Source organism: Rhinoderma darwinii, chromosome 5 (genome assembly GCF_050947455.1).
Source record: "Rhinoderma darwinii isolate aRhiDar2 chromosome 5, aRhiDar2.hap1, whole genome shotgun sequence".
Lineage (NCBI taxonomy): Eukaryota > Metazoa > Chordata > Amphibia > Anura > Rhinodermatidae > Rhinoderma > Rhinoderma darwinii.
Window position 1 is genome coordinate 218969171 of NC_134691.1, and position 72089 is coordinate 219041259.

The following is a 72089-nucleotide window of genomic DNA, read 5'->3' on the forward strand; positions in this document are numbered from 1 at the left end:
CGGCAGTAACTCTTTCAGCACCCTCGACAGTGAATTCCGATCACAATATACAGCAACCTGTGAATAAAAAAAAGACATTCATACTTACCAAGAACTTCCTGCTTCCTCCAGTCTGGTCTCCCGGCCGTTGCTTTGGTGACACGTTCCTCTCTTGACATCCGGCCCCACCGCCCTGGATGACGCGGCAGTCCATGTGACTGCTGCAGCCTGTGATTGGCTGCAGCCTGTGCTTGGCCTGTGATTGGCTGCAGCTGTCACTTGGACTGAATTGTCATCCCGGGAGGTCAGACTGGAGGAAGAAGCCGGGAGTTATCGGTAAGTCAGAACTTCTTTTTTTTTTACACACGTTCATGTATATTGTGATCGGAAGTCACTGTCCAGGGTGCTGAACCAGTTTAACTCTTTCAGCACCCTGGACAGTGACTGTCTCCTGACGTCGCGTACCGCAAAAAATTTTTGCCGGGTTCGGTCAAAACGAGTTCGGCCGAACCCGGTGAAGTTCGGTTCGCTCATCTCTAAGACACTCCGTTTGGATGTTTGTAAACAGAAAAGCATGTGGTGCTTTTCTGTTTACATTCAGAGTTTGACAGCTCTTGCGCGAATCACGCAGTTCGCACGGAAGTGCTTCCGTGCGACCTTCGTGGTTTTCACGCACCCATTGACTTCAATGCGTGCGTGATGCGCGAAAAACGCAGAAATTTAGAACATGTCGTGAGTTTTTTTCAGCGCACTCACGCTGAGCAAAACTCACGGACTGTCTGCATGCCCCCATAGACTTGTATAGGTCCGTGTGACCCGCGTGAAAAGCACGCGCGTCGCACGGACGTATATCACGTTCGTGTAAATGAGGCCTTATACATAGGAAAACCAAAGCATTATTGCCTTTCAGTGTCAGGACCTTGTATGAGTTGCAGCATGCTGAGTGAGCCTGAGTGGAGCCGGAGGGGAGAGGACGAGCAGTGAGTATACTTTTTTATTTTATGTCCGCTGAGAAGGGGTGAATGGATGGCGCATGGCCGGCCAAAAGATGCAACACAACATTAAGTGGTGTTCGTCTCTTCATTTTACTCCAACTTTCTTTATATTTAAAGACTGGTGTATAAAATGACCGTTTTAATAAATTCCCCACGTAGTCCAGGAGTTCACAACTTTGAAAGATATCAAGAGATTCCTCCGTGATGGCGTAATTAGAATATGCGGCCAAGTCTTCCTGATCAGTAGCACCTGTTAAAGTAAATATGCCTGTTTATTTTTCTCTGACAGTTATGCATCTGGATGTCAAACACTTGAAGACTAACAGGAATGCTATTATTTAACTATATAATAAAGTAACTAATTGAAGCATTATAATAATGAATTGAGCCTCCTAAATAACAATAAAAAGATATAAAATTTCACAATAGGAAGGTGAATGGGTGGGGTGTGATTCAGAGGTGTATACCATGAAACTATAGGGGCTGTATATGTCTACTTTCGTCCGTTACTTCAATGGGGCTGAGCTGCAATACCACACACAGCCCATGGATAAGGGCTTATTCAGACGAACGTTGCGTTTTTGCGCACGCAAAAAACGCGGTGTTTTGCGCGCGCAAAAACCACTTGACAGCTCCGTGTGTCATCCGTGTATGATGCGCGGCTGCGTGATTTTCGCGCAGCCGCCATCATAGAGATGAGTCTAGTCGACGTCAGTCACTGTCCAGGGTGCTGAAAGAGTTAACTGATCGGCAGTTAACTCTTTCAGCACCCTCGACAGTGAATGCCGATCACAATATCGAGAAACCTGTTAAAAAAAAAGAAAAAGTTCGTACTTACCGAGAACTTCCCTCCCGGCCGTTGCCTTGGTGACGCGTCCTTGGTGACGCGCCTCTCTTGACATCGGGCCCCACCTCCCTGGATGATGCCGCAGTCCATGTGACCGCTGCAGCCTGTGCTTGGCCTGTGATTGGCTGGAGCTGTCACTTGGACTGAATTGTCATCCCGGGAGGTCAGACTGGAGGAAGAAGCCGGGAGTTATCGGTAAGTCAGAACTTCATTTTTTTTTTACACGTTCATGTATATTGGGATCGGAAGTCACTGTCCAGGGTGCTGAAACAGTTTAACTCTTTCAGCACCCTGGACAGTGACTATCTCCTGACGTCGCGTACCGGAAATTTTCTTGCCGGGTTCGGTCAAAACGAGTTCGGCCGAACCCGGTGAAGTTCGGTTCGGTTGTCCGGGTTCGCTCATCTCAAAGTTTGGATGTTTGTAAACAGAAAAGCACGTGGTGCTTTTCTGTTTACATTCATCCTTTTGACAGCTGGTGCGCGAAACAGGCAGTTCGCACGGAAGTGCTTCCGTGCGACCTGCGTGGTTTTCATGCACCCATTGACTTCAATGAAAACCACGCGGCCCGCACGGACCCAATACACGTTCGTGTGAATCCACCCTAAGAGTGTCATTGTTTCTGGAAGAAAGCTGTCATGCTTTTCTAATCTCATTAAAACCATTTTAAAATTGAAAAAGAAACAAATTGCACTTCTGACGATATCCTGGAGGCCAAATATGACAAACCCTAAATAAGGAGATAGAAAAGCCATACATAGATGTCTCATAATCCTTTAGTCTCATCTAATACATTACCTGTCACAGGCTTTGGTTTTGTCCTTCACTTACTAAAGGACAGCGTTCTTATCGGCTTAAACAGGTAGATATAACAATATAAACTGGAGAACAGGAAATATCTTTAATGGAGATGTACAAGGATTTTTAAAACAAGGTTTGACCTTTGGTGAACATTTGCTTATATATTTTATTGAATTGCATTTACCACAATTCCCTGAGGTGTTCTTAATATATCTATTAGTCAAACTGCTCACTGTACGCAAGAACAAATTATGTTTCCACCAAATGACCTTTTCAGATGGATGCCAGACACAGTATACAATTTCTAAACCTCTACATAGGGAGAGGCCTTAGGGTAAGGCCACACGGGGCAGCCATGACCCGGCTCCGGCACCATGTGTTACTTCAGTTATACGGCTCTTTACCTGCAAAATCGCCATTAATCAATACACCCTTTGTGGCCCCCGCGATTTTGCAGGTGAAGAGCCATTTTACCCGCAATATCGCACGACATTAACAGGCTATTTGACAGCCACGCCGAACATGGTGCCGGCGTGGTTGTTTGCCGCAATGTCACGGCCGCTCTGTGTGACCTTACCCTGAAAGTGGATTCATACATAACTCAATGTCAAATTCACAACTCAAGAAAAAATCTTTTTTTAATACAGTGTCAATTGCTAAAAAAAAATCAATCTAGTGTGTTTACTCTGCCTAACTATGTATTTAATCGTGGGATAATCCCTTTAAGCTTTATTTAATAAGTACAATAATTACCACAAGCAAACTCAGCATCATCCTCAAGTCATCAGCATGGGTTCTATGACATATACATTTTCAATCTAATGCACCATTTTTTGCATATTTATTTATTGTTATTATGTATTTTATAACTTAATTATCTCTTATCTCTTATAAATGTGTTATTATTTTAATTATTAATCTAATATACAATTTTTTGCATATTCATTAACAGATTAACAGGAGATAATTTAGCCATGGCTGTAAAATATAAAATATAAAGAAAGCACAGTTCATCTTGGAAGTTTCTCACTAGTGTTGTAAATACATATATATATATATATATATATATATATATATATATATATATATATATATATACATATATATATATATATGTATATATATGTATATATATATATATATATATATATATATATATATATATATATATATGCAGACCCCTGTTAAGATATATAATTTCAGAACTTTTTCCACCTTTAATGTCACCTATATTCTGTACAATTGTATTGGAAAAACAAACTGAAATAATTTAGGGTGGAAAAATAAAAATAAAGAACAAAAATAATGCGGTTGCATACATCTGCACACCCTTAAACTAATACTTTGTTGAATTACCCTTTAACTTTATGACAGCATTCAGTCTTTTTGGGTAGAAGTCTATCAGCATGGCACATCTTGACTTGGCAAATGTTGCACACTCTTTCTTGCAAAAGCGCTCCAAATCTGTCAGATTGCGAGGGCATCTCATGTGTACAGGCCTCTTCAGGTCACCCCACAGATTTTCAATGGGATTCAGGTCTGGGCTTTGGCTGGGCCAATCCAAAACATTGATCTTCTTCTGGTGAAGCCATTCTTTTGTTTACTTGGAGGTATGCTTTAGGTCATTGTCATGCTGAAAGGTGAAATTCCACTTCATCTTCAGCTTTTTAGCAGAGGCCTGCAGGTTTTGTGCCAATATTGCCTGATATTTGGAACTGTTCATAATTCCCTCCGCCTTGACTAAAGCCCCAGTTCCAGCTGCATAAAACAACCCCAAGGTATAATGCTGCCTCCACCATGCTTCACTGTGGGTATGGTGTTCTTTGGTGATGTGCAGTGTTGGTTTTGCGCCAAACATACCTTTTGGAATTATGGCCAAAAAGTTTAACCTTGCTCTCATCAGACCATAACACGTTTTCCCACATGCTTTTGGCAGACATGATGTAGGTATTTGCAAAACATAGCCGAGCTTAGATGTTTTTCTTTGTTAGAAAAGGTTTCGACATACAAAGAATACAGAACATCATTGTCACATGCACTACACAACCAGTACCTGCCAGAAAGTCCTGCAGCTCCTTTAATGTTGCTGTAGGCCTCTTTGTTAGCATCCTGGACCAATTTTCGTCTTGTCTTTCCATCAAGTTTTGAGGAACGTCCAGTTCTCGGTAATGTCACTGTTGGGCCAAATGTAATCCACTTCTCGATAACCGTCTTCACTGTGTTCCATGGTATATCTAATGCCTTGGAAATTCTTTGCTACCCTTCTCCTGACTGATGCCTTTCAACAATCAGCTCCCTTTGATGTGTTGTAAGCTCTTTACGGACCATGGCTTTTGCTGTCACATGCAACAAAGAAAATGTCAGGAAAATCCCAATACAACAGCTGAACTTTATATTGGGGTTAATCAGTATCACTTTAAATAATGGCATCTGTGTACCGACTACTATTTAACATGAGTTTAAATATGATTGGCTAATTCTGAAAACAACCACATCCCCAATTATAAGAGGGCGTTCACACTTATGCAACGACATTATTATAGTTTTCTTATTTTTATTTTTCCCCACTAAATGATTTCAGTTTGTTTTTCAATGGAATTATGGGTCACATTAAAGGTGGAAAATGTTCTGAAATGATTCATCTTGTACTGATTTTGTAACATGACAAAAACCTGGCATTTTAACAGGGGTATGTAGACTTTTTATATCCACTGTATATATTATTATTTTTTTCTCCCATCAAATTTCCTTTGTTTTGCCAAGTTGTTTTGATCATGTATATGTGTGATATCATAATGCAAGTTTATGTAAGCTGCTTCACCTTTAACACTATCAATTATCTACTTCCATGTTGATTTAAAGAAGCAACTTGTCTGCTTCCGAGATATCATATTTCTTCTGATGGAAAAACTGATTTATGAGACTTAATGATCCTACAACTGGGAATTTCCTAATTTCTGACTATATGATTGAGGATGTTTGTTTAGTTATTTTTAACAGCTATTTGGTATGTCAACAGAGTGTGGCTCATTACTGTAGATATGAAAACTCCTTAATTTTTAAAACAACATCATTTTTAACATTATCTCTTCTTTTTTTATACCAATGAAGCAAAACCCACACCATCAACATCCATTCTAAAGTATGACTATTCAATGTAATCAGCCTGCAATGTATAACACAGAGCTGTATAAACAGGTTCAATTATAATTAAATGAAGAAAAAAGCAAAAAAAAAGCCAAAGTGTACTCACCAGATACGTTTTTGTGGTACCTGTAGTTCCTCACTGGAGTGCAACGGAGGGGGGCTTTCAGGCTAGAAAGGAGGATCCATGAAGAGGAAAACAAAAACGAATTTCTCCAGCACATCCATAAAAAAATATAACGTTTTATTCGTACATCTGGTTAAAAACGCGTCCACACGCCTAACCTATGCTCTCTCTGAATTTTAACCTGATGTACGAATACAACTTTAAATCTTTTTATGGATGTTCTGAAGAAATTAGTTTTTGTTTTCCTCTTCATTAATTATATTTGAAAGGCTGAGACTTTACTTCCTTTAAAAAGCAGAGAGGGTCTACTACAAAATGTAGAAGCAGATTCAAGTATTCAATGTTAGTGATTACAGAATATGGGTACAATAAATCTCTACAGCTCTGTAAGTTAAATGGGTCATACCTTCTATATAACAACTTCTTAGAATGTAGCTGCCTTGGCAATCAGTTGATCATCGAGAAACCAGCTTTTCTAACCCCTAAGCAGGGGTGTAGCTGGGGGGCAGGCAGGGCATGTGCTCAGGGCACAACTAGGAGGGAAGGAAGGGGGACAGTGCTACTGACCAGGTGCCACTGGTACAGCTTCCGCCAGTGGTGTAACTACCACTATAGCAGCCATAGCGGCTGCTAAATGGCCCACGGCATGAGGGGGCCCATCCCACCTGGCCCATAATGTGCTGGGTCAGCGGCATTGGCCCCCTCATTCCCGGTGGTGTCGCCTGGACTGGGCATCCAGAGCCCCGGGCGAATGCCATATTTAATTGTACCTGCTTCAGGTCAGCACGATGATGTCAATGGATCACACCAGCCTACGCAAGGGTCCCATCTTATAGGCTGCTGAGGAGGCTGGGGAGCTGCTCTGTTCGTCGTGGGAACAGAGCTAGGTAAGTACAAGTGTTTGTTTGGGGGCTTTGTAGCACTATCTACGGGGGTCTGTGTGGCACTATCTACAAGGGGCTGTGTGGCACTATCTACAAGAGGGGCAAGGGTAGCACTATCTACTAGGGGGAGTGTAGCAATATCTACACGGGGGCTATGTGGCACTATCTACAAGGGGGCTGTGTGGCTTTATCTACAGGGGGTGTGGCACTAGCTATAGGGGGGTGTTTTGCACTATCTACAAGAGGTTGTGGCACTAGCTACAAGGGGTGTGTAGCACTATCTACAAGGGGGGCTGTGTGTCTTTATCTAAAAGGGGGGTGGCACTATCTACAGGGAGTTGTTTGGCACTATTTACTGAGGGGAGTGTGGCAATAACTACAGGGGATCTGTGTGGTACTATCTACAAGGGGGTGTTTGGCACTATCTACGAGGGGACGGCACTATCTACTGGGGGGAGTGTGGCAATAATTACAGGGGGCTGTGTGGCACTATATGCAAGGGGGGCTGTGTGGCAGTATCTAAAAGGGGTTGTGGCACTATCTACAAGGGGAGCTGTGTGGCAGAATCTACAAGGGGGTTGTGGCACTATCTGCAGGGGGCTGTGTGGCACAATCTACAAGAGGAGGCTGTTCATTATGTTATCATATAGCCTCAGTTAGACTATCTGTTTTAGTCAGACAAACTGGATTATTTTAAAAAAAAATGATTTTAATTTATTGTTATGTTAACTACCTTATATAACTATATTGCTTGTAAAATGTACAAATAGTTTTATGCTGAAGTTACATAAGAAAAATGTGAAAAAAATATATATACCTCATTGATTGGTAGGGAAAGCAAACATGGCGAGGGGGAAGGAGATGTCCGGAAAGGAGTTGGGGGGCGCCAAACTGAATCTTTGCCCTGGGTGCAGGAGAACCTAGCTACAACTCTGCCCTGAGCTACTATGGTGCTCAGTCAAATGATTAGGTGACCATATAATACACAGTCACACTGTGTCTTCCATTGCGGGAGACAAACTTTGCACACTCAGTCTGGCTTACCATTATGTCTTGGAAATTGCGCAGGCACTGCAACTGTGCTCGTGCAATCACTGGCAGGAGTACAGCTGCACTGCCTCCACAATTGCTTAGATCTGAGAAAACTCTGATACCAACAATTAAGAACATTATTGTTTCAATCAAACCTGATCGCAGCATTGTACAAGTGAAGTACGGATAATCGCCAGCCCCTGTAATCGTGTCTCTGGCACCACTATGGAGGCAGCCTGGGACTCGAAAAAGGGTCACCAAGGCTGACTCTTGTAATTGCCTTTTAGGCAATACCAGTGGTATAAATTGTCTGTGCATATTTCTATACACAGGCACAATGTACTTGCACATAGAGGTATGCGAGCGTATTATAAGTGAAAGTGTTCTGCTAAAGGCCCTTTATGGAACAAAAAACAGGAAAAAAGTAGGAACAAATGCCGAGATAAAAAATGCTTTATGATTTTGAAGGCCAAAAATTTCTTGATAGGGTTAGATTGGGCAATATTACCTTTTTTGATTATTTATTTTGAGCACCTTCTATTGTATATTAAAAATATTTAATAAATTATATATAAGAAAATATTTCAGTATTTATAATACATATTTTTTATTATTTTTAACTCACATTTTTTACTATTTTCACGGTACTGTACTTAGACATGGTCCTTTACCAAGTTTACTTCAAAATGACTAATAAGGGCAAAAGATTAAACACACCAGAAAAGCTTTTTTGAATAAGTCCTTGTGACAAAAAGCATTTGTAAAATTTTTGTGTGTGCTATTTTTATTATGTCTCTGCCAGAAAAAAAATCCCAAGAACCATCCTTAACCACTCAATCAGGAAAAGTAAACATAGGCTGTTTTCACAAGACTTACCAGACTGTCACTGCTGTCACTAAATGAACCCTCCAATATAAGCAGCGTTACACCACATAAGTCTCGTTTCTTATCCTGATTATTAATGTATAATAAAAGCAGAGCCAATATAAACAAATGCAGGATTTCTAACTCAGGAGCCTAAGCCCTGCCTTACATACACAACATCTGCATTATAAAAAACACGTGTATGTTTCAAGTATGACTGCTAATGTTGCAGCATGGCTTCCACCTCTGGAAAATACTACAGCAGCTATGGAGCCATTGTATTACAACTAATAAACCTATGAAATCTTACTTGGTTACTATGGTTGGAAAAAGACATACAGTACACTACATAAACGAGTAAGATCTTAGTCATAATTTAGTCTGAAGCCTAATAAATTCTGCAATTTCTCTCTACAAATAAAACATGTTTGATGTAATGTTCCATTTACTCTAGTATATTATACACCAGGAAAAGATGTAAAGGCTCTTATCAAAATGGTAAAAGATCATGTTGCACAAATGAGTGCACCTTTCTGAAAGTTTCAAAATATAATTTAATAAAATATATTTCTTTTCGTGCTAGTTAAGAACAATTAATCAGCAGTTGAATCTGTTGAGCCATCAAACTCAAACAGTCGCCATAGAAGTGGTACTTAACCTACTGAATCACTGAAATACTTCGGTTTTCCCATATTACATATTTATCACCTATCCACAGGATAGGTGATAATATCTGATCGCTGGGGGTACGACCGCTGGAACCCCCACCGATCACAAGAACAAGCTTACCTTGCCGTTCGTGGGAGCCCCATAGGAATGGAGTGGTAGTGCGCATTGTCAGCCACCGCTTGATTCATTTCATTGGGGCAGCCGAAGATAGCACTCGGCAGTCTTATAGAAATAGATAGAACGGTGGACAAGCATGCGCCTGACCACTCCATTCCTATTTGGCTCCCAGGAACGGCAAGAAAAGCCCACATTTGAGAGAATTGTCTGGAGACTTCAGAAAGAAATTTAATTCATTGCATAAAAGAGGACAAATGTACATAAAGATTCACAAATCACTCTTATTAAGTCAAAACAAAATAATATTGAAATTCAAAAAAGATGGTCTTATGACATGCTTCCCATGAAACGTTCAGGCAATCACCAAGTTTTGCAGAGATAAGAGCAGAAAAATCGCTGAGCAATTGTCTCAGAGGTGGTAAAGTCAAACTGTAGTGACTGTTTCATCGCACACAGTAAGTTCTAGTATGTTATTTATTTGCTGCCGGGAGTGAGCGTGAATGAATTTGCAACCTCAAATCCGTCACAACTTTCATCAACTAAGGCTATGGTTTTTGCCAGTGCCGACCGCAAGGCAGGATGGTTTTTGCTGCATAGAACCCAGGTACTTCAATGTTGGATAAGAGGTGCATTGCAGGCAAACCTGAACAGGATAACCAGACAGCCAGGGGGTAAACAGAAAATCCAAATCAGAAAGCAAGAGGATATCAGGTATAGCAGAGATCAAAACCAGCTGGGAGCAGATATTCCAAATCAGTAAACAAGGCGTTATCCACAGACAAGTCGAGGTCAGTTTCTAAGAAGTCCAGAAGTCAGAGGTATAGGGTGCAGTCAGAAGCTTGATCAAAATACCTGAAGACAAGAAAATTGCAAGCAAAGAACATGTGGAGGAAGCCAGGAATAAATACTCCACCCTTACCTCTAATAGGAAGAAAGACAGAGAAGAGAGATAGGCTCAAAGTAAAACCAGAGCCGCCCAGAAGCTAGACCTGTAGTCAAGGCGATCTTAAAGGAAAAGACGTTTCGTAACAGTACCCCCCTCCCTTTCTACGAGGTTCCACCGGACCCTTAAACCTTGGCCTAGGTTTCAAAGAAAACTTTAAATGAAAGTTCTTAGCTAAACGACTAGCATGTACTGAATGGGCAGGAACCCAAGTTCGTTCATCTGGCCCATATCCGTTCCAGTGCACCAAGTACGTGAGAGTACCCCTGACCCTTCTAGAATCCACAATCCTCTGAACCTCAAACTCCATATCTCCTTCTATCTGAACTTTTTGAAACTGAGGTTTCTTGAGTGATTAAGATGGTGGAAAATACATTTTAAGGAGAGATTTGTGAAAAACAACCTGAATTTTAAAAGACGGAGGAAGCGCCAGACGAAAAGATACAGGGTTAATAACTTCAACAATTTCATATGGACCAATAAACCTAGGGGAAAACTTATGAGAAGGCACTTTCAGTCGCAGATTTTTAATAGAAAGCCACACCTTTTTAACCCACACTAAACACGGGACCCATCGTACGTTTTTTGTTAGCATTTTTCTTTTGAATAACTTGGGAGTTCTTCAAGTTCAATTGAACCTGAGCCCAAACTGTGCACAGTTTATTTGATTCAACTTCTACCTCAAGGTTATCACTAGAAAAGGTGGAAAATGAACCAAAATGAGGATGAAAATCATGATTACAGAAAAACAGCGAGGTATCAAGAGAAACATGGTGGCGATTATTTATAGGAAATTTCGCTAATACAAGATACAAGACCCATTCAACCTGGTTATCAGCAATACAACACATACAACACAACACCTAAGATACTGTTCCAAGTTTGATTAAAGCATTCAGTTTGACCATTAGTCTCAGGGTGAAATGCAGAAGAGAAAGATAACTGTACACCAAGTTTGTTACAGAAAGTTCTCCAGAAGTTAGCCGCAAATTATACATCTCTATCAGAGACAATATTTTCCGGAATAACATGCAGAAGAACCACTTGATCAATAAATAATTTAGACAAATTTTGGAATCAGGGAGTTGAGGCAATTGAGTAAAATTACACATTTTACTGAAACAGTCCACAATCACCCAAATGACAGTTTACCCTTCAGAGGGAGGCAAATCAGTGATAAAATCCATCGACAGATGAGACCAAGGTTTCTGTGGAACAGACAATGGTAGTAATTCACCCATATGACGAGTTCGAGGAGTCTTAGCGCGAGTGCAGACATCACAAGCACAGACATAGGAACTTACATCACGAGACAAAGACGGCCACCAATAGAGCCGTGAGACAAATTTTTTAGTACCAGTTATCCCTGGATGACCACACAAAACAGAATCATGTAACTCATTGAGCAAACCAAATCTAAAGTGAGGAGGTACAAACAATTTTCCAGCAGGAATTGGTTGCGGAGCAAGTTGCTGACATTCTTTAATCTCAGTTGTAAGATCAGGTGATATTGCAGAAACCAATATCCTCTTAGATAAAATAGTTTCAGGATGAATGTTGGGGACCTGTGAGGAACAGAAACTTTGAGATAATGTGTCAGCACTGAAATTTTTAGATCCAGGTCTGTAGGTTACAATAAAGTTAAACCTGGTAAAGAACAAGGCCTGTCTGGGATTGAGTCTTTTGGCTGAGTCTAAAAAAAGTCAGCTTTTTATGGTCAGTCAGTATAGTAATTTGTTATCTAGTCAATTCTAGAAAGTGGCGCCACTCTTCAAATGCCCACTTAATAGCAAGAAACTCACGATTACCTATATCCTAATTATTTTCAGTGGTAGAAAATTTGCGAGAAAACTAGAAAAAAAAGCACAGGGACGCAAGTTAGTAATACAGAAGATCCTTGAGATAAAACAGTCCCCACACCTATTTCTGAGGCATCAACCTCAACAATAAAGGGGCTAGAGAGATCAGGTTGAACAAGTACAGGCGCTTCCATAAAACACTGTTATAAGGTTTCAAAGGCGGAGACCGCACAAGGTTTCCAATTTACAAGATCAGAACCCACATTCATCCATCAAAGGTTTGGCCATGGAGGAAAAATTAGGAATACATTTTCGGTAATAATTAGCAAAACCCAAGAACCTCTGCAGAGCTTTTAGTGAAGTGGGTTAGACCCAATCAAGAATTGCCTAAACCTTAGCGTAGTCCATACGAAAATCATCAGGAGACAGAACATATCCCAAGAAATTAACTGTAATGGCTGCCGCACCGTTCCCCGCCGTTCCCACGGCCTCTGCTCCGGTCCCTCCCTCATCAGCTGCTCGTCCCGAGCTCCACTTACCCGGTCCGGACGCTCTGCTGGCCTTGGATGGCGTCTGGTGAGTGCAGCCATTACCTCCTTCCACGGACGGCATCCTCCATGCGCGGCTGCAGTCACTAGAGGGCGCGCGCGCTGACTCGTCCTGCCTTAAAGGGCCAGCGTGAGCCTTAATCTCCAGAACTTCCTATTTAAGGTTCCTTCTCCCTTCCATCCCTGCTTGTTCAACCAAGTTCCCCATGAGTTCCCTGTGCCCTAGTTCCCTGTTTCCGTTCCTTCTGCCTTTCGTCTGGATTTCCCGTTACTGACCTCTGCTTGAACTTGACTATCCTTGTCTGCTGCCTGCCTTGACCTATTGCTGCCATACCCATTACGACGTCCGCCGTCTGCCTTGACCTATTGCTGCCATACTCGTTACAACGTCAGCCGCCTGCCTTGACCTATTGCTGCTATACCCGTTACGACGTCTGCTGACTGTCCTGACTTCTGCCTATCCATCCGACCGCCTCTACCCAATGCGCCAAGCATTGCCTGGGTTCCAAGCACCAGCTCCCAGACGACACCGACGATCTACGAACAAACTGGTGAGAACCGTTATATTAACTTCCTGAACTCCGAAAATAAATTTTTCACATTTCACGTAAAGATAATTTTCCCTCAGTACTTGAAAGACAGACCTTAAATGTTGAATATGAGAGGACAAATCGGAAGAAAACACAAGAATATCGTCTAGATACACAACCACAAAGCGTCCAATAAAATTTTTGAAAATATCATTAACGGGTTTTAAAAAACCACTGGAGCATTACTTAAACCAAAAGACATGACCAAATATTCTACATGACCATCTGGAGTATTAAATGCTGTCTTCCACTCATCCCCTTTGCGGATACAAACAAAATTGTAGGCCCCGCATATATCTAGTTTAGAGAACCACCTGGCTCCTGAGACCTGATTAAACAGGTCCGGGATGAGTGGAAGAGGATATTGATTCTTATCGGTAATCGTATTTAATTCACGATAGTCGATACAGGGCCTTCAACTGTCATTTTTCTTTTTAACAAAGAAAAAACCTGCACCCACCGGAGAAGTAGATGGATGAATATGACCCTTACGGATACTGTCTTTAATATAATCTTTCATGGCCTGTCTTTCTGGAGTAGAAAGATTATAAATCTGCCCTTTAGGCAGTTTAGCATTAGGGAGAATTATAATGGGACGGTCGTACGGTCTATGAGGAGGGAGAGATTCACAATCGATTTCAGAAAATACATCCTCAAAATCTTGAAGACACTCAGGCAACGATGGTGCATTGCAAGATACATTTGTAGTAGACAAAAACACGCTAGAAACATAACATTTAGAATTCCACTTTATCAAATCTGCTTTTACCCAATCAATAACAGGATTATGTGTCTGCAACCATGGAATACCCAATATTATCTCAGTATGCTAATTTTCTAGAATAAAGAAAGTGATTCGTTCAGTTTGCAAAGTACCCACTTCCAAAGTAACAGACGGAGTAGAGAACTCTACGAACCCCTGAGAGAGAGGGGTATTATCTATAGCAGGGACTTTGACTGGGGTACTCAACTGAACATAGCGGATAACCAATCTTTTTGCAACCTGAAAATCCAAGAAATTAGCTGCAGAACCACAATCTACAAAAGCTTGACCAGAAATATAAACATTATTAAACCATACATTAACAGGCAAAAGGATTTTTTTTTAGAAAATGTGGTAAACACCGGGGAACATCTAGGCTTTGAAGTTTTCCAGTAGCTGGACGATCTGGACGTTTGGAACAGTTCTTGAGTGTGTGACCAGCGTCCCTGCAAAAGAGACACAACCCCTTGCGTTTCAGAAAAAGTCTCCGTTCTTGAGAAGACATAGTGAAGCACAACTGCATGGGTTCTTGTGCATCAGATGAAGGGAACTCAGCGCAGGGAAGGGGTAGGGCTTGCAGATCTTTATTTTTTTCGCTCTCATAGTCGTCGGTCCAGATGCACAACAAGGGTCATCGTATCCTCTAGAGTCAAGGGCGGAGGGGAATTTATTAAGAGATCTTTAGAGGTTTTTGAAAGGCCTCGGCGGAACTGACATCGGAGTGCAGCATCATTCCATTGTGAAGACCATCGTCTAAATTCCGAACAATAATCTTTGACAGGACGAAGTCCTTGCTGGAGTGATAACAGACTGGCCAAGCCACTGCAGTGATATCTGGTTCTCCATAAATTAAACCTAAAGCCTCAAAGAAGATCTCCACAGAAAAAAGTTCAGGGGCAACAGGTCTCAGCGAAAAGGCTCAGGTTTAAAGATCACCCTGCAAAAGTGAAATGACGATACCCACTCGCAGTTGCTCAGTTCCAGAGTGGATAAGTCTTAGTCGAAAATATAATTTACAACTCTTACGAAAATTAACAAAAGACTTATGGTCACCAGAGAAGCGATCATGTAAGTTCACTTTTGGCTCAACCGGAGTTGCGACTGGAACGACTGCTTGGGCCTGCGCAGTTTCATGCTGTTGAACCCTTATGGCCAGACCTTGTACCAGCTGAGTCAGATCGTCCATCTGTTCCAACAGGTCTTGCATAGGTTCCATCGTGAAAAAATATAATATAAATGGGTTTGTGGGCTTTAAGTTATGTTATGGAATTGCTATGCGAGCGATTCCCCAAAGGCTTCAGAAGACTGCCGGGTGTGGGCGTGCAAATAAATCTGCAACCTCAAATCCGTCACATCAACTCTGATCAACAGAGTCTAAGGCTACTCTATGGTTTTCGCCAGAGCCGACCGCAAGACAGGATAGTTTTTGCTGCATAGAACCGAGGTTCTTTTAGCAGAGTTCACTGTTGAATAATGGGTGCATTGCAGGCAAACCTGAACAGGATAACCAGACAGCCAGAGGGTAAACAGAAAATCCAAATCAGAAAGCAAGAGGATATCAGGTATAGCAGAGGTCAAAACCAGCTGGGAGCAGATATTCCAAATCAGTAAACAAGGGGTTATCCAGAGACAAGTCGAGGTCAGTTTCCAAGAAGTCCAGAAGTCAGAGGTATAGGGTGTAGTCTCAAGCTTGATCAAAATACCTGAAGACAAGAAAATCACAAGCAAAGAACAAGTGGAGGAAGCCAGGTATAAATACTCCACCCTTACCTCTAATAGGAAGAAAGACAGAGAAGAGACCAGTAGTCAAAGCGATCTTAAAGGAACAGACGTTTCCTAACACCAACCTGATGTGGTGATTAGACAGGATCAACATTTATACAAGGATTTTATACATTTGCATAAGAGTTTATGTTGTTCTGTTTTAAGAAATCATCTGAGTCTCCCTTGAATCTATTTTTGTGTTTAGGTGATCATAGTAAAAATGTAAAGTATTAATGTATGAATTTAATATGAATATTTTTTTTAAAATGCATGTATAGCAAGTAATGTTTGTGTGTGTCTATGTGCGTGTGGTACATTATGGTACAAATCTACGTCAGCTCATACGTGGCATAGATTTTACTCTCTGGCACATGGACAGATAGAAATGCTCCTACTTTATTAAGAAGCCTAAGCTTCTTAATAAATTAGGCACATTTTACTCCATTTTTGAAACTGCTGATGAAATGCCAGTCGTAATAAATTCCTCCAAAGGTGTTTCAATTGATTGTAGTATAAATACACCTGTTTGTGGAATATCTAGCTGCTAAAAGGTCAGTTTCCTTACAAAAATCCATAAGAGAAAATAACAATCTATGTAAAAAGTACAAAGCAGTGTATAATTAAAAAAAAATTAAAGTCATTGACAATCCAATTACCATTGTCACAACTGTAAATCTGTCTAGAGCTCAGTAACTTTACAAAAAGGACATTACCGAGGGAGGCCATCAAAGATCTATGACAACACTGAAGTAGTTACAAGCTTCTGAGGCTGAGAAGAGAGAAACTGTGTCCGGGAAACAACTGTTGCCCAGGTGATTTAATAGGCAGAGCTCCATTGGAGAATGGCAAAGAAAACGCAACTGCATCCCACCAAAACCGCACCACCCCCTTTACAAAGTATGTAGGTGGTGACATCATGCTGTTAGGATGGTTCTCTGCAAAAGGCCCTCTAGAGGGTAACATGAATACATCAAAATACAGGTGAAATCTGTAGGAGAACTAGTCCGCCAAAGAACTGTGACATGGGAGACCCTTAAAGGAAACCTGTCCCTAGCATTTCACCTATTAAACCAGCAATACCTGGTGGAAGTGGGGGAAAAATCATTTTATGTAACCTATAATTATCTTCTAAGTAGGCTCTGTAGCTTTAGTATTCAGTTTTCTAATGTCGTATGCTAATGAGCATAAAAGAGTCATATCTTCATTCCTCAAGCCTTACCGAGTTAACCCTGCCTCCTTAGTTTTGATTGACAGCTCCACGTCTTCCCCAGCAAACACGAAATCCCGTGCTTGCGTATCGATATCCTGTTCTGAGGCATGCGCATAATGGGACACCATAGTGGCACATGCACAGTAACTAGATTTGAGACCCGAATAAGGAAGGGTGTCGGGCCATACATGACAGGCGCAGGCATGCTAGCTCAGACGACATTTCGGCATTCAGGGCAGGCCAGTTTTTAGCAGTGGGCGGGCATAAGAAGAAGAACAAATCAGACTGCTGGATTATTACCATAAAAGGCGCAAAATGTTTACAGACTGTTATTTACGGTCAGAGGAGGAGTTTAGGAGAGGGGATAACGCCAATGAACTTTTGACAGCAGCAGCCAGCGAGGGCTGAGTAATGTTCAATAGGTGAAATCCTGGTGATAGGTTCCCTTTAAATTAAAAAAAACGATATCCAGTGTTGCATATCTCCAGAAACCCTCCATTCAAATCATAAAACATAATAAGGAGGGCATTATACCAATGGGATGCTTTTGAAAATAGCGGATAAAAGTAATGAACGTACAGGCAATGACTGGATGAAAACTTTCCACATTTTGTGTGGTGCCCACTGTTCTATGCATATTGCATGGTAACACTGTACATATACTGTCTCTAAAGATGAGGTTTTACAATGCTGTATGCCACTCCCACGACCGTTATCCCTCTTTGCACTTAGCCGCCACTACTCTGGACATTTCTTCTTTGCCTGAACAACAAGATTCTTTGGTTCCGGAGTGTTTTGTGAATGTGTTTAATTTGCTACTTGGTTTTGATCTGGATTGTTCCTGACTCTGTTTATTGATTGCTGCCTGCGCTGACGCTTGCCTGTTTACCGTATTGCTTAAACTTTGCCAGCGTTAATTTCGGACTATCTATTGCTTCTGGTACTATGCTTTAGAAATACCTATCTGCTTGCAGTCGGCTGTTACTATCAGAGATTACTCTGGGACCACGACCAGTGGTGCAACGATTTGTGGTTGGGGGGGCACTATTACTGTGTGAGACACTAAGATAAAAACTTTTACTGTCTGGGGCCTAAAGGGGGCATTATTACTGTTTGAGGGACCCAATTACTGTGTGGAGCAAAAAAGGGGGGACTATTACTGTGTTGTGCACAAAAGTTGCATTATAATCAACTGGCGCACTATGGATGGCGAGATTGTGCGAGTTGGAGGAAGGTGGGGAGTGTGGAAAAAGCTATGAGCCAAATTTGTTTGTGTGGCAAATTCTGCAGAGGTGAGAGTTGTGGTTGGAATCAGTCTCCATGGCGGTCTGGGTCAGATGAAAAAGACGGAAAAAATGAATAACTACAATCAGAGAAGACGTCACCTGTGAGTCACTGAATTTAACTGTACTGTATGTTATGCAGAGTGTCTGTGCAGAACTAGTATCTACCACTAAATGTTCACTGCATGGTGTTAATATTGGTCTTTTCATAGTAGTTTTTATTTAGTAACCATATAGTGGTATTATACAGTCACTATGTGGTGGTAATATGTGGTCATGTAATAATAATAATGGCCTTGGTATACTGGTTTTTGCTCAGTAACTGTATAGTGATAATATTTTTCCTTGCATAGTGGTGTTATTTGGTAACTGTAATACTGAATTTTTATAGGTATAACATCATACATACAAAATTGACCTCCGGGAAGTACATATCTTGTGAGGGGATTTTAACCCCTTCCCGACATCCGCCGTATATATATATGGCGCACGTCGGATGGGGGAATATGGAGCGGGCTTACAAGCTGAGTCCGCTCCATAGAACAAGAGTGTGAGCTGTAGGGTAACGACCGGGATCCCGCTTGTTTAATCCGTTAAGTGCTGTGGTCAATAGCGACTGCGGAATTTAAATGACTAGGAACAGGGGGGCAGCCCCCTCTAACGTTGCAATAGCCCCCAGCGACGCCTCCGACAGGGCTTCATAGGAGTGTCAGTATCACGATATAGTGCAATACATAAGCATTGCAGTATATCATGCAAGCAATCTAACTATCGCTGGTTTAAGTGCCCTAGGGACAAGTAAAAAACCACAGTAAAATAAAGTTTTTTTTAATAAAAATAAATAAATTTGATATCAAATGTTCAAAAAAAAAAACATTTCCCATTTCCCCTCAAGCGCAATGTAAAGAAAAAGGTGTCGACGCAACAGTAAAACTCTAAACTTGTGCAATATATCATTATTTAGTCCAGACGGTGAACTCCGTAAAGAATTAAAAAAATGAAAATGCCAAAATCGCTGTTTTTTGGACACTTCATCTCCTTCAAAAATGGAATAAAAAGTGATCAAAAAGTCTCATGTACCCAAAATGCTACCAATAGAAATTACAGCTCGTCCCGCAAAAACATAATCCCACATACCTCTCAAATAACGGAAAAATAAAAATGTTATGGCTCTCAGAATATGGCAAAAAAACTAAAATTTTATTTTTAACAATCAGTTTTTTCCTTGTAAAAGTAGTAAAACATAACAAAACTATATCAATTTGGTATCACCATTATCGTATTGACCCACAGAATAAAGTTAACTTTCCATTTTTACCACACGGTGAACGCCGTAAAAACAAAATCCCCCAAAAGATTGAGGAATCGCTGTTTTTTCCCTATTCCACCGCACAAATATGTTTTTCCCAGTTTCCCACTACATTATATGGTACAATAAATGGTGTCATGAAAATCCACAACTCGTCCCACAAAAAAACAAGCCCTCATATGGCAACATTGATGGAAAAATAAAAACTTTATGGTTTTTGGAACGTGGGGAGTAAAAAAATGAAAGTGACAAATCCGAAAAATGGCTGCGACGGGAATGGGTTAAAGTAAAGAATCATTTAGACACTGCCCATCAATTTAGCCTCAAGTCAAATCCAATAGTAACAATACATTGGGTCCACAATCTGTTCGCTGGCCTGTGAATCTATATGCACTGAGCTCTCCAGGTAGCAGCACAAGATGCATGTATAAGACAGCAGATAGTAAAGAGAACTATAGGATGAAAAAATATACAGCCTGTCCTTTTTGTTCATGGGCGGGTATGGCCATCTCCATTAGATACCAGACAAACAGTGGCGGATTAAGAAGACCATGGGCCCTGGGCTGTTACCCAAACTTGGGCCCCCCTTCTCCACCACCACCCTGCCGCGCCGTAACTATTGCTAACACTACCTAAACACTAGTACACAAAGTAGGCACATTATGCACAAAGTACACACAGTACGCACATTATGCACAAAGTACCCACATTATGCACAAAGTACACAAAGTACGCACATTATGCACAAAGTAGGCACATTATGCACAAAGTACGCACATTATGCACAAAGTACGCACATTATGCACAAAGTATGCACATTATGCACAAAGTATGCACAGTACACAAAGTACCACATTATGCACAAAGTACGCACATTATGCACAAAGTACGCACATTATGCACAAAGTACGCACATTATGCACAAAGTAGGCACATTATGCACAAAGTACGCACATTATGCACAAAGTACGCACATTATGCACAAAGTACACAAAGTAGGCACATTATGCACAAAGTACGCACATTATGCACAAAGTACACAAAGTAGGCACATTATGCACAAAGTACGCACATTATGCACAAAGTACACAAAGTACCACATTATGCACAAAGTACACAAAGTAGGCACATTATGCACAAAGTACGCACAGTACACAAAGTACCATATTATGCACAAAGTACGCACATTATGCACAAAGTAAGGACATTATGCACAAAGTACGCACATTATGCACAAAGTACGCACAGTACACAAAGTACACACATTATGCACAAAGTACACAAAGTAGGCACATTATACACAAAGTATGCATAGTACACAAAGTACACACGAGTATGCACATTATACACTAAGTAGGCACATTATACACGAGTATGCAAATTATACACAAAGTACACCTTGTAAACACATGAATATGGACATTAAACATACATGAATATGGACATTAAACATACATGAATATGGACATTAAACATACATGAATATGGACATTAAACATACATGAATATGGACATTAAACACACATGAATATGGATATTAAACACACATGCACTTACCTTTTATGTCTTCACTGCAGCTCTTCTCCTGCTCACAGCACAGAGCCCGCCGACAGTCTCCCCTCCCCCATGTCCCGACAGCTAGCAGCAGAGATGTTTAGAGCAGGGAAGGGGGGCTGGAGGGGGAGCTTCTAAAGCAGCACAGACCACGGCTGCTAAGTAGAAGCAAAGCTCCCCTCGCCTGACAGGTGCGGTCCTGGCACCGGGGCTCCCTCCGGTGCTAGCGACGCCACTGGGCATGAGGGGGTTCGGGCGGTCATAGGCTCCTTGGGCCCCCTGGCAGTCTTGGGCCCCGGGCGACCGCCCGAAACGCCCTAATGATAATCCGCCACTGCAGACAAAACATTGCCCACATAAATCAGACAAATTTTAATCATAATGTACATAAATGTAAATGTTTTATGTTTATTTATTTCTATCTATTAGACTTTGTTAACTAGTACCCAAGAATTCCTTAAAATTAGTTCCGCGTGTACACAACTAATATTAATGATTCGTGTTGTGCGACCTGTAATTTGGAGGACAAAAATGTTATACCTAGGAATACTTGAGAACAAAAGTGTGAGATGCTCCATCGCAATGCTTCTAGGGGAGACCATGATGCCTCACATAGACAACATACAGTTTCACATACTGATCCATAATACAGACCTCCACAGGTTACCCTACAGGCAATGCCATGTACATGGATCCTAAAGGAAATCCTTGCATGCTTAGGTCCTATTTTTAAACATTTCTTGCATGTTTCATTCTATGCCATGCTCATTATAACATTGTAGAACTATCAACATTTTGTTCTGCTTCATAATTAGCAATTCATAAACGCCATCATCTATTAGAATGCCAAACTCACCCGTTTTTATAGGACTTAAAGCATTAGTATAAACTCATAGATACATGTCAATTTGTAATTCTGTCCATCCACCTCATATATTTTGCTCATTAAGCCAAACTACATGACAAGGTGCTTTCTGGGGATTTTAAATAAGCTTTAGGTGATTTGTGAGACACCTGGGTCAAAGTCCCAGTACCTTTAACCACCAGGAGAGTGGTTTAACAAGATCAGAAGAAAACATGACCAAGACTTTCAATTGGCAAGAATAATGAGGTGAAACTCAGACTGATGATGTCATAACGGAGCTCAGTGAGAGACCAACACATGATTCTTTAGTCTTGATGTGACCACATGCAGCTTTGTTTAGGAAAGATAAAGCCAAATCCTAACATTAAAAAATAGAACAGAAACATGATTTAATTGTCAAGGGGGAAATTATAATCAGTGGTGGGATTCCCTCTAGTACAGTTTTTTTCAATGGAGTTTATCCTAGCTTCACAATAGTAAACATTTCTTTAATTGCAATAAAAAAACTCTATGTGCGAATAGACACAGTCGGGTAAATGGCAATTGCCAAACTGCAAACATTTTTTGCTATTTAATAATTGTCTAATTAAACTCGGAATACAAGGCATAAATTAACTTCAAAAGACTTGTAATTAATTCTTATTATTTAAAGTGACTGTCCGTTCAAAGAGGCAATATACACTTCCTACAATGTGCTGATACTTGTTATTAAACGCCAGGAGAGTGTGAGCGAAGTGGGCACAGCTGGGAACGGAGAAGAGACGAGTACTGTATTTATTAATTAATTCATTTATATATTTATTTATTTATTCCTCCAGCAATGTTTTATATAAACCCATGGGACACAGAAAGACTGACCAATTATTGGACGAAATAGTCCCTTTAATATATACTATACATCTATACATCTATCAAATATAAGGACCTGTCAGATCTCCTCTATTATAGTATTTGCTATAATATAACAATTCTGGAGCATTTTTTTCTCTGCCTTGTGCCATTTCTCTGTTATTTTTCCTAGAAATTTATGAATAAATTTACAATTGGGTGTTCCCAGTTGGGGGTGTTTCCCTAAACAGTCAGACACTTTCCAATCAGTGCTGACAGCGCCAGACTACTTAGGGACATGCCCCTTTGACAATTTAGTTATAAATTTCCAGTAGGAAACAGGAATGGCACAACACAGAGATCTAAGTAAAGTGTATTGAAATTATTTTTGTTTTATAGGGACTAAAAGTATTTACTAAACCAGACATGTCAGGAGAGCTGAAAAGTTCTCTTTAAAATGCACTGTGGACTATGGCCTTTTGGAAGAGGCTGTACAGAGACACATGAAGTCAGGTCCATGCTATTTGTGGACTGCCATATGGTGCCGTATCACAGAATCATTCTTTTCTAGAAGAATTGCTTCTAGTAAGCAATCGTTTTTTAATATGCCATGAGCATGCCATCAGCATGTAAAATTGGAGGCATACAGAGGTAAAGTAGGGCCCCCATAGAAGTTATGTGCATGAGCAATAACTCCACAATTCTAGCTTTCACGTCCAACATGCAATACTAGCCATTTTAAACAGAGACTTATATACCAATTAGGGTTGCACGATGCAACAAAATATCGATACTATCTTAATGCCGTGCACCCTCGAATGGTTCGATACCGTTATTTCATGTATTTCGATACTAAGCTGTGTGGCCGCACAGCTCATTATTGTAATACATGAATGTAGTCAGAGCGGGGCTGCGGCTGTGTAATACAGTCATTGCCCCGCTAATGACAAGTGTGTGAGCGTGGTCAGCATTAAGTGATGTGGTCGGCGCTGCACTAATAAGCCCTGAAGACAGGGAACATGGTTGTCGCACTACATAACACCCCCAGTGCCAGCGCTGCCGCTCATTAGTGCAGTGCCGGCCTCATCACCTTGTCAGGGCCTCATGCTGACCGCGTGCGCGCTTGTTGTCAGGAGCACGGCAATGGCTGTATTACACAGCCGCAGTCCCACTCTAACAGCGGAGAGCAGAGAAACCTCTTTTCTCCGGCAATTTTCCCCTGAATGCCTTGATCAAAGCTAACCGCAGCATTCAAGGGGAAAATGAGAAGGGGGGTGCCCTTTGGATCGCGTCACAGGGAATCCCTGTGACGTGATCGAGGGACATACCATATATGGGCAGACAGCCCACGGTCCATTGAAGGACCCCTGGGCTGTCTGACCATATTTCCTGTTGTTTGGGCATGCTTAGTTATGCCCTAACAACTACCTGTGTACTATTAGTACACAGGCTAATGTACTGGCATATAGATATACACACATATAGAATACACACATTTTTTACAATAAACATTAAGTCTCTATAGATAAAATATACACATTCGGTATCGTCGCGACAGTAATAGCAAATTTATAGCGTCATTTATGATGTTTATACTGTTAAAAAAATAAAAACTGCTTTTACTTATTATTGTGAGGCACATGGTATTATGAACGTTGAACCTCCATGTTCCTCACATTAATACTAATTAACACCATCATGTACCTCACACATTAACCCAATGTTGTTCATTATGACTTAGGAACATGATGGGGTTAATTACTAATAATGTGAGGCACATGGAGGTTCAAAATTCATCACACCACGTGCCTCACATCAGAAAATGGAACAACTTTTTTAAACTATTATTATTGTTGGTAAAGTATCGTTTTGATATCGAGTATCGCAATACTACATGAAATATCGGTATCCAAATTCTGGTTTCGTGACAACCCTACTGTCACGATGCAGTGTGAGGACCCACTGGGCCGTACTGTGTAGCGGGATGGCAGCTGGCCAAACAGGTATAGTACAGAGTCTATACTCCAGAAAGAGTACCTGTGGCAACTCGGACAATAGCAAGGCAGGCTCGGCTGGGACCAGGCAGCAGGTAGACGTCAGGCGTGGAGTAGCAGAACAGGCGTGGGAAACAGCACAACATGACAACAGCTCAGCACGGCACGTAACCAGGATAGCATGGGATACAGGATACAGGATACAGTAACATGGAACATTTGGAAACTGAAAGACACTAGGAGACCATTTGCAAGACAAACTTTGGGTAACAAATAATGCTCAGGCAAAGAACAAGAGGGCAGAGCCCATTTTATAGTCCAGTAGCATTCTGGGCTTGATTGCAGACTTACTGCAATTATGCGCGCACTGGCCCTTTAAAACCGTGCGCGCGTGCCCTCCGGAAGACAGTCTCGATACCAGGAAGTGAGTGCTGGCGCCTCACAGGGGGAATATGCTGCAAGAAACTCATGTCCATGGCCGCGGCCGTCGTGGGGTAAGTCAGAACGACGGGCCGCGGCCATGGGTGTTACACCTAATACAAATGCATATGCTCTGTGTTGGGAAAAAGGAGCATAGTCTTCTATTCACGTGTAGGTAAATCACACTAGGTAAATCCGAGTGTTGTTCAGTCGTTTTGGCTCTGGATAGGTATTATAACAAATTTTCTGATGATAAGGAAATTGAAATAGATCTCACAATAATTATATATATTGCACTATATAAAATTATAAAACATAAAGGTGCAGATATATACACCGCGTTCCAAATTATTATGCAAATGTTATTTTTCGCTGATTTTCCTAAATAGTCGATGCAAATGACAGTCAGTATAATCTTCAAGCCATCAACCGTTGGAGTATAATGCGAATTTTATTGAACAAATCTCCTAATGATAACAGATTTTTTTTTAGAAGTAAAAAACACGAAATGCACTATTTCAAATTATTATGCACAACAGAGATCAAAACATTTTATAGGTTGTAAAGAGAACTAAAATGGTAATTTGTTGAATTTGCAGCATCAGGAGGTCATATTTACAGAAATCAAAAGCTCTTTCAATCAAAAAAAAACTTAGCAGGCCAAGTTACATGTTAACATAGGACCACCTATTTGATATCACCTTCACAATTCTTGCATCCATTGAATTTGTGAGTATTTGGACAGTTTCTGCTTGAATATCTTTGCAGGATGTCAGAATAGCCTCCCAGAGCTTCTGCTTTGATGTGAACTGCCTCCCACCCTCATAGATATTTTGCTTGAGGATGCTCCAAAGGTTCTCAATAGGGTTGAGGTCAGGGGACATGGGGGCAACACCATGAGTTTCTCTCCTTTTATGCCCATAGCAGCCAATGACACAGAGGTATTCTTTGCAGCATGAGATGGTGCATTGTCATGCATGAAGATAATTTTGCTACGGAAGGCACGGTTCTTCTTTGTGTACCACGGAAGAAAGTGGTCAGTCATAAACGCTACGTACTTTGCAGAGGTCATTTTCACACCGTCAGGGACCCTAAAGGGGCCTACCAGCTCTCTCCCCATGATTCCAGCCCAAAACATGACTCCGCCACCTCCTTGCTGACGTCGCAGCCTTGTTGGGACATGGTGGCCATTCACCAACCATCCACTACTCCATCCATCTGGACCATTCAGGGTTGCACGGCACTCATCAGTAAACAACACGGTTTGAAAATTAGTCTTCATGTATTTCTGAGCCCACTGCAACCGTTTCTGCTTGTGAGTATTGTTTAGGGGTGGCCGAATAATAGCTTTATGCACACTTGCAAACCTCTGCAGGATCCTACACCTTGAGGTTCGCGGGACTCCAGAGGCACCAGCGGCTTCAAATACCTGTTTGCTGCTTTGCAATGGCATTTTAGCAGCTGTTCTCCTAATCCTATTAATTTGTCTGGCAGAAACCTTCCTCATTATGCCTTTATCTGAACGAACCCGTCTGTGCTCTGAATCAGCCACAAATATTTTCACAGTACAATGACAACGCCTAAGTTTTCTTGAAATATCCAATGTTTTCATACCTTGTCCAAGGTATTGCACTATTTCACGCTTTTCGGCAGCAGAGAGATCCTTTTTCTTTCCCATATGGCTTGAAACCTTTGGCCTGCTTAATAATGTGGAACGTCCTTCTTAAGTAGTTTTCCTTTGATTGGGCACACCTGGCAAACTAATTATCACAGGTGTCTGAGATTGATTACAGTGATCCAAAGAGCCCTAAGACACAATACCATCCATGAGTTTAATTGAAAAACTAATAATTAAATGTTTATGACACTTAAATCCAATGTGCATAATAATTTAGAACACGGTGTATGCACAATTGCCATATACATGCTCACACAGGCACACTTACTACATGCACACACAGGCGCATTCACTTTATACATACATGCCCACTTATGCATACTCACTACATACATACATGTACACATTTGTATATTCACTAGATGTAAGCATGTACACACACACTTACTACATACATGTGCGCACACACTCATTACACATTGGCATGCACAAATGCACACTCACTACATATAGTCAAACATACGAAAACAAAAAGAGAACCACGAGTCACAAGGCTACATGTAATGTAAAAAAGTACACTTTTTATTGCATATAAATACATCAACATATAAGATATAACACATATAATGATAAAAACACAACGAGGTATCTAAAAGACGACAGGTAATGTCTGGATCACGTAGCAAGGGGGTCAAATCGCAGGAAGTATATGTATATGAGCACCTAGTCAAAAAATGACAGGATATATATTCCACCTATACACCGGGACATGTATGTGGTAGACACTAAAAATGAGTGGAAAATCAAGTAATAAGTGCGTATAATGCACAGGTGTACGTTACACACAGTCTACTGACTAGCTTGTTACAATGATAGCACTAGACATGTCCCCACATATCATGAACGTCCCCTTTAGTAACTTATAAAAAGGTTTTCCCAACAGAAAGAAGAAGGGGGACCCCCTATATCAAGTATCACATAGGGAATATGCCGTGTATGTATCCAATGGTGAGCAACAGGGCCCGTCCGGCAAGTACCAGAGGGAGCCCCTAAATCAAACACTTACCCATATCTGCAATATTGCGCCTGCGATCCACGTGATCCCCGTAACAGAAAAATGATTAGTATCATTTTTCTGTTACGGGGATCACGTGGATCGCAGGCGCAATATTGCAGATATGGGTAAGTGTTTGATTTAGGGGCTCCCTCTGGTACTTGCCGGACGGGCCCTGTTGCTCACCATTGGATACATACACGGCATATTCCCTATGTGATACTTGATATAGGGGGTCCCCCTTCTTCTTTCTGTTGGGAAAACCTTTTTATAAGTTACTAAAGGGGACGTTCATGATATGTGGGGACATGTCTAGTGCTATCATTGTAACAAGCTAGTCAGTAGACTGTGTGTAACGTACACCTGTGCATTATACGCACTTATTACTTGATTTTCCACTCATTTTTAGTGTCTACCACATACATGTCCCGGTGTATAGGTGGAATATATATCCTGTCATTTTTTGACTAGGTGCTCATATACATATACTTCCTACGATTTGACCCCCTTGCTACGTGATCCAGACATTAACTGTCGTCTTTTAGATACCTCGTTGTGTTTTTATCATTATATGTGTTATATCTTATATGTTGATGTATTTATATGCAATAAAAAGTGTACTTTTTTACATTACATGTAGCCTTGTGACTCGTGGTTCTCTTTTTGTTTTCGTATGATATAGTAGAGTCCTGCTACTCTTTGATTTAATAGTTTGGGGGTACGTTGCACACATGTGCTGATCAGTACCTAACCATTTACCTGCTCCTGTGAGACATCTATTTATATATAGTCAAACATACATGCATGCACACAGGGGCGTAACTAGGAAAGACTGGGCCCCATAGCAAACTTTTGACTGCCCCCCTCCCATGGGTGCCACACAACTTGTAGATAGATTCCGCCACACAGCGCCCCCTGTATATAGCACCATACAGCCCACCTGTAGATAGCGCCATATAGCCCCTCCTTGTATATAGCGCCATACAACCCCCTGTAGATAGCGCCATACAGCCCCCTGTATGTAGCACCATACAGCCCCCCTGTATATAGCACTATATAGCCCCACCCATAGATAACGCCATAGAGCCCCCCTGTATATAGCACCATACAGTCCCCCTGTAGATAACGCCATACAGCCCCCCTGTATATAGCATCATACAGCCCCCCTGTAGATCGCGCCATACAGCCCCCTCCCTGTATATAGGGCCATACAGCCCCCCTGTATGTAGCACCATACAGCACACCCCACTGTAGATAACGCCATACAGCCCCCCTGTAGATAATGCCATACAGCCCCCTGTATATAGCACCATACAGTCCCCCTGTGTATAGCGCCATACAGCCCCCCTGTATGTAGCACCATACAGCACACCCTCTGTAGATAACACCATACAGCCCCCCCTGTAGATTAGGCCATACAGCCCCCTTTAGATAAAACCATAGAGCCCCCCTTTAGATATCACCATAGAGCCCCCTGTATATAGAACCATACAGCCCCCCTGTATATAGCACCATACAGCCCCCTGTAGATAGCGCCATACAGCCCCCTGTATGTAACACCATACAGCACACCCCTGTAGATAACGCCATACAGCTCCCCTGTAGATTACACCATACAGCCCCTTGTATATTACGCCATACAGCCCCCCTGTAGATAACACCATAGAGCCCCCGTGTAGATACTGCCATACAGCCCCCCTGTATATAGAACCATACAGCCCCCTTGTAGATAGCACCATATAGCCCCCCATAGATAACACCATAGAGCCCCCCTGTATATAGCACCATACAGCCCCCCTGTAGATAGCACCATACAGCCCCCTGTAGATAACACCATAGTGCCCCCTGTAGATAACGCCATACAGCCCCCCTGTATATAGAACCATATAGCCCCCCTTTATATAGCACCATACAGCCCCCCTGTTTATAGCACAATACAGCCCCCTGTATATAACACCATACAGCCCCCCATAGATAATGCCATACAGCCCCCCTGTAGATAACACCATAGAACCCCACTGTAGATAACGCCATACAGCCCCCCTGTATATAGCGCCATACAGCCCCCCTGTATATAGCACCATACAGCCCCCCTGTATGTAGCACCATACAGCACACCCTCTGTAGATAATGTCATACAGCCCCCCTGTAGATTAGGCCATACAGCCCCCCTTTAGATAAAACCATAGAGCCCCCCTGTAGATAACACCATAGAGCCCCCTGTATATAGAACCATACAGCCACCCTGTATATAGCACCATACAGCCCCCTGTAGATAGCGCCATACAGCCCCCCTGTATGTAGCACCATACAGCACACCGCTGTAGATAACGCCATACAGCCCCCCTGTATGTAGCACCATACAGCACACCCTCTGTAGATAACGCCATACAGCCCCCCTGTAGATTAGGCCATACAGCCCCCCTTTAGATAAAACCAAAGAGTCCCCCTGTAGTTAACATCATAGAGACCCCTGTATATAGAACCATACAGCCTCCCTGTATATAGCACCATACAGCCCCCTGTAGATAGCGCCATACAGTCCCCCTGTATATTACGTCATACAGCCCCCCTGTAGATAACACCATAGAGCCCCCCTGTAGATACCACCATACAGCCCCCCTGTATATAGAACCATACAGCCCCCATTTATATAGTACCATACAGCCCCCTTGTAGATAGCACCATATAGCACCCCGTAGATAACACCATAGAGCCCCCCTGTATATAGCACCATACAGCCCCCCTGTAGATAGCACCATACAGTCCCCCTGAATATTACGTCATACAGCCCCCCTGTAGATAACACCATAGAGCCCCCCTGTAGATACCACCATACAGCCCCCCTGTATATAGAACCATACAGCCCCCATTTATATAGTACCATACAGCCCCCTTGTAGATAGCACCATATAGCACCCCGTAGATAACACCATAGAGCCCCCCTGTATATAGCACCATACAGCCCCCCTGTAGATAGCACCATACAGTCCCCTGTAGATAACACCATAGTGCCCCCTGTAGATAACGCCATACAGCCCCCCTGTATATAGAACCATACAGCCCCCCTTTATATAGCACCATACAGCGCCCCTGTTTATAGCACAATACAGCCCCCTGTATATAGCACCATACAGCCCCCCATAGATAATGCCATACAGCCCCCCTGTAGATAACACCATAGAACCCCACTGTAGATAACGCCATACAGCGCCTCTGTATATAGCACCATACAGCCCCCCTGTATATAGCACCATACAGCACACCCTCTGTAGATAATGTCATACAGCCCCCCTGTAGATTAGGCCATACAGCCCCCCTTTAGATAAAACCATAGAGCCCCCCTGTAGATAACACCATAGAGCCCCCTGTATATAGAACCATACAGCCTCCCTGTATATAGCACCATACAGCCCCCTGTAGATAGCGCCATACAGCCCCCCTGTATGTAGCACCATACAGCACACCGCTGTAGATAACGCCATACAGCCCCCTGTATGTAGCACCATACAGCACACCCTCTGTAGATAACGCCATACAGCCCCCCTGTAGATTAGGCCATACAGCCCCCCTTTAGATAAAACCATAGAGTCCCCCTGTAGATAACACCATAGAGCCCCCTGTATATAGAACCATACAGCTTCCCTGTATATAGCACTATACAGCCCCCTGTAGATAGCGCCATACAGTCCCCCTGTATATTACGTCATACAACCCCCCCTGTAGATAACACCATAGAGCCCCCCTGTAGATACCACCATACAGCCCCCCTGTATATAGAACCATACAGCCCCCATTTATATAGTACCATACAGCCCCCTTGTAGATAGCACCATATAGCCCCCCGTAGATAACACCATAGAGCCCCCCTGTATATAGCACCATACAGCCCCCTGTAGATAGCACCATACAGCCCCCTGTAGATAACACCATAGTGCCCCCTGTAGATAATGCCATACAGCCCCCCTGTATATAGAACCATACAGCCCCCCTGTATATAGCACCATACAGTCCCCCTGTAGATAACGCCATACAACCTCCCTGTATATAGCATCATACAGACCCCCTGTAGATAACGCCATACGGCCCCCCCTGTAGATTAGGCCATACAGCCCCCCCTTTAGATAAAACCATAGAGCCCCCCTGTAGATAACACCATATAGCCCCCTGTATATAGAACCATACAGCCTACCTGTATATAGCACCATACAGCCCTCTGTAGATAGCGCCATACAGCCCCCCTGTATGTAGCTCCATACAGCACACCGCTGTAGATAACGCCATACAGCCCCCCTGTATGTAGCACCATACAGCACACCCTCTGTAGATAACGCCATACAGCCCCCCTGTAGATTAGGCCATACAGCCCCCCTTTAGATAAAACCATAGAGTCCCCCTGTAATAAACACCATAGAGACCCCTGTATATAGAACCATACAGTCTCCCTGTATATAGCACCATACAGCCCCCTGTAGATAGCGCCATACTGTCCCCCTGTATATTACGTCATACAGCCCCCCCTGTAGATAACACCATAAAGCCCCCCTGTAGATACCACCATACAGCCCCCCTGTATATAGAACCATACAGCCCCCATTTATATAGTACCATACAGCCCCCTTGTAGATAGCATCATATAGCCCCCGTAGATAACACCATAGAGCCCCCCTGTATATAGCACCATACAGCCCCCCTGTAGATAGCACCATACAGCCCCCTGTAGATAACACCATAGTGCCCCCTGTAGATAACGCCATACAGCCCCCCTGTATATAGAACCATACAGCCCCCCTTTATATAGCACCATACAGCCCCACCCATAGATAACGCCATAGAGCCCCCCTGTATATAGCACCATACAGTCCCCCTGTAGATAACGCCATACAACCCCCCTGTATATAGCATCATACAGACCCCCTGTAGATAACGCCATACGGCCCCCCCTGTAGATTATGCCATACAGCCCCCCCTTTAGATAAAACCATAGAGCCCCCCTGTAGATAACACCATAGAGCCCCCTGTATATAGAACCATACAGCCTTCCTGTATGTAGCACCATACAGCCCACCCCTGTAGATAACGCCATTCAGCCCCCCTGTAGATTACACCATACAGCCCCCCTGTATATTACGCCATACAGCCCCCCGTAGATAACACCATAGAGCCCCCCTGTAGATAACGGCAACAGGCCCCCTGTATATAGAACCATACAGCCCCGCTTTATATAGCACCATACAGCCCCCTTGTAGATTACACCATATAGCCCCCCGTAGATAACACCATAGAGTCCCCCTGTATATAGCACCATACAGCCCCCTGTAGATAGCACCATACAGCCCACTGTAGATAACACCATAGTGCCCCCCTGTAGATAACGCCATACAACCCCCCTGTATATAGAACCATACAGCCCCACTTTATATAGCACCATACAGCCCCCTTGTAGATAGCACCATAACACCATAGAGCCCCCTTGTATATAGCACCATACAGCCCCCCTGTAGATAACACCATAGTGCCCCCTGTAGATAACACCATACAGCCCCCCAGGAGATACATCTGTGATCGCTGGGACCCCCAACGATAAGGAGAACGGGGGACCGAAAGCCCCCCGTAGTTCTCCATGAGAAACCTTGGATTACCGGGGTCTGTGTCTGGCAGCTCAATAAAAATGAAAGGAGCGCCGGTCACGCATGCGCACAAGCACGACAGGCGCTCCATTCATTTCTACAGAGCTGCCGGACACAGACCCCAGAAGTCTGAGGTGTCTCATGGAGAACTTCGCGGGACTTTCGGGCCCCCGTTCTCCCTATCAATCCCAGCGATCACACATGTCTCCCCTATCCTGTGGATAGGGAATACATGTGTTTTGTAGGAACAACCCCTTTAATGGCAGAGTGGGAGATACCTCCCTGCTCTGCCGTAATGTTCAGTAGCGGCTGCTAGCGGAGCCTCCGGCCACGGGTCCTGTGCCGGCGGGCGGCATGGGCCCCCTCATGTCGCGGGCCCTGTAGCAGCCACTATGGCTGCCACAGCGGTAGTTATGCCACTGCATGCACATACAATACATACATACTTGCAGAAATTGCATACTTGCATACTTGGATAGATAAACCACCCTTCCACCTGGTATATTCTTAAGCAACTGAATGATTATTGTAACGGCAGCTGCTTTAAAGAAAAAAACAACAAAACTAACAAACATTTATTGTTTCTTAAATTCTAATGCCGTAGGCACCTGCCCTTGGGTGCTTAGTTGCAAATATGGCCCGGTCTGTGTAGCTGCATGGAGTCCTTTTGGGTCTGTATAATGGACATATAGTCACGTGTTGCTACTAAGGGAAAATACCTCTGTAATACCACATTGTAATACCTCGGTGTCCCTCTGTATAAAATCGGAGGCACATGCCGGTGCAATATGACTCCATAGCATGGTATGCACATCATATTACAGATCATTACAACATTGATCCATAATGGGGTAATCTGAAGGAGACCATAAAAGAAGACAAATATTAAAACCTAAGAGTTCTAGCAGATACCTTCCAGCATAAAGAATACAGCAGTAAAACCATTGATAGCGAAATCATGCAGCACTAAATGCCGAAGTACATATACCATCCGTAACCTCATACAATGAAGCACTTGAAGGCATGCACACAACAATTTAGAAGCTGCATATTAACAGGAAACTTCATTCAGGCGATAGGAAATTAAATCCTTAAAAGTAAATTATGCAAATTGTGCAGCCATATTAATCGGTCATCAAGTGCCACAAAAAGGACTTCTAAAATCAGAGGATTCTGCAGCTGCATCAACAAGTTCTGCCAAGAGGATACATTAATAAAAAAGGATAAATAAAAACAAGATTGAACCAGCATAGAGACAATGGGGAAAGATTTCATACGCCAGTCTTAATATAAAGAGCACTAAAGTAAGATGCCACTAATTTAATAAAAGGCACATCTTTGGCTATCTGTGCGCCTCAAAGGGAAATCTACGCTAGCAATGAGCTGATGTAGATTGCAGCTAGCTTCTGGAGTAAATTATAGTAACTTTGTCGGGGCGCAACAGCCTCGTCCACTTTTTGAAAAAGTGACGTGGGAGGCGTTAATGCATCAAAAGACACAAATGTTGGGTGAAGATTTTTTTTTAATGCATTTTAGACTTTTCCACACTACAAAACTGGCATAGAAAAGTTAGTAAATTTCCCCCAAAGATGATCACTACTGCACTCATAGGACATCATGTCTCACAAACTTTAAAATTATCCAAGAAAGTGAATGATATTCGTTTGAGGATAATGAGAATGGACTGCATGTTGATCATAGCGTTTTGGAATTTTTTGTATGACCATTTACCTCTTTTGAGACTACTCCACCATTAGGCCTTATATATATGAAAAACAGTCTGTTTTTTGTGGACGCAAATCGGATTCACTCATGTGAATAAGGCCCCACATAGCTGACTTTCATTAATTTTTATGGCTTTGTGTGTTTATTTCACTTCTTCTCTGCTTGTTATAGTTATTAAGATTGGTTTCCATATTATGTTAGTCCTAAGGGATTCAGTACTGATTGGACCTATAGAATAATATGTAAGGCATTAAAATTGTGCAAATAAAAAGTTTGAAATTGTGCTTTCCTGGAGACATTTCCTAGAACTTTACACAGAGGCGTAGCTAGGTTCTCCTGCACCCGGGGCAAAGATTCAGATTGCAGCCCCCCCCCCCAAACTTCTTTCCTGACATTTACTTCCCCCTCGAAATGTTTACTTTCTCTACCAATCAATGAGGAGTAATTTTTTTTACTTTTTTTTATGTAAGTCGAGCATATAACCATTTGTACATTTTACAAGCAAAATTGTTAAATAAGGGTGTTACTATAACAATAAATTAAAAGAAAATAAATGAAAGAGGTCACACACACCCCTTGTAGATAGCGCCACACACACAGCCCCCTGTAGATATCGTACACGCAGCCCCCTTATAGATAGCGCCACACACAGACCACTGTAGATAGCTACACACACAGCCCCCCTCTGGTAGATAGTGCCACACGCAGTACCCCATTGTAGATAGCACCATGCATAGCCCCCCCTTGTAGATAGCGCCACACACAGCCCCCCTGTAGATAGCTCCACATACAGCTCCCTTTTATAGATAGCGTCACACACAGCCCTTTTCTAGATAGCGCCACACACAGTCCCCCTTTGTAGATGGTGCCACACACAGCCTCCTTGTAAATAGGGACACATAGCCCCCCCATGGTAGATAGTGCCACACAGTCCCCCATGGTAGATAGTGCCACACAGCCCCCCTGCAGATGATGCCGCACAGCCCCCCTTGTAGATGGTGCAGCCGCTAGCACCGGGGTACCCCCCGGGTGCTAGCGATGCCACCAAGCATGAGGGGGCCCATGCCGCCCAGCCCGTAAATGTAATATGAAGTGGGCCCCCTAGCAGCAGGGCGCCCTGAGAGGATGGAACCACCGCAGAGCAGCCATATCAAAACAGCTGATTCCTGCTGATTGGCGCCCTGTATGCCTCACATACAGGGCGCCTATCAGCAGCGATGAGCTGTTTTGATATGGCTGTTCTGCGGCGCCCCCCCCCCCTTCCCTACATTGTAATTGCGCCCAGGGCACATGCCCCGCCTACTCCCCTTTAGCTATGACCCCGCTTTACAGGACAAACGGATGCTCAAAGGCACTCTGCCTGCCCAGCCAATCCTCTTACAATTCTCTTCACTCCGCCCCAAAAAAATTATTCAAACTAGTATAGAAAAAAAAAAAAAAATTGCTATAAAAAGAAAAGCATGTGAAAATATATAGGCGAGAGCAGAACAAGACAGAAAATACAGGGAAAACCAACTCTGACAAGGCTGACTTGACAATTAAACTAGCCCTGGTGACCCTAAAGAAGCACTGAATTTAGAACACAGGTTTTAGGGTGGACGCTTTGAAGGTTCAGACCTGTATAGTATCAGGGAGAGAAATAGCACTTTGGGTTTCACTTTAGTTTCATTATCTAGGTGAAAGGGAAAAGTCTGGTATCAGATGATTTTAGATGATTTTAGTCACAAGTAAGTGCAGCTTTATTCTTATTTGCAAAGTACATTAAAGCAACCTGTTATTTATGGACCATTATCAATGGATTGACAAGGTGGTCTATATGAATTACTATACTAGATAACAGACAATTTCAGATCTAGGTAAAAGACCATTCTAATAAACTTATTTCCAACAGTTTAAAGTCTACTATAAAAGAAACCCCATTGATGTGTAACATGTTTACAACAGACAACATGCTACAGTCAGAGGCGTAGCTAGGGGTTTTGCCCGGGGGGGGGGGGAACATCTGAGCGGGCCTCAACCCAGTGCCCCCCCCCCCCCCCAACGCATGTTTACAACTGAAGAGGCCCATTCTAATTTTAGTAGTTATCATTCTGAATGAGTAAGAGTGCTGTATATGCTGCTATATTTCCCATTCTTACTGAAGTTTAATCTTTTCTCTGACAGAGGAGTTTGCATTAAAAAGTATTGCAGACCTCCCTGAAAGTGAATGAAAGAATATATAACCTCCATCATCCCTGTATATAACGGCTATCATCCCGGTATATACCAGCCTAGTTGGTATATCAAGGGATGATGGAAGTTATGTATAGGGATGATGGAGGTTTTATACAGGGATGATGGGGGTTATATACAGGAATAATGGCTGGTATATACAGGGATGATGGCTGATATATACAGGGATGAGGGGCATATACACAGGGATGATGGATGGTATATACAGGTATAATGTGGGTTATATACAGGGATGATGGGGTAATATACAGGGTTGATGTGGTTATACACAGGGATGATGGCTGGTATATACAGGGATGATGGGGGTTATATACAGGGATGATGGCTAGTATATAAAGGGATGATGGCATTATATAAAGGGATGATGGGAGTTACATATAGGGCTGATGGCAGGTATATACAGGGATGACGGGGGGTTATATAGAGGGATGATGGGGTTATATACAGTGATGATGGAGGTTATATACAGGGATGATGGGGGTTAAATACGGGGATAATGGCTGGTATATACAGGGATGATGGCTGGTATTTACAGGGATGATAGGGGGTTGTGTACAGGCATAATGGTGGTTATATACATGGATGATGACTGCTCCAGCTATCATCTTTAACGATGCGGGGTGTGGACCCACTGGGCCGTACCGCGTAGCGGGATGGCAGCTGGCCAAACAGGTAAGTACAGAGTTCAAATAATTCAGCGAGGGTACCTGAGGCAATCGTAGGCAGTAACGAGGCAGGCACGTCCAGGACCAGGCGGTGGGAAGACGTCAGGTGAGGCGTAGCAAATCAAACGTAGACTGTAGCACAGCACGGCAACAGCACAGCACGGCACTAGAGCTCGGTAGCACGGAAACAGGATACGGGACACAGGAACAAGGTACACTGGGAAACTGGAAGACACTGGGAGACCATAAGCACAACAAACTTTGGGTACCAAACAACGCTCTGGCAAAGAGCAAGAGGGCAGAGCCATTTTTATAGCCCAGGGCATCCGGGGCTATATTGCAGACTTCCTGCAAAAATGCACGCACTGGCCCTTTAAGACAGTGCAAGCGCGGACGTGCTCGCCCGCCGGAGACACTCGAAGTCCGGAAGTGAGTGCCAGCGCCTCACAGGAGGACGACGCTGCAAGCAGGTAAGATGACCATGGCCACGGAGATTAAGGCAGAATGACGGACCGTTGCCATACACGTTACAGTATCCCCCCTCTTACGCCCCCTCTTCTTGGGACCAGAGCGGGAGAGAAACTTCCTCACGAGGACAGGAGCATCGATGTTCTCCTCTGGCTCCCAAGACCTCTCTTCTGGGCCGAACCACTTCCAATCCACCAAATAAAATGTCCTTCCTCCCACCTTCTTGGTAGCCAGAATCTCCTTCACTTCGAAAGTCCCCGATGAGTCGCCAGGGACCACTGAAGAACTAGGAGTCCTGGAGTAGCGGTTCAGGACCATGGGTTTCAGCAGGGAGACGTGGAAGGAGTTAGGAGTCCTGAGGGTAGGGGGGAGCCGCAGCTTGTAGGATACCGGGTTGATCTGTAGCAGGATCTCGAAGGGTCCGAGGAACCTAGGAGCAAATTTGCATGACGGCACCTTCAGACAACCAGACCTTAGTCCCTGGAAGGTACTGCGGAGGTGCCTGTCTTCTTGTATCTGCCTTTCTCTTCATGCGGTCCACCGCCAACAGAATAGAAGATCGGGTCTGTTGCCAAATCTGTAGAAAGTCCCTGAAGGTCGAGTCAACTGCAGGCACCTGGGACATAGTAGAAACATGAAGAGGTATACGAGTATGCTGACCGTAGACGATGAAGAATGGATTGGAAGTGGTCGACCCACTGGTGTGGTTGTTATAAGAGAACTCTGCGCACGGGAGCAACTGCACCCAATCATCATGGCGCCTGGAAACAAAGTGGCGTAGATAGTTCTCCATAATCTGGTTAACTCTCTTGACTTGGCCATTGGACTGGAGATGATAGGCCGAAGAAAAGTCAAATTTTACACCGAGGAGGCCGCAGAGTGCTCTCCAAAACTTCGAGGTGAACTGGACCCCTCGGTCCGGGACAATATGCAGGGGCAAGCCGTGCAGACGGAAGATGTGTTGTATGAAGAGGTCAGCCAATCGCGTAGCAGACGGCAGGCCGGTCAAGGGAATGAAGCGAGCCATCTTGGAAAATCGATCCACCACCACCCCGATCACACTGCAACTCGCAGAAGGAAGATCCGTGACAAAGTCCATAGCGACATGTTGCCAGGGAGCAACGGGCACAGGCAGTGGTTGGAGCAGACCGGCAGGTCTGGAGTGAGCAACTTTATTTGCTGCGCATACTGTGCATGAGGAGACAAAGTCCATGACATCTTTGGGTAGCGTGGGCCACCAGAACTGAAGGGTGATTAGATCTTGGGTCTTACGAGCATCCGCGTGACCTGCCAGCTTAGAACTGTGACACCAGCGAAGAATTCTTCACGGTCAACCAGACGTACAAAGTCCTACCCGGAGGAATATCTCTAACTTGCAGGGGATTCACAGAGAATATGCAGGATGGGTCAATAATATTCTGTGGAGATTCCATGGCATCCTCGGTTTCAAAAGATCTAGACAAGGCGTCGGCCCTCACATTCTTGTCGGCAGGTCGGTAGTGGAGTTCGAATTGGAACCGAGCAAAGTACAACGACCACCTGGTTTGACGAGGATTCAACCGCTGGGCCGTCTGTGTATAGGTCAAATTCTTGTGATCGGTGAAGATCAGGATAGGATCAACCGCGCCCTCCAGTAGATGTCTCCACTCCTGCAGAGCCAGCTTGATGGCCAGTAACTCACGGTCCCCAATCGAGTAGTTGCGCTCTGCGGAAGAAAACAACTTAGAGTAGTAACCACATACCACAGCCTTGTCTTTTGATCTTCTCTGCAACAACAGTGCACCAGCACCAACCAAGGAAGCGTCCACCTCTAACAAAAACTGTAGGGATACATCAGGATGGTGTAGAATGGAGGCAGACGTGAAGCCTTTTCTTAAGGATTCAAATACGGCTTCAGCCTCCGGAGCTCACATCTTGGCATTCATACCCTTCTTAGTGAGGGTGGAGATAGGAGCAGTCAGAGATGAGAAGTTGGGGATGAACAGTCGGTAGAAGTTGGCGAATCCTAGGAAGCATTGTATGGCCCTTAAGCCTGGGGGGCATGGCCACTCCAGGACAGCCTTTACCTTCTGGGGGTCCATCTTGAGGCCCTGATCGGAGATAATATAGCCCAGGAAGGATAGAGACTTCTTCTCAAATACACACTTCTCCAACTTGGCATAAAGGCGATTTGCTCTTAGACGGAGCAAAAAACCTGGCGGACATGACTTTGATGAGTTACTGGATCTGGGGAAAAAATCAAAATGTCATTGAGATACACCACAACACAAACATAAAGGAGATCACGAAAAATGTCATTGACAAATTCTTGAAATACTGCGGGGGCGTTACACAGGCTGAAGGGCATAACTAAGTATTCGTAGTGCCCATCACGAGTATTAAAGGCACTCTTCCATTCGTCACCTTGACGAATCCGAATCAGATTGTAGGCCCCTCGCAGGTGCAGTTTAGCCATTTTTTTCGCCCCCCCGTATGCGATCAAATAGTTCAGAAATCTAAGGCAGAGGGTACCTGTTCTTCACCGTGATCTGGTTTAGGCCCCGGTAGTCAATGCAAGGTCGTAGCGATCCATCTTTCTTTTTAACAAAGAAGAACCCCCCTCCGGCCGGGGATGAGGATTTACGAATGAAACCCCTCTCCAGGTTCTCCTTAATGTAGGCCGACATGGACTGGGTCTCTGGCAAGTAGAGAGGGTACACTTTACCTCGAGGAGGAGACGATTCAGGAACCAGGACGATAGGACAGTCATATGCCCGGTGTGGCGGCAAGGTCTCAGCCTCCTTTTTGTTGAAGACATCGCAGAACATGGAGAAACAAGAAGGCAACCCTGAAGAGGAGCAGGCTGTGGCGACTGGATATGGCCCAGAAAGCGGTCAAGACACTTCGGACCCCACTGGAGGACCTCTCCAGAGTTCCAATCCAGGACGGGGGCGTGCAGACGGAGCCAAGGCAAACCCAGCAGCACGGGGTTGACGGCCTTGGACAGGACGAACAGGGAGATAAGTTCAGCATGAAGGGCTCCCACTTGGAGTCCCAAAGGCTTGGTTACGGACACAACTGGGTCAGGCAATAGCAGTCCATCCACCGCGGCAACGATCAACGGCCTTTCAAGCGGGATAGTAGGCAACTGAAGGAGATCCACAAGGTCCTGGCAGATGAAGTTGGCTGCAGAGCCGGAGTCCAGATAAGCAGAGACCTGATGTGACCTCTCGCCAGCAATAATGGTTACGGGAATGAATAGTTTGGAAGAGAGTTCTTGCTTCAATGTGTTTTGACGCCCAGGGTTGTCTCTCCAACCAAACCTAGCTACTGGGGTTTTTTGGCTTGTGAGGACACAGACGCACAACATGGCCAGCGAGGCCGCCATAAAAGCAAAGTCCAGAGGTGCGCCTGCGCTGTTTCTCCTGGACCGATAATTTTAGTCGGTCTACTTGCATCGGGACCTCGGGCAAAGCAATAGAAGCAGGCAAGAGGGGTTGCTGGAAGTTGGGTGCCAGTCTAGGGCGCCAACGCTACTGACGAACCTTGTGAGATCTCTCCCTCTGCCTTGTGTCTACCCGAGTGGCAAACAGAATCAAGTCGTCCAAGGCAGAAGGCAGATCTCGAGCAGCCAGTTCATCCTTGATCTCAGACGACAGGCCATGCCAATAGGATGTCACGAAGGCCTCATTGTTCCAGGATAGCTCTCCTGCCAGAGTCTGGAACTGGATTGTATACTCGCCAACGGAGGTGTCCCCTTGGCGAAGGTTGAAGATGGCAGTGGCTGCCGATGAGACTCGCCCAGGCTCCTCAAAAACAGTTCGGAATATTCACACAAACTCCTGGAAATCTTGGGTCCCGGGTCCCTGACGTTCCCAGATAGGATTAGCCCCTGCCAGGGCCTTGCCAGTCAGGAGGGATATGATGAATGCGATCTTGGCTCCGTCCGACGGAAATGCTCGAGAGTGCAGGGTAAAATGAATGTGGCATTGGTTCAGAAACCCCCGACAAGCACTGGCATCTCCATCGAACCGAGAGGGCAATGGGAGCGAGAATCGAGGATCCGGACAGGAACTGCCAGGAGGAGTAACAGGAGGATCGGCTTGAAGGACTTGCATAGAGGCAGGAAGAGAAGCAACTAGCGTCCCTAGCTGCTGTGCCATAGAGTCCACTGCCACAAGGAGCAGATCCTGCCTAGCTCGGAGATCCAGCAGGTCCGCCTGCATGGCTTGGGAGGGTGCCAAGCCCTTGAATTGACCAGCGTAGTCCATGGCCAAAGCACACCATCATCCATGTATATAATCCCCATCATCCCTGTATATACCAGCCATCATTCCTGTATAAATCAGCTATCATCACTGTATATAACCCCCATCATCCATGTATATAATCCCCATAATCCCTGTATATACCAGCTATCATTCCTGTATATACCAGCCATCATCACTGTATATACCACCCATCATCACTGTATATAACCCCCATCATTCCTGAGTATACAGGGATGATGGGGGCTATATACAGGAATTATATCTGGTATATACAGGAATGATGTTTGATATATACAGGGATGATGGGGGTTATTAACAGAAATGATGGGTAGTCCAGCCATCATCCCTGTATAAACCCCCATCATCCCTGTTTAAAGCAGCCATTATCCCTGTATATGAACCCTATCATAACTGGATCCTTTTGGGGAGTGCCTGCTCACCATTTCCCCACATACAGGTTCCTTCTTCTCCTGGCTGGCAGTGTCATCTCCCCACACTCAGGTTCCTTCTTCTCCTGGCTGGCAGTGTCAAAAGCGTGCTCTAGCAGATGTGCCTGCATGAGCTTGAATAATAATACAGAGTGGCCGCGCACGCGGTTCCGGCAGATCGGCAGGACTGGGCTACTGCCTTCCCGCCAGCTACGCTACTGGTATTCCTTCCTAAGCAATTTCTGCATTTGGCAATTATACGTTTTAGCTTTTTATGGATTACAGTTTAGATGAAATCATACAATGCAAGCAATTCTACAATTGGCTCACAAATAGGATTCTTCCAGAAAAGCATATTTCCAAACTGATCATCAATCTTCCTCTTCAGTCTACTGAACATTCAGTGATAATCTGACGGGGACGGTTATTCCTAGACTAAATTATTGTCTGGAAGATGTGCATTTTTCTAACAAATATTTTTAAAATGCAATCACTGAATGATTATGTTATGATACGTTGAAGATTTTTTGATTGTTATTGTTTTGTTCAACTGAAACATCTGGATCAGTTGTTTTTTTTAAACAAAGGGTTGAAAGTGGGTTGTTACAAAAAACTGCTATTACTTTAGTTGTGGGTCATTTATGAAAGTACTGGTTTGATAAGGTGACACAAGTGATTTTAAAAAGACCTGATTTTCATATTATGTTTTAATACCTCTAAAAATGTGTATAGTAAAAAAGTGACCTATTGTTAGAGTTTCTAAGTTAAACACATTTTTTAAGAATATTTGGTGATTTTCTAATTTCTTTTCTATGCCACCTTGTGTGTGTGTGTGTGTGTGTGTGTGTGTGTGTGTGTGTGTGTATTTTATATAAGCCCCGTATAAGCCCCGACGCGCGTTTCGCCACGAATTGCTTCCTCAAGGGGATATATATATAATTATATAATATATAATTAGTGGCGAAACGCGCGTCGGGGCTTATACGGCGGAGCAGAAACTCTTTCTACCTCTTGTTACTTATATGGGTAAGTTCTTTGACCTGACCAGCTAACTCTATGTAATGCACTGTCTTGGATTATGTTTGAAGGTGGTTAATACAATGATGTTTACATGCTTGCCCATTTACTATAGTCAGTAACATTTTGTGAGTGCGGTCTCCGGCATTTCACTAGAGTCATATTTGTTTGTTTATTTTTAACTTTATATGATGTTTGTCTAATAAAATTAATAATTTTTATATTGATACATGGGCGTCAAAGGCTCTTGAATTGTCTCTCTGTGTTATATCAATTAGTATATGGAGTCGCCTAGATGATATGGGGGGACAGTAGTGGTTAAACAGTCTCCAGCCGCTAATATAATTTTGTTTGGAGTCTATATATTGATTCAAATGTAAAATATAGTATCAAGAGGGTGAATGTATTTTAATCAAAACTCAACTTTTAATAGTATTGTTACAAAAAGTAGAGACTAAACATGGTGTAATCAAACAATACACACAAAGATATGCAAGAAACAGTGCGGGTAAAAACTACATATAGCCCCACTGTACTAAAAGGCGATTAGTATACACTTTTGCATCACAGTTACAAATTACTCTATAGTGTATAATGCATGACACATCAGTCGACTGTATATAAAAATAGAACAATTTTACCGGTTCTGCATGTGTCAAGCATGTGCCACAGGGGAAGGGTCACTTAGATGTCCTGCCTGTGGAGGGAGCAGGGACTATTCCCTGTTATGCCGTGTTTATGGGCTATCCTCTAACTCCTGTCATTGCTAGGAACCTCATCACCCTAGAAAAGCCCTGAGCATCTAGCCCTAACCTTTGTCCCTCCTGACACATTTCCTCCAGGTGTATCTGGGTTCATCAGGGGTCCAGAGGCGAAAAGAAGGGGTATTGAAAGTGGAGCACTGTGTCTGCGTCACACTTTCATTGGGTTGATGTTTGCGTATGACAATAACAGCCCAGGCTGCTCGCATGTGGCCTCATATGCTATGCTCCCCCCCACTTCTGGCCCTCATGTGCATCAGCCAATCTTGGCGTCGCACTTCTGGGGCAGACCTCTGACAGTGTGGCTGAGCCAAGTTGTATGGCACAACGTCACGATCTTGGGGGTGTGCCAGGGTCGTTGCCAGGCAGCGAGAGACGTTCCTGGCTTACACTTCCATTGTGTACACATGCTGAAACATGTATTTTTAACCTAGCTGGTGCTCTGCTAAGCAGACTATTGCTTTCCTAAATCTGAGGACTAAAGAGTGGACTTTATTAATCAGACGAGACTTAGGGCCCGCTTTCTTGAACGAGGGTACCCTGATTGTGCTTAGAAAAGCATACCAACATGCCCTGCGTAGCGAATGCATGCAACCATTGAGGCCCCATAAGACACCTGAAGAACAGTTAAGCTGGTTGACTCATAGGGACTTTTGATGAAGTCCCAGGCCCAGTGAAAGAGATTCCTGAACGTAACTGTCATATATTGAAAATGGACCCTAATATTACAGATGTATATCTTCTCTACAAGTAACGTACAGGAGAGGGAGGAGCTTGAGGGACTGGCTGGCGCATAGTCACTTTCAGCCCCCTATGCGAGAGGGGACATGACTAGAGAGAAGCGTAATGGGCGCTTTCCCTGTAGCGGCTGTATTAACTGTAAATACCTACAGACAGGGAAGACGTTTACCAGCAGTGTCACTAGTAAACGATTTGAGATCTTCCACTTCATTAATTGCCGCTCCCGAGGTGTGATCTATAAGGACATCTGCATATATGGTTCAAAGTACATAGGTAAAACTATCCGAAAATTTCGGAGAAGGATCGGTGAGTATGTTGAGGACATCACAAAAGCCAAAGACACCCTGCTGGCAAGACACAGCACCGGTTTCTACCATGAATGTGTCAAATTTATAGGTGTAGAGTTGGTGCAACCATCAGGTATATTAAAAGATACTACAGAGAGAAACATTTTGATTTTTAAATTGAACACTGTAGTACCCAGAGGCCTGAATGAACAACTGACGTTTGGTTGTTTTATCTGACTCTCTGCCCCAACCTCCCATAAACAGGACATAACAGGGAATAGTGATGTCCCTCCTCCCTCCACAGGCAGGACATCTAAGTGACCCTTCACCCGTGGCGCTTGACAATGCAGAACCGGTAAGATTGTTCCATTTCTTCATACGGTCGAATGATGTGTCAATGCATTATACACTATATAGTAATTTGTAACTGTGATGCAAAAATGTATACTAATCATTTTTTAGTACAGTGGGATTATATGTAGTCCTTACCCCCCACTGTTTCTTGCACATCTTTGTGTGTATAGTTTGACTACACCTTGTTTGGTCTCTACTTTTTGCAACTATACTATTACAAGTTAAGTTTTAACTAAAATACATTCACCCTCTTGATACTATAGAATAGAAAATATACAATTAGAACATAAAAACAGATTAGAAAAAAGAATAAGTTTCATGATATACTTCTAATCAGTAAAAAAATATAGGTGAAACTTTCCCTTTAACTTTATAAAACAGTTTGTTATCAGATACTGAAGAGCAAACTAAATAAATTTGTTATCTTATGCAACAAATCACTTCAAAGATGGAGATACGCTTGAATGAATCTATATAACTTGTAAATACATATTACTTATCCTGTACTAATCCTGAGTTACATATGGCATAAAGATGCATTCACAATTGGTGTAACAATATGCCACAAAATCTACAAAAGTAATTCTGCAGCAAATTCCGCAGCAGAATTACTGTTGCGGATTTTGTGGTGTATTTGATGCAAATTTGTTTTGCGGATTTCAGTGAGGAATTTCACGAAGAATTAAAGTCTATGATGAAATTCTGTATCTAAATTTCTTAACACATATAGAAATTGCTGTGGATTTCCACAGTGGAAAAATTTTGCGCAGAAATGTATGTGTTGCAGATTTTTTCTTTCCACTGATAGGATTACATGGTGTCAATTTCTGCAGCTGATTTTTCTGCTACAAAAGTAACATTATGTGTGAATCCACCCTTAGAGGCCAGAGATGCATTCATAATTCTGTAGGGTACCAGTATTCCTTTCTTAATATTTGCACAGAGCTTGCTCTGTCTGATGATTTGTATTCTGGGAAGTGTGATCACTATACCAGACACTGTACAATAATCTGATGTATGAAAAATTACATAATAGTATGGCATTCATAAAGGTAACATTTTACTCTGCTTACCAAGGTTTACAGAACCTGAAAAAGTTGAGGAACAAAGTTATCCAACACTCATGTTTTAAAAAAAAAAGCTATATTAAATGTTAGACTGTAACTCCTGAGAGTATGTGCTATCTCCAGAACTTTATTTTTGGAATCATGCTTGATATACTGTAGATAGTGATGCACTTGGTGGTTAAAGGCTCCTGACTTGTGCTTTACAGTAATGAGCTATAATATTGGCCTAAAAGTCATAAGTATAGCCCACAGCCGTTTGTAAGCAATAAAGATAAAAAATGGAGTGACAACAAGCACCTGCAGTCTGAGAGCTAGAACAGTCCTCACACACATCCTTCCTCTTCCTGGCCCAGCTCGGAGAAGAATTAGATGTTGTCTGAGCTATTGATTCTGAGCACCAGATTCCTCTTTATGCTCGCTGAAAGCTGTAATGATTTCACCTCCAGCGGTCATAAAAACCACATTGCACTGGGGACTCAACCAAATATGTTTCTCTTTTTCTGTTTTGAACATAGGCCTGTGCATTTGCTTTCATAATGTGCCGTATCGTATTGCAAAGTTCTGAAAGCATGCCAAATAATACCAGGCAATAATAACAACTAAAAGGGACATGTAGACACAGAGAATGCATTTATAGCACTATGGAAAACCGATGTTTCATATGTTCTATTTTGTGAATAATTTAGAAATCCAGTTTTTAACCATCTGCGTCTATCATAGGCCATCACACATACAGTATGTTGGGTCACTAGAGTGAGATGAGGAGTTACACAATGAGCCAAGACTGATCTTCTCTTCGTAACGGCAGCTCCATTGTGACACTCCTGTTTTTCTTCGGAAACGTGGCAACCCAGCAATACTTTAAGTCAGGACCACTATATACACTCCTCAACATTGAAATTGCAAGACCTAGAAGGAAAAGTTTTGGAATTGTGAAAATCACAAGATAGATAGACACGTTAATGATATGCAGTATGAGCACCACGCGCAGAAATACACACATTTACATGCATTGGCATGCTATCAATGAGGTTATAACTAGTTGTCTGAGGAATGTTATGCCACGCTGAATGCACTTGGGCACACAAAGCATTAAGAATGGCTGATGGCAGCTCCCTTTGCAATTGCCGACCAATGATATCCCATATGTGCTTGATGGGTGTCACGGCGCGGGGTGTGGACCCACTGGGCAGTACCGCGTAGCGGGATAGCAGCTGGCTAAACAGGTATAATGCAATGTCTATAGCTCTGAAAGGGTATCTGAGGCAATGTAGATAGTAGGGGTGGTTTCAGGCTAAGATGAGGCTCTGACTGTAGACACAATAGCGGAGGGCACAACACAACTGCAACTCTTGAAGGCACAGAGGCACGGTAGCATGGGATACAGGGTACATGCAGCAGGAACGGGAAAAACTGGAAACTGGAAAACACTAGGAGACCATTTGCAAGGACACACTTAAGGTAACACAACAACGCTCAGGCAATGCTCGAGAGCCAAGAGGCATTCTGGGCTAATTGCAGCTATTCTGCAAATGTGCGCGTACTGGCCCTTTAAGGCCGTGCACGCGCGTACCCTGCGGGAGACAGTGTCTGGAACAGGAAGTGAGTGCCGGCGTCTCTTAGGAGGGAGATGCCGCCAGGAACTCGCTTATCCATGGCCGCGGCCATCAGAGGGTAAGTCAGGACGATGGCCCGCGGCCATAGACGTTACAGTATCCCCCCTCTTACGCCCCCTCTTCTTGGGACCAGAGTGGGAGAGAAACTTCTTCACGAGGGCAGGAGCATTGATGTTCTCCTCTGGCTCCCAAGACCTCTCCTCTGGGCCAAATCCCCTCCAATCCACCAAATAAAATGTTCTTCCTCCTGCTCTCTTGCTGTCCAAGATCTCCCTCACCTCGAATGTCCCCGACGAGCCGCTCGGAGCTACTGCGGAACTAGGAGTCTTGGAGTAGCGGTTCAGGACCACATGCTTCAGCAGAGAGACATGAAAGGAGTTTGGGATATTGAGGGTGGGAGGCAGCCGAAGCTTGTAAGAGATAGTATTTATCTGCAGCAGAATCTCGAAGGGTCCAAGGAACCTGGGAGCAAACTTGCAAGATGGCCGGATATTCTTGGAAGACAGCCAGACCTTAGTGCCTGGAAGAAACTGGGGAGGCTCTCGTTTTCTTGTGTCTGCCTTTCTCTTCATGCGGTCAACCGCCGGCAGAATAGAAGTTCGGGTTTTCTGCCATAACTGCAAAAAGTCCCTGAAAGTAGAGTCAGCTGCAGGCACCTGGGACATAGTGGAAACAGGAAGAGGTATTCGCGGATGTTGGCCGTAGACAATGAAGAATTGGCTGGAGGTGGTGGACTCACTAGTATATTTGTTGTAAGAGAACTCAGCCCAAGGAAGCAGCTGCACCCAGTCATCATGCTGCCTGGAGATAAAGTGCCACAGATAGTTCTCCATAATCTGATTAAGCCTCTCGACTTGACCATTGGACTGGGGATGGTGGGCCGAGGAAAAGTCCAACTTCACACTGAGGAGACCGCAGAGGGCTCTCCAGAACTTTGAGGTGAACTGCACCCCTCGATCCGAGACAATATGCTGAGGCAAGCCGTGCAGACGGAAGATGTGTTGGATGTAGAGGCCGGCCAGTCGGGAAGCAGAAGTCAGACCAATAAGTAGAACAAAATGAGCCATTTTGGAGACTCGATCCACCACCACCCAGACCGTACTGCATCCCGCAGAGAGAGGCAGGTCCGTGACAGAGTCCATAGCAATATGTCGCCAGGGGGCATCGGGCACAGGCAGTGGCTGGAGCAGACCAGCTGGTCTGGAGTGGGCAACTTTATTTGCTGCGCAAACCGTGCAGGAGGAGACAAAATCCGTGACATTTTTGGGCAGCGTGGTCCATCAGAACTGACGGGCAATTAGGTCTCAGGTCTTATGGGCAGCTTGGAACTGTGTCCCCAGCGAAGGATTCTTCCTCTGTCTGCCAGACGCACAAAGGTCCTCCCCGGGGGAATGTCTCTAACTTGCAGAGGGTTGACAGAGATGATGCAGGAAGGGTCAATGATATTCTGTGGGGACTCCACAGTGTCTTCTGTCTCGAACGACCTAGACAATGCATCGGCACTCACATTCTTGTCGGCAGGGCGGTAATGGAGCTCAAACTGGAACCGAGCGAAGAACAGCGACCACCTGGCCTGACGAGGGTTCAGCCGTTGGGCCGTCTGGAGATAGGTGAGGTTCTTGTGGTCTGCGAAGAGCAGGATTGGATGAGCTGCGCCCTCTAGTAGGTGTCTCCACTCCCGCAGAGCCAGCTTGATGGCCAGTAACTCCCGATCCCCAATCGAGTAATTGCGCTCTGCAGGAGAAAAAAGCTTAGAGTAGTAGCCACATACCACAGTCTTGCCTTTGGAGCCTCTCTGGAACAGAAGTGTGCCAGCACCAATAAAGGAGGCATCCAACACCTACGAAAACTGTAGTGACAAATCAGGATGATGAAGGATTGAGGCTGACGTGAAGGCCTACTTTAAGCTCCTGAATGCTCCCTCTGCTTTTGGAGTCCTAACCTTGGCGTTCATGCCCTTTTTGGTGAGGATAGAGATGGGAGCTGTCAGTGAGGAGAAGTTGGGGACGAACAGCCGGTAGAAGTTGGCATTATCTACAAGTGGGTGTGTGGCACTATCTGAAGAGGACACTGGCATTATCTAGGGGTGTGTTGCATTATCTACAGAGGGCACTGTGGCCTTATCTACAGAGGGCACTGTGGCCTTATCTACAGAGGGCACTGTGGCCTTATCTACAGAGGGCACTGTGGCCTTATCTACAGAGGGCACTGTGGCCTTATCTAGGGGTGTGTTGCATTATCTACAGAGGGCACTGCGGCAGCATCCACAGAGGGCACTGCGGCAGCATCCACAGAGGGCACTGCGGCAGCATCCACAGAGGGCACTGCGGCAGCATCCACTGAGGGCACTGCGGCAGCATCCACCGAGGGCACTGCAGCACTATCTAAAAAGGGGCTGCCCAATTTTGACATTTGTGCTAACTGAGCCTGCCGGACTGCATTTAGCGACACTTAAACTGGAAAGCTGGATTGTTGAAATAAGCACATGGAGAAATATCTCAAACTTTAAACCTAGCACTATTATTATAGTAATGTAGTGTTATAAGAGTTCAAATAACGAATTGATTAACAATAATTTTGTATTGTATCAAATTTGAAAGTAATGCAGCCCATCAAATTCCCATTTTTTCTATATGTGGCCCACTTACCCGGCCGAGTTTGAGACCCCTGGTCTAGGCGCTTAGCCATCTGCCGGCGTGATAAACCAAGGTCTCTCAGTTCAAGGATACTGTCCCTCTCAATTTACAAGTGGCGATAACTGTCACGTCGACGAACAGGAGACATCGCACAATCTTCCCACACCACTTGATCTAATTTTTGATGTTTCATGGGGCTAAAAAACGTTGCTTTCAATCTGGCTTTTATGCCCCTCTCACATGCCACAGATTGGAGCTAGGTGCTTGGTAATTTGATCATTTGCAGATCTTAGCGACACCTGCTTCCACCTCGATTTGCATAAACTTATAGCTTGCTCTTCTTGGTGTTGTAGTTTTAATGTTGAGGAGGTTAGCATAGGCACCATCTCTGTGAAGTCATTTAATTTTTTTTTTACATGTGAAAAAAATGACTACTGTAGAAGTTCTGGTTTTGTATGAATGTATATATATACATTTTCATCTTTTGCAATATCTCATAACGTTTGTTTAATTTACACAACAAAGTTGCATTGACCCATACTCATAAAAGTGTGTTATATGTTTACTCAGAAAATGTTTATCTAAAGGGGCAACTGGATGTGGGCAATGCTTTATTATGTTCATGAAACAGGTGAACATTTCAAGACAACAGGCTATTATCAAGCACATTACAAACCTAGTGTTCTGGACTGTAATAATTACTGCCGGCCCGACATCACAATTTCCATTGCTTCCTAAACCATGAACAGTTATTAAATCGCTCCAAGTGTGCTTATGTAGATGAATATTTGAGAGACATATCAAATATTTAAAACACATTCATTACAAATAAAAGGTCACCAAGTGTAATAGGAATCATTGGATCTGTACACTCCAGGCATGAAATGTGAAAGCATCTATATAGCCTACAGCCTAAAACGTTCTTAAATGTAAAATAGTTGATATAATATTGTTTTTTCCATCAGACTGTGACTACATTTGGTATAATTCCATCTTGCCTGACATTTACTTTCGAATAATATATATATAACAGTATCCTGGTTCAGTTATGCTTCAACGCTCTGTTTATGTAGCTGTAATATTAATTACTTATAGAGAGTGTATAAGAAAATATTCCCTCCGCATCATCCAGAAAGAATATTTTCCTATACACCAAACGGGTCTGCTGGGGTGGAGCAAAACACATTGGCCCACAATTACTAATGCTCTCTAATAGTTAGAAGGCGGAAACCTAGACCAAGCAGTCAAAAAATGCGCCAAATCAATCACAGTGCTGCATGCTGTATGAAAATTTTGCCTTATCTTGCATGACCTGTCAGACACTTTTCTCTTGCTTATATCCGTTTCCCATAAGACATGCCCCTTTTTATGCACATTTTTAAAAAGTGTCTAGTGAGGTGCAAGCATCAAAACTGAACCAAAATGCGTAAATTTGCGCCAACATTTTATGCATTTTTAACATATTGTAGACCCAGACACAGTAGTAACTCTGCCCCACGTGCAAAGTCTGAGGGAGTCCTTGTCTTCAGCATTAACCCCCGTCACAGAGGTATGGTCTATACTGCAGGGTACTCCCTAGGTTGCAGTCCCCAGGATAGTCTCTGATCAGTGGCAACTGCATTACAGGAACAAGCAATTGAAGGCTGAGGTCAGAGCTAAAGGTCAGAATGGCAATGGACACATTGTACAGCACTCAGATGGAATTCAGCTGACTATCATGAGCAACCTTAGTGCCCACTATGTTTATCCTTTATAGGCATCTTGTAAATGCCCTTGATGTGCACCTGTCTCATGAAAAGTGCACTTGTAAGAATATGCAATATAAAATAAAATCACTGAGCTAAGCTATTTCCGTAAGTCCCAAAGAACTGAATGGTAGTTATGGAAACAGCGAGGTTCGCATGCTACGCTGCTGGCATTCACTACTATGGGACTTACGGAAAAAGCTTAGCTTAGCGAGCTATGCTGTTTTCTTCTTAATGGTCGGATATCACACACTTTAACCGCAACACAGAACGGTAGAATGGGGTTTAGGGGGCCCCGTTGTAGAGATAGGTACAGCTCCCAGAGGTGGGACCCGCATCTATCTGACATTTAGGACGTATCCTGTGGACATGTCATAAATATCCCTGATGGGAAAACCCCTTTAAGTTATCGGAAAAAGAACTTTCGTTGAAAACTGTACTTATTAAACAGCCTTCCAAATTTCTAATCCCGGTATTCCACACATGCTAAAGAGTCTCTGTGGAGGCCTCCTTCCACAACATGGAAAACTATAGGGCAGCACAGAATACTAGCATATAATACCTTCCTGTTTAGTGGACTATTATCTAAATAGTAGAGTGTTGTACTGTCAAGCAGGAGCTGCAAAAGCAAATAAGCAAGAATATAACACTTTAGGTTGTATAAAAAGAGAGATAAAAACCTGTGATCCCAAAGTAATATTGCTCTGCTATAAATCCCTTGGAAGGCTACGTCTATATGTGTTAGCCTGTCTAGTAGCCAAGGAGGTATTGTATGTGATAACCCACTATCTTTTTAATATGTATCTGGATGAAAGCAACCTATCTATGTATTGGTCATCAGAAGAGAGAGAAGAGGGGGGGTAAACGGCTAGTCTAGACTTGTTACTACCCACTCAAACCTATGCATATTAGTAAACATCTCTTGAAAACAATTATAATACTGCACATGGAAAAATCAAGAGTTTTAGTAAATTCGAAAAAGCAAAACCATTTTGTCCTCTGCTTTCTAATTTGTAAAACAAAGCTTAAATTACCCCTTCTTGTCGTTACAAAAAAAATACCAGCGCTGGTCGACTTGAAGGTGGCATAAAAAGTACTCTGACATATACCACGAATGATGGCTGTTTATTATAATATCAAATGATTGGGTAAACAGAAATTTCTGCAAGCCAGACACTATACGTCTGGACTACTGTCTACTACTGCAGGGGAAAGAGTTTTCTAGATGGTGCAGAAGAGTGAAATCTCCAAAGAACACAATTAAAATATTTCCTTCAGAACTTCATATTGTTTACAGTTTCAAAGATCTGGAAAATCATTATTGTGGGTATCAGATTATCACATTTGCATAATATTGTTTATAAAAAGAACTTCTGAAGTTTAGATCTGTATATCATTAAAAATATTAAGTTATAATGAGACATACACAAGTGATGTATTTATGTGAGGAAACGACATTATAAAGTGGAATCTACATTATAAAGTGAAAGAATACATAAATGAATCCAGGATGCAGCCATAAATCAGTTACATTTTCTTATCTATAATTAAAATGTTGTTTGGTAACTTGTAAAAGTTATGTATTTCTTTAAAGTTTAACCCTATAAAAGATTAAAAATACAAATCTCTATAGTATAATACTTCAAGTTTTCCCAGAAAGGTAAAATATATAATAAATATTATATAACATAATCATCAACCTATATATGAACAAAGCATCGCACTACATGGTCAAAAGACACCCAAACATCAGATTACAAACCTATAGTTGCTTTTCTCGGCAGGTCTTCCACAAAATTTTGGAACATGATTTCGTCTATTCAGCCAAAGTAGTATAAGTAATATTGAACACTGATATTAAATTATACGTTCTGGCTTACAATCAGTGTTTCAATTCACCTGTAAGGTTACATTATATTAAAAAATATATATTTTTATGAACATTGCTTTGGGCACAGGGAGGGACATATCATGGTAAAACAGAAAATAGCCTCCTCCGGGCTGTTGCCACAAAGTTAAGAGCAGTGAATAACCCTGCCCTGGGTGATTTTAACCCCTTCCCGCTTTGGTCACTTTTGACCTTCCTGACAGCCTCATTTTTCAAATCTGACATGTTTCACTTTATGTGGTAATAACTTCGGAATGATTTCACCTGTCCAAGCGATTCTGCGATAGTTTTCTCGTGACACATTGGACTTGATGTTACTGGAAAAATTAGCTCGATACATTCAGTATTTAATTGTGAAAAACACCAAAATTTAGTGAAAAACTGCAAAAATGTGCATTTTTCTAAATTTAAATGTATCTGCTCATAAGACAGGCAGTTATACCACACAAAATTGTTGCTAATTAACATCCCCCATATATCTACTTTTGATCGACATCGTTTTTTGAATATCGTTTTATTTTTCTAGGACGTTACAAGACATTAGCAGCAATTTCTCACATTTTCAAGAAAATTTCAAAAGGCTATTTTTACAGGGGCCAGTTCAATTGTGAAGTGGCTTTGAGGGCCTTATATATTATAAACCCCCAAAAAGTCACCCCATTTTAAAAACGTCACCCCTCAAAGTATTCAAAACAGCATTTAGAAAGTTTCTTAACCCTTTAGGCGTTTCACAGGAATTAAAGCAATGTAGAGGTGAAATTTACAAATTATCTTTTTTTTTGCAGAAATTCATTGTTAATCCATTTTTTTTTTGTAACACAGAAGGTTTTACCAGAGAAATGTAACTCAATATTTATTGCCCATATTCTGCAGTTTTATGAAATATCCCACATGTGGCCCTAGTGTGCTAATGGACTGAAGTACCGGCCTCAGAAGCAAAGGAGTACCTAGTGAGTCTTGGGGCCTACTTTTTATTAGAAAATATTTTAGGCACCATGAAAGGTTTGAAGGGCTCTTGCGGTGCCAAAACAGTGGAAATCCCCCAAAAGTTACCCCATTTTGGAAACTAGACCCCTGAAGGAAATTATCTAGGGGTATAGTGAGCATTTTGACAGGTTTATTGCAGAAATTATTGGAAGTAGGCCGTGAAAATTAAAATCTACATTCTTTCAAAGAAAATGTAGGTTTAGCTAATTTTATCTCATTTCCACAAGGACTCAAGGAGAAAACAGTGCCATATTTGTAAAGCAATTTCTGTCGATTAAAACAACACACCACATGTAGTCCTATATGTCTTTTTGGACACACGGCAGGGCTTAGAAGGGAAAGAGCGCCATTTGGCTTTTGGAGCTCAAATTTAGCAGGAATGGTTTGCGGAGGCCATGCCATATTTTCAAAGCCCCCAAAGGGACAATACAGTGGAAACCCCCCACAAGTGACCCCATTTTGGAAACTAAACCTCTCAAGGTATTCACCTATGGGTGTAGTAAGCATTTTGACCCCACAGATGTTTCATAGATTTTATTAGGATTGGGCAGTAAAAATAAAAAAAATCCTTTTTCTTCAATAAGACGTAGCTTTTGCTCAATATTTTTCATTTTCTCAATAAATAAAAAATAAAAAAAACACAACGTTTGTAAAGCAATTTCTCCTGAGTACGGCAATACCCAATATGTGGTCATAAACGGCTGTTTGGACACACGGTAGAGCTCAGAAGGGAAGGAGCGCCATTTGGCGTTTGGAGTGCAGATTTTGCTGGATTGGTTTCTGGGCACTATGTCGCATTTGCAAAGCCCCTGTGGGAACAAAACAGTGGAAACCCCCATAAGTAACTCCATTTTGGAAATTACACCCCTCAAGGTATTCACCTAGGGGTGTAGTGAGCATTTTAACCCTGCAGGTGTTTTGCAGAAATTAGTGTGCACTTGTTGTTGCAGAGTGAAAATGAGATTTTTTCGATAGATATGCCAATATGTGGTGCCCAGCTTGTGCCACCATAACAAGACAGCTCTCTAATTATTATGCTGTTTCCCAGTTTTAGAATCACCCTACATGTGGCCCTAATCTTTTGCCTGGACTATCAACAGGGCTCAGGAGTGAGAGAGTACGATGTGAAATCGAGGTCTAATTTGGCAATTTACACAGCATTGGTTCACAATTGCAGAGGCTCTAATGTGAAATAATAAAAGAAACCGCTGAGAAGTGACCCCATTTTGCAAACTACACCCCTCAAGGCATTTATTAAGTGGTGTAGTGAGCATTTTCACACCACAGGTCTTTTCCATAAATGATTGCGATGCGGATGGTGCAAAGTAAAAATTAAAATGTTTCCCTAGATGTGACACTTCAGTGGGAAATATGTCATGCCCAGCTTGTGCCACTGGAGACACGCATCCCAAAAATTGTTAAAAGGGTTCTCCCAGGTATGGCAATGCCGTATATGTGGAAGTAAACTACTGTTTGGGCACGCTGTAGGGCTTAGAAGGGAAGGAGCGCCATTTCGCCTTTGAAGCGTGGATTTTGCTTGGTAGTAGTTTTGTTTTGAGTTTTACTGGTGTTTTAGTTTATAATGTGGGGCATATGTAAGCTGGGCAGAATACATCAGGGGCATAGTCAGGTGGTATAATAATGGGGTAAACAAAAATATAATCCATAGATGTGTATTACGCTGTGAAGCAATCCTTTCTGCACAGTCCGGTGTCGCACTGATAAATGGTGTCCTTTATTATTTCCCATGTGGTCCACACTCCGCACCTTTGCAGTTTGAGGAATTTTGCTGGGAAGTGTTGTCCTGGTATAATACGGGCACCCTCGCTTCTAGTAGATATGTTTGGGCCCTCCCCTTCCAGGTTCAGTAATTTTAGTGCCTTGATAATTCGCCTCTTGAAACAGAAGAAATGTTCCCCTCGGGCCGACACAACTGCATATTTTTCTTTCCTGACTTATTGGAGCCTTAACTAATTTTATTTTTTCATAGACATAGTGGTAGGAGGGCTGTTTTTTTGCGGGACGTGCTGTAGTTATTATTCGTACCATTTTGGGGTACATGCAACTTTTTGATCACTTGTTATCCTTTTTTTTGGAAGGCAAGGTAATCAAAAAACAGCAATTCTGCCATCGTTTTTTTTTATACAGCGTTCACCATGCATTATAAATTACATGTTACCTTCATTCTGCTTGTCAGTACAATTCTGGCTACACCTAATTTATAGAACTTTTTTATGCTTTACAACTTTTTGCAGAAAAAAATTACTTTTGTAAAAAGAATGTATTTTTTTCTGTCACCATGTTCTGAGAGCCATAACTTTTTGATTTTTTCATCGACGGAGCTGTCTGAGGGCTTGTTTTTTTGCGAGACAAGTAATAGTTTTTATAGGTACCATTTTTGGATACATGCGACTTTTTGATCACTTTTTATTAAAATTTTTGTAAGACAAAGTAACCAAAAAAAAAGCAATTCTGGCATTATATTTTAGGTTGTTTTTTACGACGTTCACTGCGAGGGACCACTAACATAATATTTTTATAGTTCAGGTCGTTACGGACGTCGTGGCGATACAACATATATATGGTTTTATTATTTTTTTACAATAATAAATGACTTGATAAGGGAAAAAGGGGCGTTTGGGATTTATGTTATTACTTGAAACTTTTATTTTATTTTTTAGAACTTTTATTTTTACTTTTTTACAAACTTTTTTACACTTTTCTTTAGTCCTACTAGGGGACTTGAAGGTCCAACTGTTTGATTGATGTTCTAATACATTGCACTACCTATGTAATTGCCATAGTAGCAGTCGCCAGCCTTTTACTATAAACAGCCGATTTGCTATAAACCACTTTGATGCAGCGATCGCATTGGATCTCTGCATCGAAGGGGTTAATGGCAGGAATTCGGCGCTAGCTCCGGTTCCTGCAGATACATCGGGGTGTCCGCTGTAACATACAGCGGACACCCACTGATCATGACGCTGGTTCATCTTGCCGATGGTACCGGAAGCCTTTTAGGCCCCGCCGGGGCATAGGAGGCTTCCGTTGCTGGCAGACCGGGAGGTAAGTATTAGGCCTCCGCCTTTGCAGCCACTGGCAACCCAGCGATCACGTTGCTGGGGTGCCGGTGGCTAAAAACTCCTCACATGCTGCGATCGGTTAATCGGCCAGATCGAATACTAGCTCTGATCCTGGCCGATACCTCATGTTACAGCTGGCACCCGGCTCCTGAGCCCGCACTATCACCGCAAAGAATGGTACTGCGCTTTGCGGGAAGCCCTTCCCGATTGCTCCATAAATATACGTCGGATGTCGGCAAGGGGTTAATTAGTTTCATGCTGGATCCTACCATCCCCAATTATATGTAGGCATAGTCCCAGTTCTGGCTGTATTTGCAGAGTAGGTTCCCACCTAGAGAGGACGCCTTGTCGTGGCAGGTGGGCCCACACAATTTGATTAAAATGTGCGCTAAGAACCTACCTATTGTAAGTAGATTTATCAGTAATGCATATTTATTTATATTTAGTCGCTTAGCTGACATTGGTGTTCGCAGTGTGCTGTCGTCATTTTCTTGTGTGTTGAATAACCTAGAATGAAGGGCATAACTAGGAAAGACTGGGCCCCATAGCAAACTTTTGACTGGGGCCCCCCTTCCGCTGGGTATCACACAACCCTCCCTTGTAGATAGTGCCTCCCTATAGATTCCACCACACAGCGCCCCCCTATAGATGGCAACATACACAGCCCGCTGTAGATAGCGCCATACACAGCCCCCTGTAGATAACGCCTTACAGCCCTCCTGTAGATAATGTCTTACAGCCCCAAATCCCCCCTGTAGATAACGCCATACAGCCCCGCTGTAGATAACGCCATACAGACCCCCTTGTAGATAACGCCAAACAGAACCCCCTGTAGATAACGCCATACAGACACCCCCTGTAGATAACGCCATACAGAGTCCCCTCTGTAGATAACGCCACACAGAGTCCCCCCTGTAGATAACGCCATACAGACCCCCCTGTAGATAAAACCATAGAGAACCCCCCCCCCTGTAAATAACCCCATACAGACCCCCCCCCTGTAGATAACGCCATAAAGGAGACACAAGCGGTGCGCAAGTCATTTCTATGGAGCTGCAGACAGACCCCGGAAGTCTGAGGTTTGTCATGGAGAACTTCGGGGGACTTTCGGTCCCCCGTTCTCCTTATCGCTGGGCGTCCCAGCGATCACACATGTATCCCCTATCCTGTGGATAGGGGATGCATGTCTTTTGTAGGAACAACCCCCTTCAGTGGCGTCGCACTGTAGCAGCCATAGCGGCTGCTAGCGGAGCCTCCGGCCATGGGAGGGGGGGCCCATACCGACGAGTGGCAAGTCAGGAGTGGAGGACAGGAGTGAGGAGAGGTAACAGACTGAGAGCTATGTAATGGTAAGAGCAGAGTTCACAGCAGCACAGAATCTGCACGCTCATCTCCTGAAATACTCTGTGCTGCTGTGAACTCTGCTCTTACCATTACGTAGCTCAGTCTGTTACCTCTCCTCCACTCCTGTCCTCAATAACACCTTCACATGATTGGCAAGTCACCACCCCGCACAAGATCCGCACGCTCATCTCCTGAAATACTCTGTGCTGCTGTGAACTCTGCTCTTACCATTACGTGGTGACTTGCCAATCATGTGAAGGTGTTATTGAGGACAGGAGTGGAGGAGAGGTAACAGACTGAGAGCTACGTAATGGTAAGAGCAGAGTTCACATCAGCACAGAATCTGCACGCTCATCTCCTGAAATACTCTGTGCTGCCTTAAACTCTGGACAGGTCAGGATCCTTTTTCTTTTAAATGCTGCACTGTAGCGCAGCCTTATATAGTGGATCGAGCGGGTTCCCCAGCAGCATTTAAAAGAAACAGGATCCTGACCTGTCCACAGAGTTTAAGGCAGCACAGAGTATTTCAGGAGATGAGCACGGCCGGCCACGGGCAGCCGGTCGTTTTTCCAAGCCGTGCTCCCATTATAAAATATAGGAGCACGGCCCGTAAAATAAAAAAATAGAACATGTTCTATCTTTTTAACGGCACGGGCACCTTCCCGTGAGAAAAGGGGAAGGTACCCGTGGCTAACAGAAGTCTATGGGCCCGCTATTTCAGGTCGTAATTACGACCCGTAATAACGGGTGTTTTTACGGTCGTGTGCATGAGGCCCCGTAATGACGGGTGGCTACATCTGTGCACCCGTCATTACGGCAGCGTTGCTAGGCGACGTCCGTAAATAGTCGCTGTCCAGGGTGCTGAAAGAGTTAACTGATCGGCAGTAACTGTTTCAGCACCCTGGACAGTGAATTCCGATCAGAATATAGAGTAACCTGTAAAAAAAAGACGTTCATACTTACCGAGAACTTTCTGCTTCCTCCAGTCCGGTCTCCCGGCCGTTGCCTTGGTGACGCGTCCCTCTCGACATCCGGCCCGACATTCCTGGATGACGTTACAGCCCATGTGACCGCTGCAGCCAATCACAGGCTGCCATGGCCTCTGCAGCCAATCACAGGCTGCAGAGGCCTCTGCAGCCAATCACAGGCTGCCGCGTCAGAAAAGAAGGTCGGACTGGAGGAAGAAGAGGGACTCGTCACCAAGACAATGACCGGGTACGTATGAAATGCTTTTTATTTTATTTTTAATCAGCAGCCTCTTTTCTCTATCAGTGATTGATAGAGACAAGTAGCTGCCGATTTGTATAATATTTTTGACCGGGTTCGGTCAAAACGGGTTCGGCCGAACCCGGTGAAGTTCGGATTCGCTGCGAACCGAACTTTTCCCGATGTTCTGACCGAAACCGGGTTCGGTTGTCCCGGTTCGCTCATCTCTAGCTGTGAGCATACAGTGGGCAAATCATTTTGGCAATGTAGGCTAAGAAAAAATCTCTTGGGGAATTGATTGACTAAATTCTCTTCTCTAAATAGATGATTAGTCTTATGTAATATTATCAGAACGGATTCTACAGTCCACTACAAACCCAAATTACCCTCTAACGTTCAAGAATCAGTATCATGAACTAGCAGACTAAAAATCTTCAGAACTTATCTAGGAACACTTTTTATGCTCTTACTACATAGTTAGAGAATCTTGGCTTTCTAACCATTCAAAATAAGATCCAGTTAAAAGTCCTGGTAGCATTAGCATTTCAGCAAATAATTAGTGGTACAAACTGTATCATGCAGAAAAGCAAGCTATTTACTGTAGTCAAAAGTAGCTCATAAATCCAAGGGACTGGAGGGAGGCCAGAGTCTGAGGCTCTCCAGATGTCCCAATGTAAACAGATTCTCCATAAGGCGAATTTCCTCACTATTGGCAAGAAAAGCACCCTTACCTCTAGTGCAGTATTATCACCCTTTTGGATTCTGCCGCATTCAATTACTGTAAGCTATACTGTATCTTTCCATCTCATCAGATAAATACGAGACAGCTCAGGCAGACTATGTGTATATAGAAAATCTGCTCTTGATGGGAGATTATATAGAGAAATACCTCACCCAAAAACTTTTGAACTTTGTCCACTGGAGAACCTGGAAAAAATTGGACAGTTCTTCTTTGGTATACATCATTTATTTTTCTAACACATATCTTGGTCTGAATCTCAATAACTTGGAATAAGGTTAATGGTGACGTTATTTTTCACTAAATCAATTGTTATTAAAAGTTTAAGAAAAGACATTGATAACATTACAGCAGTAACTAATTAGTTACTTGTGCGTAAAATATTTTGGAATGCAGGATATAGTAGTTAAATTTGGAATACATGTTTTATTTTCCAGCATAACCTTTAATACTAGCTGCATTACAAAATTGCATATGTAATAGTCATCATCACTACATTTTATTGTACATAGGAGCAGATTTATCAATATGGTCCTGAAAATTAGACAATGCAGGTAGAATATACTCCATTGTTATGACAGTGGTGCATGCTGTTTGATAAATCTGGTGCATCTTGCTAGACATTATAGACGCTTTGATCTTGTAACACTGGAGGCGGATGCTGCTCAGGCCAGCAGGCCACGGCATCTGTTAAGTCACACGGGCTCCTCCTCTTCTCCCTGCTCGCTGCTGCTCTTCACGCATGTCCCGTATGGCGCGCATTCAAAAATCCTACCTGAAGCTCTATGCTTATTTAAGATAGCTCCTCTGGTCACCTGGGGCCTGAGCAGATTTGGTGCAACTTAGTTTGTACCTGCGAAGGTTCCTATTCGCATCCTGCTACCTGTCCATATCCTGCAACTGGAAATCGGCCTGTTTTTCAATACCTGCTACCAGCCAACATCTGGCTACCTGCTACCAGTCCGCATCCTGCTACCTGCTGCTAGTCTGTATCCTGCTACCTGATACGAGCCTGTGGCCTACTACCTGTTGGCAACCTGTAGCCTGCTGCGAGCCTGAAGACCCGCTACCTGCTACGAACTGTGACTACAGATCGATACCTGCCTGACACAGTATCATCTGTCGGTGCCTCTACCAACGGTGTACTTCACCATTGTCTCCTGGTCGCTGGGCCAACTACTACTCATGCCGGCATAGCTCCCAACTGTCCCGAATCCGGCAGGACAGTCCCGCTTTCACACTGCTGTCCCGGGCGGTCTGAAACTGTCCCGCTGGGCATCGGTTAGGTGACAGGTCAGGTGACTGGACTGGTCCACTCCCGGGCCGGCATCGACCCCAGTCAGAATGCCACTGCCAGGCCTCCTGCCTTCTCCTATCGGTGAGTGACGTTAGGCAGAGAGGAGAGTGGTAGCAGTAGGCTACCTCTACCACTCTCCACTCGGGCGGCAGTGTGTCACTATGTACAAGGGGGAGGGGGGTTGTGTGGCACTATGTAAGAGGGGGGAGGGGGTTATGTGGCACTGTCATGCCCATAGTTGTGGCCCATCAGGCTCACTCATCTCTTGACGCTCGCAGCCAGGGATCTGTGAGCGCTCACTTCCGCTTACCTCGGCCGGGTCCCTCGTCCCCGCTCTTAAAGGGGCAGGGCGCACACCGGACTTTTAGGGTATGTGCACACGCTAACTGCATTTACGTCTGAAATTACGGAGCTGTTTTCAGGAGAAAACAGCTCCGTCATTTCAGACGTAATTGCTCATACTCGCATTTTGCGAGGCGTCTTTGACGGCCGTAATTGTGAGCTGTTCTTCATTTAAATCAATGAAAAATGGCTCAAATTACGTCCAAAGAAGTGTCCTGCACTTCTTTGATGAGGCTGATATTTTACGCGTCGTCATTTGACAGCTGTCAAACGACGACGCGTAAATTACAGGTCGTCGGCAACCCATTCAAATGAATGGGCAGATGTTTGCCGACGTATTGTAGCCGTATTTTCATAATACGCCTCGTTTACGTCTGAGAATAGGTCGTGTGAACCCAGCCTTATTTTTAATTAGCCCATAGCACCCTGGACTATAAGAAGGGCTCAACCCCTTCCTCCCACGCCTGAGCGTTGTTGTCATACCCTAAGTTTGTCTATGCAAATGGTCTCCTAGTTTTTCCCAGTTCCCAATGTTCCCTGTTCCTTTATCCTGTATCCCGTGCTATCCTGGTCAAGTGCCGTGCTGAGCTGAAGTCGTGCTGTGCTGTATACCACGCCTGTCCTGCTGCACCACGCCTGATCTCTACCTGCTGCCTAGTCCTAGCCGAGCCTGCCTTGCTACTGTCCGAGCTGCCACAGGTACCCTATACAAACTATAGACTGTAACCTGCGCCCTGTTGGCCAGCTGCCATACCACCAAGGCGGTACGGCCCAGTGGGTCCACGAACCCAACGTGACAGTACGCTCAGGCCATGGACCCCGCTGGTTGACCCAAGACTAAAATGACGTCACAAGAGATGCGTACAGATATGCTGGACCTCCGATCTCGACAGGACCAACTCCTCCAGGCCTTGAACATTCTTGCACGTCGGCAGGAGGCACAAGCTGCCGTTTCTCCTACTACACCTCATGGCAGTGTTAATCCCCGTTTTTCTTTGCCACTTCCTGACCGCTATGATGGAGACGCAGGTACCTGTCATGGATTTTTGAACAAGTGCCAGATCCACTTCAGCCTGTATGCAAGGACATTTTCATCTGATGGCGCAAGGGTCGTTTTCATCATCTCTCTCCTCACTGGTAAGGCTCTTGCATGGGCGAATCCTATCTGGGAGAGACAAGGACCAGAAACCCGTTTCTTCCAGGGCTTCCTCTGGACTTTTCGCATAGTGTTTGAGGAGCCTGGACGAATCTCATCTGCAGCAGCTTCCTTGCTAAACCTACGCCAAGTAGACACCTCCGTGTGCGAGTACGCCATCCACTTCTGCACCCTGGTGGGAGAACTGTTGTGGAACAATGAGGCCCTGATGGCTACATTCTGGCAGGGTATGCCTCCTAAAATTAAGGACGAACTTGCCGCTCGAGATCTACCATCTACTCTGGATGACTTCATCCTTCTGTCCGCCCGGATTGATACGAGGATCCGAGAACGGCTCCAAGAGGCTCGTCGGGAGGGAAGCCTTCCTAGTCCGGTCCCACGCTTGCAGCAACCTCTGCTGTCCTCAGGTGCCGATCCTCCTAAGGGGTTTGGTAGGATGGACAACGCAGATGCACTTCGGGACTCTGTCTATAGTGCGGCCTCGGAGGCCATCTTGTGCGTCTGTGTCCCCAAAAGTCCCAAAGCCTAGGGTTGCTAGGAGAGACAACCTTGGATAAAAAAGGACTTTCGTCTAAATTGTCCATACCAGTGACCATAGTGTCCGGCGAGAAAACACATCAGTCCTCTGCGTATCTGGACTCTGGACCCGCTGCGAATTTCATTTGTAGAGACCTGGTGGATCTTCTTCAATTACACACTTTCCCACCTGGAGAGGCCATTGACGGTTGCATCGGTAAATGGACTACCTCTGCCATATCCAGTTATTGCTGTGACCAAGCCGCTGAGGCTCAAGGTGGGAGCTCTCCACTCTGAGCTGTTATCGTTCTTTGTTTTGTCAAAGACCGTTAACCCCGTGCTGCTGGGCCTGCCTTGGCTCCGATCACATGCCCCAGTCCTGAACTGGAACTCTGGAGAGGTTCTCCAGTCAGGTCCCGAGTGTCACAACCGTTGCCTGGGACAGATTTGTTCTGCTCAGCCTCCTTTGCCTCAGTCATTGGCAGGATTGCCTGGTCATTATGCTGCATTTTCGGATGTCTTCAGCAAGAGGAAGGCGGATACGCTGCCCCCACACTGGGCATAAGACTGCCCGATTGAGCTGATTCCTGGTGCATCCATTCCCTGTGGTAGGGTATATCCTCTCTCCTTACCAGAGATTTAGTCCATGTCCACCTATGTTAAAGACAACTTGGAGAGGGGCTTCATATGGAAATCTTCCTCTCCGGCAGAAGCTGGGTTTTTCTTCGTCAAGAAAAAAGATGGTTCTCTATGTCTCTGTATCGACTACCGGGGTCTCAACCAGATCACGGTAAAAAATAAGTATCCGTTGCCACTGATATCAGAACTGTTTGATCATATACGTGGTGCCAAGTTTTTCCAAAACTAGACTAGCGTGGGGTTTACAACCTAATCCGGATTCGCCGGGGTGACGAATGGAAGACTGCATTTAACACCTGTGATGGACACTATGAATATCTAGTAATGCCTTTTGGCTGTGTAATGCTCCCACGGTCTTCCAGGAGTTTGTAAATGACATCTTCCGTGACCTCCTCTCTGTTTGTGTTGTGGTCTATCTTGATGACATCTTGATTTTTTTCTCCAGACCCTATGACTCTTCAGAGACATGTCCGTCAAGTTTTGCTGCAGTTAAGGGAGAATCGTCTGTACGCTAAGTTGGAGAATTGCGTGTTTGAGAAAGATTCTCTACTCTTCCTGGGCTACATCGTCTTGAATAAAGCTCTTGAGATGGATCCTGAAAAGGTAAAGTCCGTCCTGGAATGGCCACGCCTTCAAGGCTTGAGGGCCATACAGCGCTTTCTGGGATTCGCCAATTTTTACAGACAGTTCATCCCAAACTTCTCCTCACTGACTTCTCCTAACCTCACCAAGAAGGGCATGAACGCCAAGGTCTGGACTCCCGAGGCAGAGTCCGCATTCAATAGCCTGAAGAATGCCTTCACGTCAGCCTCTATCCTCCATCATCCACATGTTTCCCTACAGTTCTCGTTGGAGGTGGACGCCTCCTCTGTCGGTGCTGGTGCACTCCTTTTCCAGAGAAGGTCCAAGGGCAAGTCAATGGTATGTGGATATTTCTCTAAGCTCTTCTCTTCCGCAGAACACAACTACTCGATTGGAGATCGGGAGTTACTGGCCATCAAATTGTCTCTGGAGGAGTGAAGACATCTATTAGAGGGCGCAGCTCATCCTATCCTAATTTTTACGGACCACAAGAATCTCACCTATCTCCAGAAGGCCCAACGGCTGAATCCTCGTCAGGCCAGGTGGTCGCTGTTCTTTATCAGTTTCCAGTTTGAGCTTCATTATCGCCCGGCTGACAAAAATGTGAGGGCCAAAGCCTTATACAGGTCTTTCGAGACAGAAGACACCATGGAGATTCCACAGAACATTACTGATCCGTCTTGCATTGTCTCTGTCAACCCCCTGCAAGTTGGGGACATTCCTCCAGGGAGGACTTTTGTGCGCCTGGCTGACCGTGGAAGAATCCTCCGCTGGTGACACTCCTCTAGACTGGCAGGTCACGCGGGCACCCAGACCTGCTACCGTGCTCCAGCCATTGCCTGTACCTGATGCTCCCTGGCAGCATATAGCTATGGACTTTATCACTGACCTGCCTCTCTCTGCGGGATGCAGTACTGTCTGGGTGGTGGTGGACCGATTTTCGAAGATGGCCCACTTTGTTCCTCTGACCGGTCTTCCCTCTGCTCCCCAACTGGCCAAGCTTTTCATCCAACACATCTTCCGCCTGCGCAGCTTGCCGCAGCATATTGTGTCTGATCGGGAGCTTCAGTTCACCTTGAAGTTCTGGAGAGCCCTCTGCGGACTCCTAGGTGTAAAGTTGGACTTTTCCTCAGCCTACCACCCTCAGTCCAATGGTCAGGTCGAGAGGATCAATCAGATCTTGGAGAACTACCTACGCCATTTCATCTCCAAGCAGCATGATGACTGGGTGCAGTTGCTCCCGTGGGCTGAATTTTCTTACAATAATCACACCAGTGAGTCCACAAGGAGGACACCGTTCTTTATTGTCTATGGCCAGCACCCACAAATTCCTCTCCTGGTGCCTGATATGTCCGAGATATCAGCTGCTGACACTGTTTTTAGGGACTTTTTGCAGATCTGGCACCAGACTCGGTCCTCCATCCTGCTGGCAGTCGACCGCATGAAACGGAAGGCGGACACTAGGAGAGGAGAACCCCCTCAGTTTCTCCCTGGCACAATGGTCTGTCTGTCCTCCAGGAATATCCGACTGAGGGTGCCATCTTACAAATTTGCTCTGAGGTTCCTCGGACCCTTCGAGATCCTGCAGCAGATCAACCCTGACACCTACAAGTTTCGGCTGCCTCCTACCGTCAAGATTCCCAACTCCTTCCATGTCTCCCTCCTGAAACCGGTGGTTCTGAACTGCTTAACCAAGACTCCTAGCCCTGCGGTTGCCTCCAGCGGGTCTTCAGACACCTTCGAAGTTAAGGAGATCTTGGACACCAAGAAAGTAAGAGGAAAGACTTTTTATTTGGTGGATTGAAGGGGGTTTGGTCCTGAAGAGAGGTCCTGGGAGCCAGAGGAGAACCTCGATGCTCCTATCCTTCTGAAGAAGTTTCTTTCTCGCTCTGGTCCCAAGAAGAGTTGGCGTAAGAGGGGGGATAGTCATGCCCATGGCCACAGGCCATCAGGCTCACTCACCTCCTGACCATGGATCTGCGAGCGCTGGCCCCAGTCTCCTCCTCAGGAGATGCCAGCACTCACTTCCGCTCACCTCGGCCGGGTCCCGCAGGGACTTTTATGTTTAAATAGCCCATAGCACCCTGGACTATAAGAAGGGCTCAGCCCCTTCCTCCCACGCCTGAGCGTTGTTATCATACCCTAAGTTTGTCTATGCAAATGGTCTCTTAGTGTTTCCTGTTCCTGTATCCGTGCTATCCTGGTCAAGTGCCGTGCTGAGCTGAAGTAGTGCTGTGCTGTATGCCATGCCTGTTCTGCTACACCACGCCTGACGTCTACCTGCTGCCTAGTCCCAGCCGAGCCTGCCTTGCTACTGTCCGAGCTGCCACAGGTACCCTATATGAACTATAGACGGTAACTTGCGCCTTTTTGGCCAGCTGCCATACCGCCAAGGCGGTACGGCCCAGTGGGTCCACGAACCCAACGTGACAGACACTATGTACAAGGGGGAGGAGGGTTATGTGGCACTAGGTACAAGGGGGAGGGGGTTCATGTGGCACTATATACAAGGGGAAGAGGGGGGTTATGTGGCACTATGTACAAGGGGGAGAGGGGTTATGTGGCACTATGTACGAGGGGGAGCGGGTTATGTGGCACTATGTAAAAGGGGGAAGGGGTTATGTGGCACTATGTACAAGCGGAAGGGGGTTTATGTGGCACTATGTACTAGGGGGTAGGGGTGTTATGTGGCACTATGTACAAGGGGGAGAAGGGTTAAGTGGCACTATGTACAAGGGGGGAGGGGCTTGTTTTGGCGCTATGTACAAGGGGGGCTGTGTGTGGCACTATCTACAAGGGGGCTGTGTGTGGCACTATGTACAATGGGGGCTGCGTATGGCGCTATTTACAAGAGGTGTGTGTGGCGCTGTTTACAAGGGGCTGTGTGTGCCGCTATTTACAAGGGGGGCTGTGTGTGGTGCTATTTACAAGGAGGGGGTGTTTGGAGCTATCTAAAGGGGGCTGTGTGGCGCTATCTACAGGGGGCTGTGTGGCGCTATCTACAGGAGGCCTGTGTGTGGTGCTACCTACAGGGGGATGTGTGTGGCGCTATTTACATGGGGGGCCATGTGTGGCGCTATCTACAGGGGGGCCGTGTGTGGTGCTATCTACAGGGTGGCCATGTGTGTCGCTATCTGCAGGGGGGACGTATGTGGCGCTATCTACAGGGGGATGTGCGTGCCACTATTTACAAGGGGGCTGTGTGTGGCTCTATGTACAGGGGGGCCATGTGTGGTGATATCTAAAGGGGGCCGTGTGAGGTGCTATTTACAAGGGGGCTGTGTGTGTCGCTATTTACAAGGGGGGCTGTGTGTGGCACTATCTACAGGGGCTGTGTGTGGCGCTATCTACAGGGGGCTCTGTGTGGCGCTTTCTACAAGGTGGAGCTGTGTGTGGCGCTGTCTACAGGGGGCTGTGTGTGGTGCTGTCTACAGGGGGTGATGTGTGGTGCTATCTACAGGGGGGCTATGTGTGGCGCTTTCTACAGGGGGCTGTGTGTGGCGCTATCTACAAGGTGGAGCTGTGTGTGGTGCTGTCTACAGGGGGCTGTGTGTGGTGCTGTCTACAGGGGGTGATGTGTGGTGCTATCTACAGGGGGGCTATGTGTGGCGCTATCTACAGGGGGCTGTGTGTGGCGCTATCTACAGGGGAGCTGTGACGATATCTACAGGGGGCCCACGTGTGGCGCTATCTACAGGGGGCTGTGTGTGGTGCTATCTACAGGGGGCTGTGTGTGGTGCTATCTACAAGGGGGACCTATTTGTTGCGCTATCTACAGGGGGGCTGTGTGTGGTGCTGTCTACAGGAGGGCTATGTGTGGTGCTATCTACAGGGGGTTGCGCGTGTGTGGTGCTATCTACAGGGGGGGTGTGTGGCACTAGCTACAGGGGGGCTGTGTGTGGTGCTATCTACAGGGGGGCTGTGTCTGACAATATTTACACACAGACCCCCCCCCTTGTAAATATTACTAACATTATTTTTTTGTTTTCCACGTTCCGCTGGACTATTTGGACTCGGTCGTAGATTCGTTGGTAGTCCAGCGGAACCTGGAAAACAAAAAAATAATGTTAGTAATATCTACAAGGGGGTCCTATGTGTAGATAGTGCCAGACACAGCCCCCCTGTAGATAGCGCCACACACAGCCCCCCTGTAGATAGCGCCATACACAGCCCCCTGTAGATAGCGTCACACACAGATGGTCAGGTACTGGATCGTACCCGGCTCTTCCCAGCACCCCTGGTGGTGTTGGGTACCGGGGTAGTAATGGGGGTTAGTTGCAGCCATTTTTCTGGCTCACACTAAGCCCCCCCTTAGTAATGGACGCTCTCAATCAGACAACTGCCATTACCCAGGCGCTAATAAAGTATTAAAAAAAACACAGAGACATAAGAAAATATTTTTTATTTTTAAATAAAAACTCCCCCACACAATCTTCTTTGACCATTTTTTATTTTTTTTTAAAAAGTAGATCATCGAAGTAGTCCAACAAATCTACAGCATAGTCCAATTGGTCCAGCGGAACCTGCAAAACTCAAAAAAATAAAGTTAGTAATATGAAGAATAAAAAAAACTTTTCCTCACCTCCAGTGACTTCTGCCTTCCCTGCGCTGCAATAGAAACTAGACGTCAATGAAAAAGAATTCCCCTTCATGTAACTCTGTTACCTGTCAGCTGAAAAGTCATCCA